The sequence below is a fragment of the Aegilops tauschii genome, chromosome 1 (assembly GCF_002575655.3).
Source record: "Aegilops tauschii subsp. strangulata cultivar AL8/78 chromosome 1, Aet v6.0, whole genome shotgun sequence".
NCBI lineage: Eukaryota > Viridiplantae > Streptophyta > Magnoliopsida > Poales > Poaceae > Aegilops > Aegilops tauschii.
In genome coordinates, this window is record NC_053035.3 from 94,679,722 (window position 1) to 94,751,810 (window position 72,089).

Here is a 72,089-nt window from a genome sequence, read left to right on the forward strand (position 1 = left end):
TCACCCGCATCACTAAGGGCGAAGGGATAGTGCCGCCTCCTCCTCCCGGCCCGCCGCCTCCAGCTCCCCAGCAGCCGGCAGCCCGGCCGGCAGTCGGCGCCATCCAAGACGAGTTCCCCGAAGCGCACGACGCCTACGTCGTCTTCACGAGTCAAGTCGACGACAAGCGCAGCCGACGCCGGCAACACCAAGAAGTAAACGCAGTCACCTCTAGCACCACCGAGTTCATGCATTGGTCTGAAAAGCCCATCAGCTGGAGCCAGGCCGACCACCCAGAGGTGATGCCTTCGCCTGGCTCCTATGCTATGGTCTTGGACGTCACCCTTGCGACGGAGAGGCGAGCTGCCAGATTTTCCCGCGTCCTGATAGACGGCGGAAGCAGTATCAACATACTGTACCGTGACACCATGGACAAGCTGAACATCAAAGCAAAGCAGCTCATGCCGAGCCGCACTGTCTTCCATGGTATCGTACTCGGCCTATCTTGCTCTCCAATCGGCAAGATCAAAATGGATGTTCTCTTCGGAGACAAAGATCATTTTCGCCGGGAAGCAATATGGTTTGAGGTGATGGATTTGGAAAGCCCCTATCATGCACTGCTTGGCCGACCTGCTTTGGCCAAGTTCATGGCTGTGCCCCATTATGCCTATCTGAAGATGAAGATGCCGAGCTCGAAGGGGATCATCACGATAGCCGGTGACTACAAGAAGTCCATCGAGTGTGCCATGGCCAGCAGCCGGCTGGCCGAGTCCCTTGTGGTGGCGGAAGAGAAGAAGATGCTAGAACGGGTTGTGGCCATGGCCGGCAAGCAGCCGACCTTGTCCCCCAACCCCAAGGACTGTGATGCGCAGGGCTCCTTCCAGCCTGCCAAAGAGACGAAGAAGATACCTCTAGACCCGGAGCACCCGGAGAGGTTCGCCGTGATTGGGGCGAACTTGGACAGTAAATAGGAAGGCGAGCTCGCCGACTTCCTCCATGAGAATCGAGACATCTGTGCATGGTCCCCAAGGGACATGCCGGGTGTCCCGAAGGATTTCGCCGAGCACAAATTACATGTCCGAGCTGATGCGAAGCCGGTCAAGCAACCCCTCCGCCGACTATCAGAAGAGAAGCGAAGAATCGTGGGAGAAGAGATAGCCCGGCTCCTTGCAGCCGGCTTCATCATGGAAGTGTTCTTTCCGGAATGGCTTGCCAATCCAGTTCTGGTTTTGAAGAAGAATAACAAGTGGCGCATGTGTATAGACTACACAAGCTTGAACAAGGCCTGCCCAAAGGATCCGTTTGCTTTGCCACGGATTGACCAAGTGATAGACTCTACAGCCGGATGCGAGCTGTTGTGTTTTTTGGATGCATACTCAGGGTATCATCAGATCAAGTTGGACCCAGCTGACCGCCTGAAGACTGCCTTCCTCACACCCTTTGGAGCTTTCTGCTACCTGACAATGACATTCGGCTTGAGAAACGCCGGTGCCACTTTTCAGGGTTGCATGCAGAAATGTTTCTTGAAACAACTCGGCAGAAATGCCCACGTCTACGTAGACGACATTGTGGTTCAGACAGAGAAGCGCGGTACCTTGCTGGAAGACCTGAAGGAAACATTCGCCAACTTGCGTCGATTCCAGATCAAGCTCAACCCCGAGAAGTGCATGTTCGGAGTGCCAGCCGACCAGCTGCTAGGCTTCCTGGTCTCCGAACGCGGCATTGAGTGCAACCCTGTCAAGATCAAGGCCATCAAGAGGATGGAGATTCCCACCAAGCTGCGAGATGTGCAGAAGTTCACTGGCTGCTTAGCCTCCCTGAACCGTTTTATCAGCCGACTAGGAGAGAAGGCCCTCCCCCTGTACCGACTCATGAAGAAGTCCACTCACTTTGAGTGGAATGATCAAGCCGACCAAGCCTTCCATGAGTTGAAGAAAATGTTGACCACTCCGCCCGTCCTGGCCGCGCCGACTGAGAAGGAGCCCATGCTCCTCTACATCGCCGCGACAAGCCGAGTCGTCAGCACTGTTGTTGTGGTCCAGCGCCCGGAGGAAGGCCGAGCCCAGCTGGTCCAGAGGCGGTCTACTATCTCAGCAAGGTACTATCTAGCTCGAAGCAAAACTACCCGCACTACCAGAAGATGTGCTATGGGGTGTACTTCGCTGCCAAGAAATTGAAGCCCTACTTCCAAGAGCACCCCATCACGGTCGTGTGCACTGCCCCGCTCGCCGAGATCATAGGCAGCCGGGATCCATCCGGCCGGGTGGCCAAATGGGCCATTGCCTTGGCGCCTTACACGATTTTCTATCAACCCCGCACCGCCATCAAGTCGCAAGCATTGGCCGACTTCCTCGTCGACTGGGCCGAGACCCAGTACTTACCGCCGGCTCCCGACTCTACCCATTGGCGGATGCACTTTGACGGGTCCACGATGCGCACCGGCTTGGGAGCTGGCATCGTCCTCACCTCTCCCAAAGGCGACAAGCTCAAGTACACGCTGCAGATTCACTTCGTCGCCTCCAACAACGTGGCCGAGTACGAGGCGCTCGTACATGGGCTCCGGCTAGCCAAAGAGCTCGGCATACGCCGGATCCTGTGCTACGGCGACTCCGACTTAGTGGTCCAGCAATCATCTGGCGATTGGGACGCCAAGGACGCGAACATGGCGAGCTACCGCTTCCTCGTCCAGCAGATGAGCGGATACTTCAAAGGGTGCGAGTTCCTTCATGTGCCAAGGGCCGACAACGACCAAGCAGATGCCCTAGCACGGATCGGCTCCACCCGACAAGCCATACCGACCGGCGTCTCCCTCCAACGCCTCCTCAAGCCGTCCATCAAGCCGTCTCCAGAGTCGGATTCCATCTTCGTACCGCCTGCGCCAGAAACAGCCGGATCCGGCTCAAGAAATCCCGCAGGCGGCACGGGGACTTCGACGACTGCCCCGGGAACTGACGTAGTCGCACCCGGCCCAGGGACCTCAGAGCCCGGCCAGGGGACTGCAGCAGTCGGCCCGGGGACTACAACGACGCAAGAAGTGGTGGTCGACCCCAACGCAACACCCAACCCACCCACCCGAGTCATGGTGGCCACGATAACAGCAGAAGAAGTCACAGCTCCCTCATGGGCCCAGCCCATCCTCAAGTTCCTAGTCAGCAGAGAGCTGCCGACTGATGAGATCGCAGCAAGACTAGTGCAACGACGAGCCGCAGCATACACAATAATCAACAGGGAGCTCGTGAAGCGCAGCGTCACTGGAGTCTTCCAGCGTTGCGTCGAGCCAGAAAAAGGAGTGGCAATCCTCAAAGACATCCACCAAGGCGAATGCGGCCACCACGCCGCCTCAAGATCCCTCGTGGCCAAGGCTTTCCGCCATGGGTTCTTCTGGCCGACTGCCTTGGAGGATGCTAAAGAAATAGTCAAGACCTGCAGAGGATGTCAAGTCTTCAGTTCCAAACAACACCTGCCAGCTTCTGCCCTCAAGACCATTCCCCTCACCTGGCCTTTCGCCGTCTGGGGACTGGACATGGTGGGCCCTTTCAAGACGGCCCGCGGTGACTTGACACATATACTCGTTGCTGTGGACAAGTTCACAAAGTGGATCGAAGCAAAGCCGATTAAGAAGCTGAACGGGCCGACTGCCGTGACATTCATCACCGACATCACTACTCGGTACGGCGTGCCGCACAGCATCATCACCGACAACGGCACGAACTTCGCCAAAGGCGCACTGGCACGTTTCCGCGCGGCACGGGGCATCCGACTGGACTTAGCGTCCGTTTCCCACCCGCAGTCAAACGGCCAGGTCGAGAGAGCAAATGGACTTATCCTCTCCGGCATCAAACCCCGACTGGTTGTACCACTGGAGCGATCGGCCGGCTGCTGGCTCGAAGAGCTGCCGGCTGTCCTCTGGAGTCTGCGCACTACACCCAACAAGTCAACCGGCTTCACTCCATTCTTCCTCGTGTACGGTGCCGAGGCTGTCATCCCAACAGACATCGAGTTCGACTCACCTCGGATCACCATGTACACGGAGGAGGAAGCCAAAGAAGCAAGAGAAGACGGCGTCGACCTACTGGAAGAAGGCCGGCTGTTAGCCCTCAGCCAGTCCGCCATCTACCAGCAAGGCCTGCGCCGCTACTACAACCGCAAGGTCAAGCCAAGATCCTTCCAAGAGGGCGACCTTGTGCTCCGGCTGATCCAGCGAACAGCCGGCCAGCACAAGCTCTCGGCCCCTTGGTAAGGCCCCTTCGTCGTCAGCAAGGCACTCGGCAACGACTCCTACTACTTGATCGACGCGCAAAAGCCAAGAGCACGCAAGAGAGACGACTCCGGCAAGGAGTCGGAGCGACCATGGAACGCAAACCTCCTAAGACGATTTTACAGCTGAAAAGCAGTATGTATCACGCTACCCCTTTTGTATTAAGTTACAAACCAACAGGGCCCCCGAACAGCACTCGGGGACTGCCTTTTATTTATCTATGGATGACGAGTGTCATATCCATGAATGTCTTATTACATTTTGAATTCTTGTCCGGCACCGGGTCCGACTAGTCGGCCCGGGGACTGGCCGCCTTAAGCTATATTATAAGTTCTTCCCAAAGTCAGCAAAGTAGTGCGCCGGCTCCCCAGTCCTCTCTTGTTGAAAGTCGCAGCTCAAAGAACTGACTGTCCGACTAGCAAGAGAGAAGACAGAAAGGACGCCCACACGAAAACGGCTAAGGAACAACTAACCTATATAGCAAAAAGACGGCCTCCATATATGCCTGCCGGCTGTCACAGCAGCCGACTGGCCGGCTTCCTAAAAACTTAGCTTAAGTCCGACCGAGCTAAAAGTACTTCCCCCTCCCCAATCGGCCAGGCACTCCCCGGCTACAGATTGCAGAGCAACTGTTTGACTAGGGAGGCGGCAACCAAGGGAGGGTGGCAAAGGAAAAAAGCAGAAGGACAAAAAGCGAAAGTACAAGGAAAGACCGACTGCATAACTTATATACATAAAAGCCCCCGATAGGCGGCAACAGAGTTGAGTTTCAATACACCCAGTGGGTGGAACTGCGCAGACTTAACCAAAAACATTGTTCAAAAGTAACAAGACAGGAAACAAAAGAAAGAAGACAAAGGCGCGAAGGCCGAGTTGGTCGGTGAAGGCAGCTCGCCGGCTGAAGGAGTGGCCGCCTAGCTGGTCCCGGCTTGACCGCCTCCCGCAACAGGAGACGCACTCGCACGCAGCGTAGTGCTGGAGGCGCGGTCAGGCTGGCCGGCTGCTCCACCAGCCGGCTCGACGTCCTCACCCTCCTCCTCCTCCTCTTCGCCCTCGTCGCTGGAGTCGATCTCCTCCGCCGACTCCTCGCCGTACGCCGGGTCTAGCCCGAACCAATCTTCCGGCTGGGCGACTCCATTGTCGTCCACCTCGGGGGCGAAGACGTTGGTGTCGGTGTAGTCGGCGATCGCCGAAGCTCGCCGAATGATGGCCGGCCGCGCAGGCTCCAGCTCCGCGTTGGCTTGCTGCCGCCAGGTGGCCAGCTGGTCCAGATTCAGGCCTGGGTACCAGGTCTTGACGAACTCCAGCGCCCGCCCGGCGCCGGAGCGAGCCGCTGACGCCTTCCAAGCCTCGAAGCGCCCGACGGTCACCTCCAGCCAGCCGGCGGTCCGACTGGGAGTGCGCGGGATCACTTGGCCGGGCCAGAGGGTGGCCAGGACCTGCGACCCGGCACGCTGAAGCCGGCGGAGCAGCCTGTGAGCCGGCTGGATACGAGCCTGGATCGCCAGGAGCTGCTCCGCCAGCGAGCGGCCGGCAGTCGGCGAAATCTCGAAGCCGGCTTGCCTCTTCGCCTGGCGACGAGTTTCGACGGCCTGGTTGGCGGCAGTGGAATAGCCGGGGAAGTACTCTGCGCAGAAAAGAAAAGAAGAACCCCAAGTCAGAAAAACAAGTCAAAATGACAGATGGCAAGAAAGGACGAAGGGGTAGACGACTTACCGTCAACCAGATCCTCAATCTGGCCATAGCCGGAGACCAGAGTCTGCCTGGCTTCGTCCCAGGCGGCCGCCTCCGTCTCGAACTCGGCCTGGAGGGCGGCTTCGCGGTCCTGCGCGGCCTTCAGTGCCGCCTTGTGGCTTTCCTCCTGGTCGTCCAGCTTCTTGACCAGGCGGTTGCGCTCCTGCACCAAGGCGGCGAGCTCCGCGTCCTTGGCACGAAGAGCAGTCTGGGACTCCCCCAGCTGTGCCCTCAGACTGGCGTGGGCCGCTGCAGAGACAGAAGAAGAAGAACAATTAGAAATCATCAAGGAAGATCCGAGCCGACTGCTCAGCAGTCGGCCCGAATCTCGGGGACTACATCGAGTGGGTGCGCTGACGCGCCCCCACATGAGATAGAGATCAAGTGACATACCTCGACTTTCAGTGAGATCGGCGGTCTTCTGCGTCAGCTCCCGAGCCTGGGAGTTGAAGGCGCCCGCTCGGAGGTTGTGGTAGTCCTGCAAGTTGGACAGAAGACCGAAGTAAGAACAAAAATAGCAAAAGCAAACCCACCAAGAAGTTCCAAGCCGCCTGCTCAGCAGCCGACTCGGAACTCGGGGACTACACCCAGTGGGTGCGCTGACGCGCCCCCACGAGAAAAGTCAAGGGCAAAATTGAGAATACTAACCCGGATGGCAGCCCGCGTGGCGAGGAATTCGTCGGTGAACTGCCTCAGCGCCGCGGCTTGGCCCTGGAGCCGGGTCCGGACGTCTTGCGCAACGATGTTCACCACGGCTGTCCCTCCGCCCGGCGTCCACCCTGAGGTAGCGCTGGCCGCCTCCGCGTCTCAGGCCGACGAGCTGGAGCCCACAGCCGGCCGTGGCTCCGACGCCGCTTTCTAAGGCTCCGACGCGGCCTTCCCTGCGCGCCGGCTTGGCGGAACCCGGACCGCCATCGCAGCTCCCGCGGCCGGCTCGCTTTCCGCCGATTGTGCGGGCGCAGGCTCGGTCTGACCGCCTTGGGCTGCCCTGGTCGGAGGAGTCGGCCCCGGCGCCTCCCTCACGAAGATGACGTCGTCGCCGCTCCCGCCCAGACCCGGCTGGGAACCGCTGGCTCCCCCTGGCGAGGGATCCGCGTCCCCGGGAGCCATGGCGCGCAGGGGGGTGACCATCAAGGCCTCCCCTGCCGCCGCTTCGGCCTCGGCCTCTGCCTGGACCTTGGCTGCAGCCTCGGCGAGCGCCTTCGCCGCCTCCTCGTCCCGAGCTGCCTGGGCGGCGGCTGCCTTCCGTGCCTCCGCCTCCCGCGCTTCCTGCTCCTCCCGCACCTCCCGCGCATTCCTTTCCGTCGCTTCCAGGAGGGCGGCGCGGGGATCTACGCGGCGGGTGGTGCTCCCAGAGCCCCCTGGCGACTCGACAACGGAGCCGGCAGCCGCCCGCTCGAGTGACAGTGGAGCTCTGATCAAAGAAAAGAAGACAAAGGTTCAGAAGACCACCCAAGAAAAGAAAGAAGGAGAATACACAGAAAGAGAGAAAGCTTACGCTGACACAGCCTGCGGCTGCTTAACCACTCTGCGGAAGCGAGCCGCCTTCGCGGCCGCTTCTTCCCGCCTGGTGGCTGCCGCCCCACCCCTCGGCTTCTTCGTCCGGCTAACGAACATGCCCTGGGTGGCGCGATGTTTCTGGCCTCTACCTCGAGCAGGCTGCGCGCCGGAGGAGCCCGCGCCGCGTCCGGAGGCTGGCTGGCGGGGCGGGACGACTTCGGCTTCGTCCTCGTCCGGCCAATCGTCGAAGGTCGCGGAGAACCCGGCGCCGCCTGCTTCGCCGCCGGCTTGGCCACCAGCCGGCTCGGCGGCTTCCTCCATATGGACCGTCCCCAGATCGGGGTCCTCCTGGTCGTGCTCGGTCCGGTCGGGGACGAAGCGGCGCTCCACGTCCGCCCCGCTGGCCGGCCGAAGCAGAGGACTCTGTTGAAAGAGCGAGCCGACTGAGTTAGAGTCGGCCCGGAGGAACTCGGCGACAAAGAGAAAAAGAGAAGGGGAGTGTACCGTAGGCGGAGGATTGGCGCGGCTGTATGGCTCCTTGCCGAATTGCCAGTCGTCGGGAAGCTGGCAGTTGGCGAGGTAGTTCACCATATCGGCGGCGTCGGCCTGCGACATCTCCTTGGTACACATCCGGCTCGGATCGAGCTGGCCGCTCATCTGACATATCAGATGAGGCCGGCTCTGGAGCGGGAGGACCCGGCGTGTGACGAACGCGGCCAGGAGGTCGGGCCCCATCAGGCCCTCCGTCTGGACCATCACCCGCAGGCGGGCGATGGCGGCGTTTCCTCCCTGCGACAGCGTCACCGCCCGGAAGGACCACTGGGGCAGCCTCCCCGCCGGCAGGCCGGCTACGTAAGCCGGCAGGTTGACGTAGTCGCCCCGTGGAGCGATGTTCCGCACGTAGAAGTATGATTTCTGCCACTTCTTCACCGATTGGATCAGCATGATGACGGGGAAGGGGTTGTCGGCGCCCGATCTCCGCGACGCGATGAAGGCGCCAGTGTGGGCCGGCACGCCTTGGCTGCGCGTACCCAGCTTTGACTGGAAGAACTCCCCCCAGAGCTCAAGGGTGGGGAGGACGCCGAGATAGCCCTCGCACAGGGTGACGAAGGCCGACAGCAGCACCACCGCGTTGGGGGTGAGGTGGTGCGGCTGGAGCTGATAGAAGTCCAGCCAGGTGCGGAAGAAGGCGCTCACTGGCAAGCCGAAGCCGCGCAGGAAGTGCGAGCGGAAGACCACCCGCTCGCCATCCCGTGGCGCCGGCCTGATTTCTTTCTCCGGCGCGAGGCGGACCTCCACTTTGTCCGCACTGGGCAGACGCCGTGTGTCGCGGAGGAAGTCGATGTGGTCGTTGTGGACGATGGAGCCATCCCAATCCCCGCCACGCTGCTCTACGTGGGGAGGCATGGCGGAAGCTAGCACGGCGGCGGAGGAGCGTGCGGAGGAAGAGCGCGGCGGCGAGGCGCTGTTGCGAGAACGAGCAAGGCAAGAAGACGGCGGAAGTAGGAGGAGCGTGCGAAGGCCTGCCGCCCTCCACCTCCCCCTACTTATAGCCTCACGCGGCCGAAGAGGCCGGACGTGGGGGGAGACGTGGGATTAACTGCGCCCACTCCCCCCACGTCTCGCGTTTATTACGCATAAGTGCGAGCCAAAACTGCCGCACAGAACGTGCGGGCGGTTCCGGATACAAAAGATCCGCGCCTGGGCTTGTGCGCGGACGCGGCGGGCCCCCTCTCTGCGGCAACGTCCCGTCTCGCGCGTGGGCCGGCAGGCTTTCCGGCTACGTGGCGTGCCGTCGGCCCGCGGCCGGCCCGCGGCCTGGCGCGCATGCCAGCGGGTTCCCGCCCTCCGACTCCAGAAGATTTCGGCTCAGGCGACGTGCCTGACCAAGGCCGGCTCCCAGCTGCCGGCTTGTCACGATGGGAAGCTGTTCGAGCTTCTCGAACCCTACTCCACCTCGAAGCCCGATCAGCTTCGGGGACTACTCTCGGAGTAAGTAGCCACGGGTAGCCAAACCAGCTACCCCTGGCTCTTCAGAAAATTTATCAGGCCTTTGGGCCTTCAAGCACTCCAAGCATTTTGGGCCGCCTTCCCGGGCCGGCTACCACTAAAGCCGACTCCCGGAAGGCGACCCAGCCTCACCGACTCCAAGAAGCCGGCCAAGAAGGACGCCGACTCCTAGAAGCCGGCCAAGACCACAACCACTCCTACATAACGACGACCTGACGGGGCATGGCCACAGTGCGGCCCATGACCCCCGAAGCCCGAGGCGGGCATGGCTACAGGAGGCCGTACGGGAGGGATGTCTCCCGTGCGGCCCGGCACTGTAGCCACGCCAGCTACGACGTCATCCACGACCCCCTCCTGTACGGCCCAAGGACTACGGGCCCCTTCAGCCAGAGAGAGGCGTGAAGGTGGCCCGGCTTTCCCTAGTCGGCCGGGAGCATAGCCGGCCTCCGGAAGCCGGCTACTCCCTTCCTCGAAGCAGGAGCCCCATTAAGGAGACAAGACGAGGTGAGGCTACAGTGATAGCCCCCGAAGCGGCCCACTGTAGCCATGCTCACCTCGACAAAGCCCTCATCATCAGAGGCGCGGCTACAGTAAGCAGCCGCCGACAAAGCCCTAGGCGGTGGGGCCGGCCTGTCGACCAAGTAACCGGCAGCCGGCGGGACCCACCAGCCGGCGGGACCCGGCAGCCGGCGGAGAAGCCGGCGAGCATAGACACTGACGGCTGGGACCAGATCCCAGCCAGATTACCATTGTACCCCCGGGGGGTAGGCCTATATAAACCCCCCGGAGCACCCATGCAAAGGGTTGGCCACTGAGCATGGTTCGCACCCAAGCATAGTTGGCACCTCTGCATGTTTGGCTTCCAAGCATAGCACACACACACACACCATAGATAGAGAGAAGCAAGAGCTAGCCTTGTTCTTCTTCTCCCTTGATCCCAACAGCTCTAGGAGCGATTGTAGCTACTCTTTATCGAGCTAGTGATCATGCGGAGACCCCGCAGAGCAGGACTAGGGGTGTTATCTCCTCGGAGAGCCCCGAACCTGGGTAAGATTCGCCGGCGTGCATGTCTTCGCCTCATCCCGTTTCCAGGCACCGGCGACGTTTTATTGGCTCCCACAATGATAAGCCATCCTTTGGCATATGTTGCACCAACCACCCGACAGGGCCAAAAGATGTCATGGGCCATACATGGGCCGGAAGTTAAAACGGGCTGGAATTATATTGGACGGCCCGGATGACGCTATTGGGCCTAATTCAGATAGGCTGTAAACGGGCCAGGGGTTAGCGGGCTGTAAATGGGCTATATGCGAACATGCCGTTAACTGGCTTGCCATGGGCCAGCCCGCCACCTTTTGACCAAGTCAAACAGGCCGGCCTTTTCACAGGAATGGACCTCTGTTGGGCCGTGCCACGTGTCGACGTATCATAGGCGCTTTGGGTCCAATGAGTGGATGACGTCTGTCCCAACGGTGAGCTGACACGTGTTTCCTCCAGCCAATGATGATTTTACATGTGGAAAATCCCCATTGGTCGGGGCTGTTAACGGGTTATCGGATCCAAAACCGGATCCGATAGTTTAATGGCGTTCCGTTATGGTGGAAGCCACGTGTCGGTCACCCTTGACGAAAGCACTTCTATGACCTGCGATTTATTGTCATGGAAGTGGACACTTCCGTGATGATAATTTTGGTAATTTCATGGAACACTTCTACGGCAGCACATGTATGACTATCTTGATTCTGTCATAAATTTGTCATGGATGTACATGCATGACAGAAAACGTGACCTACTGTGACAAACACGTATCATCACAGAAGTGTATTTTTTGTAGTGCAAGCACCTGTGTGGTGGCATGCAGATCTTCATGAAGGCTCCACCACCGCGCCAGCCAACGTGGTGCCATGATGCCTCGTCAGCTCGGACGCGTGTTGAAGCCAGGCGAGGCGGCGACAGCTAGGACATGCTTCCTTGCCGTCCCCGATAAAGAGAGAGGGGCACGTCGGCAGCGCATTAAATGCGTTTGCCCGACGGTGCCAGAGGATAGACTCATCCACTGTACACCTTTCCACCTCTTGTGTGCCACTGTCGCAACCCCTTTTCTCTATAAAAGGAGGCCCGAGGCGACCAGAAGAAGGATTCGGATCTTTTGGGCAAGTTACGCCCCGTAGCTAGCTCAAGAACACAAGAACACTCAAATACATCCACCAACGCAGGACTAGGGTATTACGCATCTCCGCGGCCCGAACCTGGGTAAATGATCCGTGTGCTTCCTGTCAGACCCGCTCTTTGCACAACCCCGCGCCCGCCAACCGTAGAAGGGATCCCAGTGATTCCATAGGTGTCGATTTCCCCCGATATCTTTGGCGCGCCAGGTAGGGGGCGCCGTTGTGAAAATCCGGTCTAGCGGTTAGCCTAGCAGTTGTTCATCGCCATGGCTCCCAAGAAGAAGACGATCACGGTGATCGGTTCATCCGGAGCTGGACGACTCGCACCGGTTCACGCGAGCAGCAGGCCGGTCGCGGACAGAACCCGAGGCGCGGCCCGCGAGCACCAACATCACTCTGGCAGCGAGAGCCTGGCGAGCGGCGTCGTTCGTGCGCGAGACGACGGGCCACACTCTGCCAAGTCCAAAGACGGAGCCAGGCCCCCCGCAGGCGGCGCGGGGCCCTCCAAGGGCGGTGCCGTGCCACCTCCGGGCGGCACGGTGACCTGCAAGTTGCCTACGCCGGCGCCCACGGCGCTCTCTTCCCAGGGTGCGTGCGACGAGCAGCGCCACCATGCGGGGGACCCCGGACGCCGCCGTGGGAAGAGTCCTGTGCATCATTCGCAGGACGAAGAAGGCTAGCGAAAATGGCGCGCAGCCGCCGGGCCGTGGTAGAGTTCCTTCTAACGTGGTTAGAAGTCGAAGCGCGTCACGGTCCACGCAGCTTTCGCCGCCACCCACGCCAGCAGAAGCTTTGGCGCGCGCACAGCTGCTCCTCGACTTACCTCCTGCCGTGGAGAAGCTCAACGAATGGAGAGGCACCATCCGGAGCCTCGTCGGTGTTGCCAACCAAGAGGAACCGCGACCAGTGGGGCCCTCCGGCTGACGCTCTGTCGAGCCACCGCATGCCAGCGGTGGAAGGACCGGAGGTGCTGCGGCCACGGTGCACTCTCCTCCTCCATGCCAGCCACTGCGCGTGTCGATCCGTCGTGACGACGCTTGTGATAACGTTTCCATAGTGTCATCCGACCCACGGAACCACCGCGACCAGCGCCAAGTTCTTCGGGAGCGAGCCCATGAAGACGCTCGAACCTCCATTGAGCACCGGCATGATACACGCCACCAGTTAGATAAGTGAGCGGGGCCCGCTATGGACCCCCCAACACCGGGAGGCTCCGGCGGACTACCGTACGAGGTGGGTTGCCCAGCCTTTACCCGTGAGCTGTGGCAGTTCCAGTGGCCGTCCCACCGCACGTTCAAGCCCGACGTCAGCGAGAAGTACAACGCCAAGACCCATCCGTCAGAGTTCCTCAGCATCTACACCATCACGATGCAAGCCGCTGGAGCTCGTGATGACAAGGTGCTTTCCAATTACTTCCCGTTGGCCTTGAAACCCAATGTCATGTCCTGGTTGATGCACTGGCCGGCAGATTCCATTTCTTCTTGTTCGGATTTGTGTCACGAGTTCGTTGGTGCCTTCACTGGAGGCCACCAAGCTCATGGTCAGGCGAGTGGTTTGCATATCATTCCCCAAAAGGAAGGTGAAAACCTGCACAAATACATACAGAGTTTCAGCCGGGTGCAATACAACATCCCAGATGTTCATCCCGCCGCCGTGATCAGCGCATTCCATCAGAATGTGCGTAACCGCAAGATGCGTGAAGAGCTGGCCATGAACGAGGTCAAGGATGTGGCCGAACTTTACGTTCTGGCCGATAGATGCGCTCGAGCTGAAGAGGGGAGGAAGTACCCCGGCGATGACGTCGGCGCGGAAACCGACTCTACGGACGAAGACACCGCCGCCCCGACAAAGAAGGGCCGGTGCCACAACAGGAAACGCAAGGGCAAGGCCGTGCTTGCCGTCGAGGGAACCGACAACACCGGCGCTGCCAAGAACGCCAAGGCAGATGATCCCGGCAAGGAGATTGCCAGGTGTGCCGCTTGCCGAGCCTTGGTGGTTGCCGACAAGCCAGGAGGCTTCGACAAGCAGTATTGCAAGATCCACCGCACCAAGGGCCACGACCTCCAGAACTGCCGACAAGTCGAGCTGCTTTCTGAAAAGCAAACAACTGAGTATGAGAAGCGGGGCAAGCAGAAGGGCCAGGATGGTGCTGAAGGGTCCGGCAAGAAACTTGGTGGCCAAGGAGGCCGTCGCGGCAAGGATAACCAGCAAGGGAGGCCCGCTCGGGGCCGCAACAAGAAGCAGGAAGACGACGATCATGACGAGGACGATGAGTCCGGCGAGCATGAGTTCCAAAAGGCTACGGAGGCCATGTGCGTCGATGGTGGTGCCTCGCTGCATACTTCTCACCGCCAGCTCAAGCAGTGGGTGCGTGAGATCACAGCAGCGGAGCCGGCGTTCGACGCTCAGAAGCCGCTGAAGTGGTCCAGCACGCCTATCATCGTTGACGCTGAGGACCACCCTGATCGCACAACTGCGGTTGGGTGCTTGCCATTTTTGGTTTCACCAACGATACGCAACCTCAAGGTGAACAAGATGCTGGTTGACAGCGGGCCAGTCTGAACTTGATCTCACCCGTTGTGATCAAAAGGCCGCAAATTCCTGATGGAGACCTCGAAGGGATTGGCACGTTTCAAGGGGTTAACCCGGGAAGGAGCCAACCGAAGGGTAAGGTCATGCTGCTTGTGACGTTTGGAGGCGAGTTGAACTACAGGACGGAGAGGATTGTCTTCCATGTAGCCGAGATCCCCTTGCCCTACAACGGGATCCTCGGCCGCCCGGCACTAGCCAAGTTCATGGCAGCATCACATTATGCCTACAACACGCTGAAGATGCCTGGGCCGATGACTATCATCACCGTTCCCTGCGACAAGAAGGATGCGCTGATCTGCGCCGACCTACTCTACCGGGAAGCAGTTGCACCAACTGCCGCCAAGGCACTTGCTCCTGCCACTGAAGCCCCGGGAGGGAAGAAGAAGACCGGCAAGACCACTCGCACCCACTCCGGCAAGCGCACCTCTTCGGAGTGTCGTGCTACCGTCGAGGACGTGCTAGAGAGCTCTACCGGCAAGAGTAAGAAATCCAGAGCTGCACCGCCAGAGAGTAAGAAGGTGTCCGTCAAGGAGGATGGCACGGGAGGTGCTTTCACCATAAGCTCCACCCTCGACAGCAAACAGGAAAGCACGCTCGTCACTTTCCTACAGGCGAATGTCGACGTGTTTGCATGGAAAGCATCCGACATCCCCGACGTTCCCAGGGAAGTGATTGAGCACCATCTTGCTGTCTGTCCCCATGCGCGACCTGCCAAGTAGAAGGTCAGGAAGCAAGCTTTGGAACGGTAGGAGTTCATCACAGAGGAGATCAGGAAGTTGGAAGCGGCAGGCTTGGTGAGAGGAGTGCTCCATCCAACGTGGTTGGCCAATCCGGTGGTGCTGCGCAAGGCAAATGGGAAGTGGAGGCTGTGTATTGATTACACAGATATCAATAAGGCTTGTCCTAAGGACCCCTTCCCGTTGCTGCGCATCGACCAGATTGTTGACTCCACGGCCGGGTGTGATATGTTGTCATTCCTTGACGCCTACTCAGGCTACCACCAGATCTTCATGACAAGAGAAGACAAAGAGAAGACAACATTCATCACCCCATGTGGTATGTATTGCTTTTTACGGATGCCTTTTGGGTTCAAGAGTGCTGGCTCAACGTTTGCAAGGGTAGTCCAAACTGGTTTTGAGCCCCAGCTACATAGAAATATGGAAGCTTATATGGATGACATAGTGGTCAATACCAAGGACAAGGCAACTTTGGTACAAGACTTAGAAGAGACGTTTGCGAACCTGCGCAAGATCAACCTCAAGTTGAACCCTAAGAAGTGTGTCTTCGGTGTTCCGTCCGGCAAGCTTCTCGGGTTCTTTGTGTCACAGCGTGGTATTGTGGCAAACCCAGACAAGATCAAGGCTATCGAGCAAATTGAGGCGCCCAAGCGGATCAAGGATGTGCGTCGGCTCACTGGCTGCGTTGCCGCCACTAGAAGATTCATCTCCAAGTCTGCCAAGCGCGCCCTTCCCTTTTTCAAAGTCTTGAAAAAGGCGGGACCAATGGAATGGACCCCAGAGGCCGAAGCAGCACTACAGGATTTGAAGAAATACCTCTCCTCTACGCCGATACTAGTTGCGCCTAGACCACAAGAGCCATTGCTGCTGTACCTAGCGGCAACGAATCAAGTGTACAGCGTCGTGCTAGTGGCATAGAGGGAGGTCGACGAAGAGGCAGTGGCAACGACAAGGCCTGGTGCCGGCAAGGTAGGGCCCCTGGCAGAGCCTGACGCTATCGGAACGGGGCCCGCGCAACCAAATGAAGTGGTGCAGAAGAAGAAAATGATGCAGCACCCGGTTTACTTCGTCAGCTCCCTCTTGCAGGGGGCTAGGTCGAGGTATTCCGGTGTGCAGAAATTGCTCTTCGGCCTCCTTATGGCCTCAAGGAAGCTGCGTCATTACTTCCAAGCCCACGAAATCACCGTCGTCACCCGCCTCCCGTTGCAACGGATATTGCATAACCCAGACGCAGCCGGGAGGATCGTGGAGTGGGCCTTGGAGCTGCCGAGCTGTGGTTTGAAATTTGAAAGCACTTCGACAATCTAGAGCAGAGTCTTGGCGGAGTTCATTGCGGAATGGACCTCGACGCCCGACGAAGAGATCCAGGAGACCACTCTCCCCGGCAAGGAAGCGAGTCGCAACTAGATCATGTACTTTGATATTGCTTTCTCGCTGCAAGGCGCCGGTGCTGGTGTGCTGCTTGTCGCACCCACCGGAGAGCACCTCAAGTATGTAATCCAGATGCACTTTCCTAGGGAGATGTCCACACAACACTGCTGAATACGAGGGGTTGCTTGGCGGTCTCAGGACAGGGGCAGACCTCGGGATTAAGAAGCTCATCGTTAGGGGTGATTCACAGCTTGTTGTCAGGCAAGTCAACAAAGATTATCTGAGCCCGTTGATGGAGGCCTACGTAGATGAGGTGAGGAAGCTGGAAGAGTGCTTTGACGGTATACAAGCGGAGCACGTTCCCCGAGTGGAGAACGACATCGCCGATTACCTGTCAAAGCGCCTGCGTTCAAGCTACCTGTGGAACCAGGTACTTTTGTGCTTCGGTTAACTTAGCCATCCGTCGAACCATCAACAGAGCAGAATAAGCGGAGGAAATTAGGCCCCGGCAAGTACTTTCCCGCCGAGGCCCCTATGGCCGCCGGCAAGGATGTTGCCGTGGGTACTGAGCCTGCCGAGGGGCAACTGACTCCGGCAAGGCGTCAGGCCCTGGTCATGGAGACGGCCGCTCCCATGGCAGAAGAAATGCCTTTAGTCCTTGCCGTCGAGCCCCAGGCTCTGGCATGGGCACAACATACCGTCTGATTCCTCCAAGCATGGGAGCTTCTTGAGGAGCAGGAAGAAGCGGAGAAACTAACCCGTCGGTCTGCTATGTATTAGTTCGTCGATGACGTCTTGTATAGGAAAGGACCAAACAGTGTGAAATTGAAGTGCATTCCCCGGGAGGAAGGACTAGAGCTGTTGGCGGAGATACACTGAGGCATATGTGGCTCCCACATAGGGTCGAGGGCCCTTGCCGGCAAGGCGTTCCGGAAAGGTTTCTTCTGGCCCACTGCCCTCCAGGATGCAACGACACTAGTAACCAAGTGTGAAGCGTGTCAGTTCCATTCGAAGAAGCTTCATCAACCAGCCCAAGCCCTTCAGACAATTCCTCTCTCCTGGCCATTTTCGGTCTGGGGGCTCGACATACTGGGCCCTTTCCCCCGTGCTGTCGGGGCTTTGAGTACTTGTACGTTGCAATCGACAAGTTCACAAAGTGGTCGGAGGTGGAAGCAGTGAGGAAGGTGACAACACAGTCAGCCGTCAAGTTCTTCAAGGGGCTAGTCTGCCGTTTTGGTGTGCCAAACAGGGTCATCACCGACAACGGCACGCAGTTCACAAGCCACACCTTCATGCAGTACATCCAGGACCTCGGCAGAAAGGTCTGTTTCGCTTCCGTGGCACACCCACGGAGCAACGGCGAGGCGGAGAGGGCAAATGCTGAAGTACTGGGAGGCCTAAGGACCAAGACTTTTCACAGGCTGCACCAGAGCGGAAGGCGCTGAATGATGAGTTGTCGGCGGTTCTTTGGTCGATCAGAACGACGCCAAATCAAGCCACCGGCCAGACACCCTTTTCCCTGGTATACAGGGCAGAAGCAGTTCTCCCCACGGAACTCACATACGGGTCACCTCGAGGGCTCGCCTATGACGAGTTTGAGCAAGAGAAATTGCGGCAAGATGACGCAACGCTCCTCGAGGAAGACCGTCTTCGGGCGGCTGTGAGAGCAGCGCGCTACCAGCAAGCCTTGCACTGCTACCATAGCCGCAAGGTGCATGCCCGAAGCTTTAAGGAAGGCGACCTTGTTCTTCGGCGCGTTGAATCGGCCAAGAATTCCCACAAGTTGACGCCAAAGTGGGAAGGCCCTTATCGGGTAACACGAGTCACCAGGCCCGGCATAGTCTGCCTGGAGACCGAAGATGCTATTCCAGTGAGCAACTCCTGGAACATTGAAGATCTTCGCAAGTTTTACCCATAAGGCGCGGTTGCCGGGCCCCCCGGCAAACCACCTTTTGTATAAGCCTTGCCGGCAAGGCGTGTAACCCTCTATACAAAGCCAGGCGCAGACCCTGAGCATAAATAAATGAAGCGCTGGTGCCCTAAGTTTTAGCATGCATTCTAGGTTAAGTCTCTCCCTCGGTTAGGGTTGATAGTGCTTAGCGGCGGCTAACCCCTAGCATAGAGGTCGAGTGTGCGTTTCTCTGTTCCTTTCCGTCCTCTTTGGTTCACAGGGTACATGGACGTTTCTGCTGAGCTGTTTGGAAGAAAGAGAACGAGCCGGCGCTCCGGCCCCAGCAAGCCAAGGTTGCCGGGGGCTGCAGATACAAGAATCCAACCACGGCAAGCCAAGGCTGCCGGGGGCTGCAGATTCAGATAAGTCTTTTATCCTCTATTGTGCATTTCCGTATGAAGTTTGGGACATATGAAACCTCGTTTTGCTCCTAGATCACCGTGCTCCCCCTTCTTCCTAGACCCAAGTCCCTCGGTCAGGACCAGGTCGTAGTCGCGGTTGCAAGGAAATAAAAAAGGGGCCTAACTCTACTTCGCCCCTGCCTCCGCCAAGAGCGTGAGAATGGTCGGCTGAAATAAGGGGGCGGCAGGGCCCGTTGCCGGGCGACGATGTTTATCTTAAAAATAACAAGGATTCATTCCTTGGCATGAGCCTCTCTCACACACAAAGAACCCGGCGAGCACCCTTTTTATTAAAAATGTCCCATACAGGTACAGTTCATACAGGATAAAAAACATGAGCAAGGGGATTACAAGTTTTAAATCTAACAAGTGCCCGCTGGCTTAGAAACTAAAAAGAGATAAGGTACCCATAATCCCTTTCTTGACCCTCTCCTCAGAAGGTGGAACAAGATGGCGGGAAGGCAAAAAGAGCGCCCAGGCGAGGTACGAAGAGCAGAAGGCACCAAGAGAACATCCTGGTGCTGGGAGAGGAGCTGGAAGATGAGGCAGCGGGCCGACAATACGCGATGAAGGCGTCGGTGCCCGCGTACTCTGACTTGACGGCCGCCCCCCGCCTTCTTCGGCTTCCTCAACCCTCCTATGCTAGCCGCCCAAGGAGGCGATGGGGAACGCGCCGATGGAGAGCTTGACGAGGAAGGCCCTCGGCAAGGCGCGTGGCCGAGGGAGGGGCGATGCGGTCAGTCGGAGTCGAGGTCAGCATCCCGCCGCTCGACACCCTCGTCGTCGCTGTCGCTGTCCTCCTCGTCACTCTCGCTTGAGGAGGAATCTTCATCGTCGGAGGAGCTCTCCATGCAGCACTTTAGGCGAGTTCCAAGATCTCCAAAGACCTTGACGGAGAGCAAGCCATTCTCAATTAACTTGAAGTAGAGAACGAGCCCCGCCGTCAGGCTGTGGACGCGAGCGAACGTCTTCCATCCGCGATGGAGGTACTTGACGTGAGGAGCGGGGAAGTCGACGTCGACCCACGTGCCGCCGTTCCCGCAGCCCCTCATGTGCAACCTGAGGGTCTGGGGTGGATCGAGCTTCATCTCCCGAGCAAATGGGGTAGGGAGACGGAGACAACGACGCGGTGGCCGGTACAACCTGATGAAGAACTCACAGGGCTGGTCCCCGACGTGGCCCTCCATCGGGGGAGGCATCGCTAGCGGGGGCAGGGCCGGTGCACCCCCCCGTCCCCCTCTCCCCCGAGCACCACGACGACCTCGGCCTCGACCCCTCCCCCTTCCTCTCGTGGCCGGCTCCGCCGCCGCGAGCTCTTGGGAAGGAGGGACGCGCTGTCGAGCAGCGAGCCTCGCCGCATCATTGAAGGGCCGGCACCTCCTCTCGCCGTGGCAGATGGAGGAAAGGAGCCGAAGTGAATGGAGGCGGATGGTGAAAGGATGTGGGATGCCATCCCCCTCCCCTTCTTATAAAGGGGCGGGGTCGGGGCTCGGCGGCCCCACTCGACCAATCCAGCCATCGAGGGCGAAGGGAATCGAGACCGACCCACTATCCCAATCAGCGATGGCCCGGTTTCCTGCCTCCAGCGCCTGCCACCTGCATGGGGGACACATGGCGAGCAAGCAGAATCGAGGGGACGGGTGAGGTGACCGTCCCCCACCCCGTGATCGTGGGGCGTGGACGCCTTGAAGACCGCGACCCGAGTCCACTCAGTAAATGAGCCGCGCCTCTGCGTCTCCCTCTTTTTATGGGGAAGGCGCGAGCCACCTCTTTACCATGATGTGACGCATGCATGCGGGAACCACCCCACGCATGACCCCCACGTCACGCACGACCCTCCACGTCGCGTGTTCAACGCGGGTCGTGGAGAAGCGCAGCGCACGAAAGGTTACTGCGGTAAAATCCGCCCCCTGCCAGCGCACCGTTCTGGGCCTAGCCCAACAACGCGTCGCGCTTATGTGTGGCCCAGGCCCAGGGGCTCCTGTCGGTGTACAAAAGTAGGGGCTCTCCTTTTGACCCCTTTACTTGTGCACGGGCAGTCAGAGCCGCACCCACGGCCACACTTAGTAGGGCAGAGGAGGGAAGCCGGAGCACAAGTCAAACCAAGGCAACGCCAACACCAGAAACACTAAAGAGCAAAGGGGCGAGGTCGACTCCCCCAGCAAGGCCCTTGCCGGGCCAGCCTCCGCGGCCCCTGCAAGAGCCTTGCCGGGGCAGCTTGCCCAGCACCAGCAGAGGGAGCCACACTTGAGCCCAAGAGTTCCAAACGCCGCCAACGACTATGTTGGAACCAAGGCTCGGGAGGCACCTCCGTTGTGGCATGCAGATCTTGTCAAGGTCATAAATACACGAGATCAGAAGAGGACTAGAAGGCAACGACCCTCGGCGAGATCCTAGCCCAGGAAATCCACAAGACCCTCGGCAAGATCCTTGCCGGGGACGACCACGACGCCACGGCAAGACCCTTGCCGGGGCCCCGGCAAGACCCTTGCGGAGGACACCAGCGGGGCCGTAGCCAGGCCCATGTCTACCAAGACGCCACCATCGTCCCCATGCAGCTGCTAGCTCAAACAGCTGAGCAGGCACCTGTGTGGCGACGAGCGGCCTCTACACTGACCCAGCAAGCACCTGCGTGGTGGCATGCAGATCTTCATGAAGGTTCCACCACCGCGCCAGCACAGCAGCCAGCCAACGTGGCGCCACGATGCCTCGTCAGCTCGGACGTGTGTCGAAGCCAGGCGAGGCGGCGACAGCTCGGACGTGCTTCCTTGTCGTCCCCGATAAAGTGAGAGGGGCACGTCGGCAGTGCATTAAATGCGTTTGTCCAACGGTGCCAGAGGATAGACTCATCCACTGTACACGTTTCCACCTCCTGTGTGCCACTGTGGCAACCCCTTTTCCCTATAAAAGGAGGCCCGAGGCGACCAGAAGAAGGATTCGGATCTTTTGGGCAAGTTATGCCCCGTAGCTAGCTCAAGAACACAAGAACACTCAAATACATCCACCAAAGCAGGACTAGGGTATTACGCATCTCCGCGGCCCGAACCTGGGTAAACGATCCGTGTGCTTCCTGTTAGACCCGCTCTTTGCACAACCCCGCGCCCGCCAACCGTAGAAGGGATCCCAGTGATTCCATAGGTGTCGATTTCCCCCGACACATACCTACCTATTATGGCATTTTCATAGCCATTCCGAGATATATTGCCATGCAACTTTCCACCGTTTCGTTTATTATGACACGCTCCAACATTGTCATATTGCTTTGCATGATCATGTAGTTGACATCGTATTTGTGGCAAAGCCACCATTCATAATTCTTTCATACATGTCACTCTTGATTCATTGCATACCCCGGTACACCACCGGAGGCATTCACATAGAGTTATATTTTGTTCTAAGTATCGAGTTGTAATTCTTGAGTTGTAAGTAAATAGTAGTGTGATGATCATCATTATTAGAGCATTGTCCCATGTGAGGAAAGGATGATGGAGACTATGATTCCCCCACAAATCGGAATGAGACTCCGGACTAAAGAAAAAAAAGGAGAAAGAAAAGAGGCCATAAAAAGAAAGAAAGGCCCAAAAAATGAGAGAAAAAGAGAGAAGGAACAATGTTACTATCCTTTTACCACACTTGTGCTTCAAAGTAGCACCATGATCTCCATGATAGAGAGTCTCTTATTTTGTCACTTTCATATACTAGTGGGAATTTTACATTATAGAACTTGGCTTGTATATCCAATGATGGGCTTCCTCAAATTGCCCTAGGTCTTCGTGAGCAAGCAAGTTGGATGCACACCCACTTAGTTTCTTTTTGAGCTTTCATACACTTATAGCTCTAGTGCATCCGTTGCATGGCAATCCCTACTCACTCACATTGATATCTATTGATGGGCATCTCCATAGCCCATTGATACGCCTAGTTGATGTGAGACTATCTTCCTCCTTTTTGTCTTCTCACGCTCATGTATTGCGTGAAAGTTGAAAAAGTTTGAGAATACTAAAGTACGAAACAATTGCTTGGCTGAAACCGGGGTTGTGCATGATTTAAATATTTTGTGTGATGAAGATAGATCATAGCCAGACTATATGATTTTGTAGGGATAGCTTTCTTTATCCATGTTATTTTGAGAAGACAGGATTGCTTTATTAGTATGCTTGAAGTATTATTATCTTTATGTCAATATTAAACTTTTGTCTTGAATCTTTCGGATCTGAATATTGATGCCACAATAAAGAAAATTACATTGAGAATTATGCTAGGTAGCATTCCACATCAAAAATTCTGTTTTTATCATTTACCTACTCGAGGACGAGCAGGAATTAAGCGTGGGGATGCTTGATACGTCTCCAATGTATCTATAATTTTTTATTGTTCCATGCTATTATATTATCTGTTTTGGATGTTTAATGGGCTTTATTATGCACTTTTATATTATTTTTGGGACTAACCTACTAACCGGAGGCCCAGTGCAAATTGCTGTTTTTTTGCCTATTTCAGTGTTTTGCAGAAAAGGAATATCAAACGGAATCCAAACGGAATGAAACCTTCGGGAGAGTCGTTTTTGGAACAAACACGATCCAGGAGACTTGGAGTGGACGTCAAGGAAGCAACGAGGCGGCCACGAGGTAGGAGGGCGTGCCCCCACCCTCATGGGCCCCTCGTGACTCGACCGACCTACTTCCTTCGCCTATATATACTCTTATAGCCCAAAAACATCCAGGAGCACCACGAAATCCTATTTCCACCGCTGTAACCTTCTGTACCCGTGAGATCCCATCTTGGGGCCTTTTCTAGCGCTCCGTCAGAGGGGGAATCGATCACGGAGGGCTTCTACATCAACACCATAGCCTCTCCGATGATGTGTGAGTAGTTTACCACAGACCTTCGGGTCCATAGTTATTAGCTTGATGGCTTCTTCTCTCTCTTTGGATCTCAATACAAAGTTCTCCTCGATCTTCTTGGAGATCTATTCGATGTAATTCTTTTTGCGGTGTGTTTGTCGAGACCCGATGAACTGTGGGTTTATGATCAAGATTATCTATGAACAATATTTGATTCTTCTCTGAATTCTTATATGTATGATTTGATATCTTTGCAAGTCTCTTCGAATTATCAGTTTGGTTTGGACTACTAGATTGATCTTTCTTGCAATGGGAGAAGTGCTTAGCTTTGGGTTCAATCTTGCGGTGTCCTTTCCCAGTGACAGTAGGGGCAGCAAGGCACGTATTGTATTGTTGCCATCAAGGATAAAAAGATGGGTTTTATATCATATTGCTTGAGTTTATCCCTCTACATCATGTCATCTTGCTTAATGTGTTACTCTGTTCTTATGAACTTAATACTCTAGATGCATGCTGGATAGCGGTCGATGTGTGGAGTAATAGTAGTAGATGCAGAATCGTTTCGGTCTACTTGTTGCGGACGTGATGCCTATATACATGATCATGCCTAGACATTCTCATAACTATGTGCTTTTCTATCAATTCCTCGATAGTAATTTGTTCACCCACTGTAGGATTTGCTATCTTGAGAGAAGCCACTAGTCAAACCTATGGCCCCCGGGTCTATCTTACATCATATTAATCCCCCGTCAACAAGCGATTCCTAGCGCCGTTTATTTTTTGATTTTTTACTTTCCAATCTATACCATAAAAAATACTAAAAATAGTTATCTTATTATCTCTATCAGATCTCACTTTTGCAAGTGGCCGTTAAGGGATTGACAACCCCTTTATTGCGTTGGTTGCAAGGTTTTTATTTGTTTGTGCAGGTACGAGGGATTTGTGTGTAGTCTCCTACTGGATTGATTTCTCAAAAACTGAGGGAAATACTTACGCTACTTTGCTGCATCACCCTTTCCTTTTCAAGGGAAAACCAACGCATGCTCAAGAGGTAGCACCTGGTTATAACATATCTCCTTTTTGCCTGAAAGTCAAAGAAAGTAGGAGCAGGGAGGGCAACATGGAAAGTGCGTCGTCTGTCAAAGATTAGTCGGTACTGGAGGAACTGTTCATTCCTCTCAACAAACTGATGGCGAACCATGGCACTATATTCTAGATAACCTGGAGGCAATTCCACATCATTTTCATGTATGGGTACATCAAGATAATTAGCTACACGAGTTGCATAAATTCCACCAAACAAATCTCCACTTGTACCGTTAAGAAGCAACCTTCGTGCAACAATAGCCCCCAAGTTATATTGTTTATCACCTAATACCGCACTCTTGAGGACACAAAGATCTGGAACGCACATGTGACAAGCCTCATCTTTACCGTTAATGCATCTACCTATAAAGAGAGCAAAATATTGGATGGAAGGGAAATGAATGCTCCCTATGGTAGCTTGTGTGATTTCTCTAGATTCCCCCACAGTGATACTAGCAAGAAAGTCTTTATATTCAGATTTGCGAGGTTCGCTAACATTGCCACACTGCGGGAGTTTACAAGCAGTATTAAAATCTTCTAAATCCATGGTATATGATTTATCATAAAGATCAAATAAAACAGTGTGAGAACTGCGCGAGGATGTAAATTTAAACCTTCTCACAAAGGAATCAGTTACGTAGCGGTATTGCGGGCACTTATCTCACACGAAGTCCTCAAGATCAGCATTACGCATACACGTCAAATTCATTATTGATGTCTGCCCTGACCATAAACTCTTCTGACGGCCATTCACAAGGCCGCACTTGAGCTTCCCTCGGGGTTTCATCGTCTGGCTCACGTATCGCGAGCCTTGGTCCTTGCTTCCTTGAGGAACCATCTTGGTACATTTTCCTAAACATTTTTCTTTCTCTGAAAAATTTCTGAAATTTTTAGTGACTCAAAATAAAAGTGAACCAAACTCAACAAGATTGATAGCAACTACTCCCACAAGTGCCTATAGGCTTGTCGGCATCCTGGAACGGGGGTCCCCAGGCTTGCCTTCCTGCGGCCCACGATGTGGCTCCACCAGCAGCCCTGTACGGCCTATCTTCACCAGCAAACACTCAAGACCCTCGTGAGGGGCCAAGCCTCGCGACGCGGACGACACAAGACCTCCTCGGGACGGCCTCACTAGGCTGGCTCGCGAGGGGCGGAGAGATCAAGGCAAGGGATACCTCGCGAGGTTCCTATGACACAAGCCATGACGACTGGAGCCAGGCGGGCGCCAGCGTGCACAGTGTCCTCGTTTCCTCTTTGGTGCTAAAGAGTAAAGCGCAGGCGAGGAGTCCCGAGGCATCAGGCAAAGGTTTCCATATCAGTGTAATGAGACCAAGACCAGCAGGACGGCAAGACGGAGGTCACCGTGGAGCCCAAGACGGCGTCACACCAGAGCCTTTGGCAGGCGAAGACCACCTTTAGTCAGGATAACTTGTACTAGTTGTCTCCCTTCGAATTTGGCCGTTGTTGGATCCCTTCCCGCTCAATATTTGGGTAGAGGACCAAGGCCTCTATAAATAGGACTAGCCACCACCATAGATGGGGACGGATCATTCAGATCATCGTCATCCACACAAGTTCACCAAGCACAAGAGCACCTTTCCTCAGGAGGTTGTTCTTCCCTTGTAACTGTTCATCCGCAGCCCAAGAGGCAATCCACCACACCACACTGGAGTAGGGTATTACACCACATCGGTGGCCCGAACCAGTATAAACTCTTATCTCTCTCGTTCTTCGGGTTCGTCGAGCTAGGCGTTGCGATTTGGCAAGAGCGATCTAGGGAGAGAGAGATCTTCGTGCGCACCCCAGTGTTCGAACCTCAAGGGTTTTGCCGGAACCCAGAATCCGACATATGGCGCGCCAGGTAGGGGTGCGCGAAGCCTTCCTCCCACCGATCCACGTCCCATCGCTTCGCCGCATCCATGGCGGGCTCTCACCGCGCCCACGCCGAGCGTCGGGCCGCCCTCGCCGCCTGTGTCGCTCAGACAGCTCCTGTCGGCGGGCCTCCCCGTCGTTCCCCTTCACCCGCTGCCAATGTCGTCACCGGCCCGGCGGGAAATGAGCAGCAAGCATCCTCGCTGCACCCCTCGGTGCGGTGGGACAGCCGCACCGCCAGTCCGTCGCTAATCCCGGCCGGCTCGTCGTCTCACGCTCGTTGCACTCCCACAGACGAGCAGGCCGCGCTGCTCATGGCACGCGAGCTCCTGCGCTACCGCCCAATCGACGACCTCTACGAGGAATGGCTGGACTGCATCACCGAGCTCGTCAGCGCTGCAGGGGGCTCCCCCGTGCCGTCCCTCTCCCTTCCTCGCCCCCCGCCAGCTGCGGGCGACGTGGCTCACGGAGCGCCTCCACCACCTCTGCACCAAGATGGCTGTGACGCCCGGATAATTAAGCTACCGTGAAACTCTGCTAATGATACCACGTCACCTCCGTTACTGTTGCTAATCTCTCGTTAGTTCGAAAACCGGTTCAAAATTCAAATTAAAAATCAAGCAAACAATAAAAGTTTTCAAATATTAAAACTAAAATGTTCGGAGAGAGCCAAATAATGCATAGGTAATTATGGAGGAGAAACCACACTTTTATAAAATGTTTAAATACTCTAAAAGGAATAAAACAGTAGCAAAAACTGTTATTTAAATACTTTTAAAATAATAAATAATTATGAAACTATCTTAATTAGGTGCGAAAGTTATTGTGGCAGAGGTGTATTTGGTAATGCAAAATTGGGTGTTAATTATATATTTTAGAAACAAAAATAAGTTGGGAAATAAAATAAAAACCGTAAAAGAAAAATAAAAACAGAAAACAAAACAAAATACAAGAGGGGGGGAAAGGAGAACCCCCCACTAGATTTCGGCCCACCGGGCCGCCTTGCCGGCCCAACCGGCCATGTCCCCCACTCCCTTATCCTTCCCCCACTCCCGCAAACCCTAGGCCTCATCCACTCTCTCCCGCACGATCCCCCACTCACCCCCGTTCCCTGTCTGCGCCGCCACCCACGACGCACCCACACACCCACACATACGCCGACGCACGGAGGAGGGGCCCTCCCCTTCGATCCCCTCCTCCCGCACACCCGTCCCCCGCGACTTGACGCCGTCGCCCATCGCCCCTGACGCCGCCTGGAGGACCACATCGCCGGAGCCCCGCGCCGCCACGACTCCGTCGTCGCCGGTCGTCACCGCCACCTCATCGCGCATTCCCGTCCTCCTCCTCGACATCCGCTGCCATAGTCCCTACATCCACGCGATGAGGGCCACACCCTCCCCTCTCTCCCTGTCCCCGCTCTCCCATCGACCGCGTCGTCCGCGCCCCGCTGTGGCCTCGCCTCCAGACCGTGCTCACCCTACCCTCGCGCGCTCGTCAGCTCGCACCGCCCGCACCTTGCCCCGTCTCGCTGTGCTGCCGCTCGCGGCCGTGCTCGCCGCGCGACCTGCCTATTCGCGCCCGTGCACCACCCCGCACCCCACGACTCCGCTCGCCGGATTACCGCTGCTGGCCCCTCCGTGCGCGCTCACGTACGCCCGCGTGCCTCCACTCGCCCACCGCGCTGTTTCCCTCGCTGCACGCCTCTGGCCACCACCTCGCCGTGCACAGCACCACGCCCCGCCTCTGCTCTACATGCCGCTGCGGCCTCACCTCGCCGCCCGCAGGCCTCCGCCGCCTCCCCTGGCCGGCGTCATGGGCGCCGGCGGCCGCGCCGAGCTAGCGCCCAGGTTCCCCCAATCGGGCGCCTAGCGCTCGCGCTTGGCTCCGCCCTGAAACCATCGCCCGCACCCGTTAGGCCTCTGGGCCACTGCCAAACGGACCCCACCCTAGAACGTAAAAAAAGGATAAAAAAGAATAAAAAATAAATAAATAAATAAAAATATGAATTAATTAATTAATTAAATTAATTAATTAGGTTTAATTAAACTAAGTAAAATCTATTAGCCTAATAACCTAGTCAGACTAAATTAATTAGTTAGTTGGTGTAATAGTCAATGACAGGGGGCCCCACCCCTGTTGACCAGTCAAACGTTGACTGGTCAACAGGGACCCCCTGGCCCACCTGTCAGCCTCTGGTACACTTCTCTGTACGCAGAGCTGGGTGCACCTAGCATTTAGCTATTTAATTTTGAATAAATAATAATTCCAGAATACTTATTAAAACTTTGGAAAATAATATAAAATAAACCGTAGCTCGGATGGAAAAACTTTGTACATGAAAGTTGCTCAGAACGACGAGATGAATCCGGATACGCAGCCCGTTCATCCGCCACACATCCCTAGCATAGCAAACACGCAACGTTTCCCCTCCGGTTCATCTGTCTGAAAACGCGAAACTTCGGGGATACTTTCCCGGATGTTCCCCCCCTTCGCCGGCATCACCTAGTACCGCGTTAGGGCATACCTAGCACCGCGTATTGCCTCGTTATGTTTTGTGATGCTTTGTTTGCTCCGTATTTACTGTTTCTTCCCGCCCCCCTCTTCTTCTCCGGTAGACCCCGAGACCGGTGCTGATGCCACTTAGTACGACTACGGTGTTGACGACCCCTCCTTCTTGCCAGAGCAACCAGGCAAGCCCCCCCTTGATCACCAGATATCGCCTATTCCTTCTCTATAATGCTTTCATTAGAGTAGTGTAGCATGTTACTACTTTCGGTTAATCCTATTCTGCTGCATAACCTGTCCTTGCTACTACTGTTGTTACCTTTACCTGCAATCCAAAATACTTAGTATAGGATGCTAGTTTTCCATCAGTGGCCCTACATTCTTGTCCGTCTGCCATGCTATACTATCGGGCCGTGATCACTAGGGAGGTGATCACGGGTATATACTATATACTTTATATACATGACACATGTGGTGACTAAAGTCGGGTCAGCTCGTTGAGTACCCGCAAGTGATTCTGATGAGGGGGCTGAAAGGACAGGTGGCTCCATCCCGGTAGAGGTGGGCCTGGGTTCCTGACGGCCCCCGACTGTTACTTTGTGGCGGAGCGACAGGGCAGGTTGAGACCACCTAGGAGAGAGGTGGGCCTGGCCCTGGTCGGCGTTCGCGGTTACTTTAAAATAACATGCTTAACGAGTTCTTGGTATTTGATTTGAGTCTGGCCATTTGGTCTATACGCACTAACCAACTACGTGGGAAAGTTATGGGCACTCGACGGCGTGGTATCAGTCGAAGCCTTCGTGACGTCAGCCACTGAGCGGCGCGCGCCGCATTGGACCGTAAGCTCGCGCTTGTATTAAGGGGGCTAGGTCTGCTTCCGGCCGTGTACGCAACGTGCATGTGTGCAATGGGCGATGGGCCCAGACCCCTGCGCGCATAGGATTTAGACCGGCGTGCTGACCTCTCTGTTGTGCCTAGGTAGGGCTGCGACGTGTTGATCCTCCGAGGCCGGGCATGACCCAGGAAAGTGTGTCCGGCCAAAGGGGATCGAGCGTGTTGGGTTATGTGGTGCACCCTTGCAGGGAAGTTTATCTATTCGAATAGCCGTGTCCCTCGGTAAAAGGATGACCCGGAGTTGTACCTTGACCTTATGACAACTAGAACCGGATACTTAATAAAACACACCCTTCCAAGTGCCAGATACAACGCGGTGATCGCTCTCTAACAGGGTGACGAGGAGGGGATCGCCGGGTAGGATTATGCTATGCGATGCTACTTGGTGAACTTACCATCTACTCTCTTCTACATGTTGAAAGATGGAGGTGGCCTAAAGCGTAGTCTTCGACAAGATTAGCTATCCCCCTCTTATTCTGGCATTCTGCAGTTCAGTCCACCGATATGGCCCTTTACACATATACCCATGCATAAGTCGTGTAGCTCCTTGCTTGCGAGTACTTTGGATGAGTACTCACGGTTGCTTTTCTCCATCTTTTCCCCCTTTTTCCCTTCTACCTAGTTGTCGCAACCAGATGCTGGAGCCCAGGAGCCAGACGCCACCGACGACGACGACTCTTACTACACTGGAGGTGCCTACTACTACGTGCAGGCCGCTGACGACGACAAGGAGTAGTTAGGAGGATCCCAGGCAGGAGGCCTGCGCCTCTTTCGATCTGTATCCCAGTTTGTGCTAGCCTTCTTAAGGCAAACTTGTTTAACTTGTGTCTGTACTCAGATATTGTTACTTCCGCTGACTCGTCTATGATCGAGCACTTGTATTCGAGCCCTCGAGGCCCCTGGCTTGTATTATGATGCTTGTATGACTTATTTATGTTTTAGAGTTGTGTTGTGATATCTTCCCGTGAGTCCCTGATCTTGATCGTACACGTTTGCGTGCATGATTAGTGCATGATTGAATCGGGGGCGTCACAAGTTGGTATCAGAGCCGACTGCCTGTAGGAATCCCCCTTCCACACTCCTTGGCCGAAGTTGGGTCTAGTCAATTAAAACTGTTTTACTAACATGGCTGTGCGGCCCATGGGCCCACGTTGCCATTGGGTGGTATTAGGATCTTTTATTCCTCGTCTATACTCTGGGACTCTGATCTCTTTTCTATTCGGGTTAAATGAATTTTACTAAAATCTAACTTTAGGTTCTCGAAAACACTTTCTCCCGGAGAGCCCCTTCAATCAAGATGATCGCCGAATGCACCGGAAGATTTTGAAGATTCTCTCTAAAGTTCTCCCAAGACATTGTACCGTCATTTTGCAATTACCTTCCACCAATATATCCTTATGGATAACTTCTTATACTGCCATTCATACATTGGTTCCCAGTAGCTCTTGTTAGTACAAGATGCCCCGTAATACTCTCCGTTGTCTCAAGAATCCTTGTGCCTACTGCCTTGGAGCTCTTTTCCGCATTAATACCCCCACGAACAATTCCTCGCACTTACCGAGTATCCGCTCATCCCCCGTTGTTCAGGTGTTTCACAAAAGTCTTCAAAATACTATTCGATCCTCCAAAAATCCTCCACAACCTATTGCTCTTGAAATTCTTGCTTCCTTGCATTATGGTTAATCCCATAAGTCTCGTAATCTGATTGGCATCCCTTGTCATTATCATTTGGGTTCGTTGATTCTATATGTTGTGAATGCTTGCAATCCTCAATCAGGTCCTAGAATTCATCCTTCCGGCTCAGACGTCATTTTCAATAGGAGCCGGTTCTCGACCAATCAAATTGCCATGGATTGTACCCCTAAGCCTATTCAACTTATCCAGCCTTGATCAAAGCGTTTGTTTCTGGTCTCTTGATTTGGAAATCATAATTGCTTTACATGTGAGCTTTGAATTAGTCAGTTGCTTCTATAATCCAATGCCTTCGTATTGTTTCTTCCTCTAGTTGTGTGCCGATACTCACATCAGTTTCACTATGGACCGTCGAATCCTTTGTTGAAATATCATCCGACAGTGTCCTTCGTATACAAAAACCTCGAGAAGTTCTTTCCCTAATACATAATGCCATTGGTAAATCCTATTCTCTGATTTGGCCAACCATGCTCTGCTTTCGAGCTGGTGATATTTACTATTGAAGCTTGTGGTATATATTTCCATGATACCCTGATGGGTTGAACCTATGCCTTCCTTAATATGTGTGAACTCGAAAGTTTTCACGAGTCATACTCTTCTAGTATTTTGCCAGATAAGATTTCAACACTACAACTTCTTCGAAAGTGAGAAGTGAATGAAAAGGTTATGCATTCGACAAGTGGGAGTCGACCTTGAACTTTGTGTTCATGCCCATGGACACGATGTAGACCTTATCATTAAATCTTCTCTTAAATTAATTATTCATTTGGTATAAGTTCATCTTATACCTGGGATCTGGCCTTTTGCAATCGTGATTCCGACCATGTTCTCCTTTAAATACCATTTCTCGTGCAAGTTTAAGCACTTGTCTTTTGCAAAGCAATACCCCAGTCCAACCTCTACTTTGATTCGTTGTCGAGTATTACCCCCCTGGTATCTCGAGGATATCAACCCATTACACTACATCTTATGAATTTCTCATGAAGTAGTACCTTTCCCCGTCATAGTGACTCCACGGGTTCTGGGTTGTCTTCAACCGAGAACATCCATAAGTGAATCGATTCCGCGCTCCGATACGATAACTCTAAGTAATTTTCGTTGCTTATGAGTTTAATAATCCTTGAAGTCATTCCTAGCCTAATCGGCTATATCCTTATCGTGCTAAATTTTAACTGTGCTACCTGGTTCTTTTTCCCGGAGCACAATTTTCGATGATGAGCAAATCATGCGTCGATATTCCTCGTAATATCAATTCTCCTCGAACGACAAACTTGATTTCAAGTTTGTGTCGTACCCATGGTTCCAATAACCTTTCGCTTCATCATTCCTTTGACTTGATGTCATCGCTGACCGATTACATCTTCATGAAACCTCTCGACAAAATTTGTCATGATCATCATCAACATTCTAAGTTCTTCCAGGATATCAATTGAATTCATGATGAGAAATACCATCCTTGACCTCGATGAATTGTGTTATCATCGACCATTTTATTGCCTTCCGCTCAACACAAACTTGTTCGTGTTTTGTGCTATACCTTGAGTTCCTTGCTATCCAGCATTTGTTCTTCTTTACCTTTGAGTATTGCCATCGTTTATGTCAAGAATGTAGCGAGAATGTCACCACCTCTTAAGAATTCTTGGTATAGTGATACTTCTCACCCTCACAATTCTTTCTCGGTACCCATGTTGTTTCTAAGCGGAATACCGACAATTGAACTATGATGTGTGAATTCAAAACTTCTAGCAACCCTATTGCTTTGAAGTGAATGGTCGAGTTTCATTCTAATTCTTTTGTTTATCAAGTCACCATTCTAACATTGATCGTGCAACCTAGCCCATATTTCGGGTGCACCTTTCAACCAATGTTTAATTGTGTATTTTTTCTTCGAGCATACATCATTATATTATTTGATATAACAAATGTTATCTCCTTGTTCACATAATTGTGGAAATCCATCTTTTGGGAAATCTCGACGAAATGATGCTGAATCCATCAGCCACCTCCTCATCCTCTCCTTGGGTTAATGATGAACTCTTGTTTCGGAACTCGCTTCCGTAGTTCATTTCATGAAAATTTTACAATGTCATCTCGTCAATTGTGATGCACCTTTTATTCTCAAGCATCCCGAGTTTGAGGTATCCTGACACCAATCAGATTTGAAGCTCGGTCAGATATGATGGTTGGAACATATTTCCAGGAGTTATAACATCTTTACATGACCTGGTAAGGTGATGTCATACCTAGCACACCTTGCCGGAGGCCCTATTGTTATAGTTTTCCTTTTTAGCAAGGTTATCCATTCTTCCATGAGGAAAATGTAAGCAGTAATATTTCCCTGCTTATGTAAACACCTCGTTGTACCACTCTGTCAGTAAGACCCTGTTACTATTGTTGATGACATCCCGGTAGCCACCGATGGACGAGAACTTTGCCTATTGGTCCGCCCCGTTTCAACGAGCAGGAAAATGGTTCTCTTCGTCCCTCGCCCTTTGTACCGACGTTGTTGCCGACATAAATGACATGCTACTCTCTGACATGCCTTGCTATCATGACCGTGCAAGATGTCACCGCTCCTATTTTTAAGCCACATGGTGGGCCCATAACCCACAGTTCCACATGATCAAAACCTAACTCTCCTATACAACCCCTGTTTCCAAAGATATTCCTCATGCTTGGCTTCGTATGTAATTCACGAGCCACCTTCCCTATGATCATCAATTCTGGTATTAGAAACAATACTTATGCACATTGATCCGAACCCCTTTCACACTCTGTTTCAGGCAACAAATGATTGCCTATCCGCTTGAAACTTCTTATTGCACCTTCTTACCTTGCTCTTGATATTTTCTTAAGTTTCAATTCGAGAGTTACTTTCGGCCACCTTCCCCGATGTTATCGACCAGATAGTCAACCTTGCAGAGGTAGGTTCTTCCGGAATGCCCACACGTTATTCTTTCGTAAGTACGATGGAGTTCCTGAAGAAAGGATGCCGGCTTCATCATGATGAACTGAAGTAGAGAAATGAATACATCAATGTAATGGGTCGACCTCTCCGAGATGAGCAACAAGAACTAGAAGATCCGTTAGAATTTCGTAACCAAATCTTTCCCCCTTACCCCATCTCTTAAATCTCGGGACGAGATTTCTTGTAGTGGAGGAGAATTGTGACGCCCGGATAATTATGCTACAGTGAAACTCTGCTAATGATGCCACGTCACCTCCGTTACTGTTGCTAATCTCTCATTAGTTCAAAAACCGGTTCAAAATTCAAATTAAAAATCAAGCAAACAATAAAAGTTTTCAAATATTAAAACTAAAATGTTCGGAGAGAGCCAAATAATGCATAGGTAATTATGGATGAGAAACCACACTTTTATAAAATGTTTAAATACTCTAAAAGGAATAAAACAGTAGCAACAACTGTTATTTAAATACTTTTAAAATGATAAATAATTATGAAACTATCTTAATTAGGTGCCAAAGTTATTGTGGCAGAGGTGTATTTGGTAATGCAAAATTGGGTGTTAATTATATATTTTACAGACAAAAATAAGTTGGGAAATAAAATAAAAACCGTAAAAGAAAAATAAAAACAGAAAACAAAACAAAATACAAGGGGGGATAGGAGAACCCCCCCACTGGATTTCGGCCCACCAGGCCGCCTAGCCAGCCCAACCGGCCGCGTCCCCCACTCCCTTATCCTTCCCCCACTCCCGCAAACCCTAGTCCTCATCCACTCTCTCCCGCACGATCCCCCACTCTCCCCCGTTCCCTGCCTGCGCCGCCACCCACGACACACACACACACCCACACACACGCCGACGCACGGAGGAGGGGCGCTCCTGTTCGATCCCCTCCTCCCGCACGCCCGCCCCCCGCGACTTGACGCCGTCGCCCATCGCCCCTGATGCCGCCTGGAGGACCACATCGCCGGAGCCCCGCGCCGCCAGGACTCCGTCGTCGCCCGTCGTCACCGCCACCTCGTCGCGCGTCCCCATACTCCTCCTCCACATCCGCTGCCATAGTACCTACGTCCGTGCGGTGAGGGCCACGCCCTCCCCTCTCTCCCTGTCCCCGCTCTCCCGTCGACCGCGTCGTCCGCGCCCAGCTGTGGCCTCGCCTCCGGCCCGTGCTCACCCTATCCTCGCGCGCTCGTCAGCTCGCACCGCCCGCACCTCGCCCCGTCTCGCTGTGCTGCCGCTCGCAGCCGTGCTCGCCGCGCGATTTGCATATTCGCGCACATGGACCACCCCGCACCCCACGGCTCCGCTCGCAGGATTATCGCTGCTGGCCGCTCCGGCGCGCTCGCGTAGGCCCGCGGGCCTTTGCTCGCCGACCACGCCACCGCCCCGTTTCCCTCGCTGCACGCCTCTGGCCACCACCTCGCCGTGCACAGCGCCGCGCCCCGCCTTTGCTCTACATGCCGTTGCGGCCTCACCTCGCCGCCCGCAGGCCTCCGCCGCCTCCCCTGGGCGGCGTCGTGGGCGTCGGCGGCCACGCCGATGGGCTCGCTTAGCTAGCGCCCAGGTTCCCCCAATCGGGCGCCTAGCGCTCACGCTTGGCTCCGCCCTGAAACCGTCACCCGCACCCGTTAGGCCTCCGGGCCACTGCCAAACGGACCCCACCCCAGAACGTAAAAAAAGGATAAAAAAGAACTAAAATAAATAAATAAATAAATAAAAATATGAATGAATTAATTAGGTTTAATTAAACTAATTAAAATCTATTAGCCTAATAACCTAGTTAGACTAAATTAATTAATTAGTTGCTGTAACAGTCAATGACAGGGGGGCCCACCCCCTGTTGACCAGTCAAACGTTGACTGGTCAACAGGGACCCCCTGGCCCACCTGTCAGCCTCTGGTACACTTCTCTGTACGCAGAGCTGGGTGCACCTAGCATTTAGCTATTTAATTTTGAATAAATAATAATTCCAGAATATTATTAAAACTTTGGAAAATAATATAAAATAAACCGTAGCTCGGATGGAAAAACTTTGTACATGAAAGTTGCTCAGAACGACGAGATGAATCCGGATACGCAGCCCGTTCATCCGCCACACATCCCTAGCATAGCAAACACGCAACGTTTCCCCTCCGGTTCATCTGTCTGAAAACGCGAAACTTCGGGGATACTTTCCCGGATGTTCCCCCCCTTCGCCGGCATCACCTAGTACCGCGTTAGGGCATACCTAGCACCGCGTATTGCCTCGTTATGTTTTGTGATGCTTTGTTTGCTCCGTATTTACTGTTTCTTCCCGCCCCCCTCTTCTTCTCCGGTAGACCCCGAGACCGGTGCTGATGCCACTTAGTACGACTACGGTGTTGACGACCCCTCCTTCTTGCCAGAGCAACCAGGCAAGCCCCCCCTTGATCACCAGATATCGCCTATTCCTTCTCTATAATGCTTTCATTAGAGTAGTGTAGCATGTTACTACTTTCGGTTAATCCTATTCTGCTGCATAACCTGTCCTTGCTACTACTGTTGTTACCTTTACCTGCAATCCAAAATACTTAGTATAGGATGCTAGTTTTCCATCAGTGGCCCTACATTCTTGTCCGTCTGCCATGCTATACTATCGGGCCGTGATCACTAGGGAGGTGATCACGGGTATATACTATATACTTTATATACATGACACATGTGGTGACTAAAGTTGGGTCAGCTCGTTGAGTACCCGCAAGTGATTCTGATGAGGGGGCTGAAAGGACAGGTGGCTCCATCCCGGTAGAGGTGGGCCTGGGTTCCTGACGGCCCCCGACTATTACTTTGTGGCGGAGCGACAGGGCAGGTTGAGACCACCTAGAAGAGAGGTGGGCCTGGCCTTGGTCGGCGTTCGCGGTTACTTTAAAATAACGCGCTTAACGAGTTCTTGGTATTTGATCTGAGTCTGGCCATTTGGTCTATACGCACTAACCAACTACGTGGGAAAGTTATGGGCACTCGACATCGATGTATTAGCCGAAGCCTTCGTGACGTCAGCGACTGAGCGGCACGCGCCGCATTGGACCGTAAGCTCGCGCTTGTATTAAGCGGGCTAGGTCTGCTTCCGGCCGCGTACGCAACGTGCAGGTGTGCAATGGGCGATGGGCCCAGACCCCTGCGCGCATAGGATTTAGACCGGCGTGCTGACCTCTCTGTTGTGCCTAGGTAGGCTGCGACGTGTTGATGTTTCGAGGCCGGGCATGTGTTGGGTAACGTAGTAATTTCAAAAAATTTCCTACGCACACGCAAGATCATGGTGATGCATAGCAACGAGAGGGGAGAATGTTGTCCACGTACCCTCGTAGACCGATAGCGGAAGCGTTAACACAACGCGGTTGATGTAGTCGTATGTCTTCACGATCCGACCGATCAAGTACCGAACGCACGGCACCTCCGAGTTCAGCACACGTTCAACTCGATGACGTCCCTCAAACTCCGATCCAGCCGAGTGTTGAGGGAGAGTTTCGTCAGCACGACGGCGTGGTGACGATGATGATGTTCTACCGACGCAGGGCTTCGCCTAAGCACCGCTACGATATTATCGAGGTGTAATATGGTGGCGGGGGGCACCGCACACGGCTAAGAGATGTACAATCAATTGTTGTGTCCATGGGGTCCCCCCTGCCCCCGTATATAAAGGAGCAAGGGGGAGGCCGCCGGCCAAGGAGGAGGGCGCGCCAAGGGGGTAGTCCTACTCCCACCGGGAGTAGGTCTCCTCCTCTCCTTGTTGGAATAGGAGAAGGGAAGGGAGAAGGAGAAAGAAGGAAGGGGGCGCCCCCCCCTCCCTAGTCCAATTCGGACTAGTCCATGGGGAGGGGTGCGGCCACCCTATGGGGCCTTTCTCTCCTTTCTCGTATGGCCCATTAAGGCTCAATACGAATTCCCGTAACTCTCCGGTACTCCGAAAAATACCCGAATCACTCGGAACCTTTCCGAAGTCCGAATATAGTCGTCCAATATATCGATCTTTACGTCTCGGCCATTTCGAGACTCCTCGTCATGTCCCCGATCTCATCCGGGACTCTGAACTCCTTCGGTACATCAAAACACATAAACTCATAATATAACCGTCATCGTAACGTTAAGCGTGCGGACCCTACGGGTTCGAGAACTATGTAGACATGACCGAGACACCTCTCCGGTTAATAACCAATAGCGGAACCTGGATGCTCATATTGGCTCCCACATATTCTATGAAGATCTTTATCGGTCAGACCGCATAACAACATACGTTGCTCCCTTTGTCATCGGTATGTTACCTGCCCGAGATTCGATCGTCGGTATCTCGATACCTAGTTCAATCTCGTTACCGGCAAGTCCTAATCTCGAAATACGCCAACCCAACAAGTACCTTCGGAGACACCTGTAGAGCACCTTTATAATCACCCGGAGTTGCATAATCTCATAGTCATAGGAACATGTATAAGTCATGAAGAAAGCAATAGCAACATACTAAACGATCGAGTGCTAAGCTAACGGAATGGGTCAAGTCAATCACATCATTCTCCTAATGATGTGATCCCATTAATCAAATGACAACTCATGTCTATGGCTAGGAAACATAACCATCTTTGATCAACGAGCTAGTCAAGTAGAGGCATACTAGTGACACTCTGTTTGTCTATGTATTCACACATGTATCAAGTTTCCGGTTAATACAATTCTAGCATGGATAATAAACATTTATCATGATATAAGGAAATAAATAATAACTTTATTATTGCCTCCAGGGCATATTTCCTTCAGCATGACCCAGGAAAGTGTGTCCGGCCAAAGGGGATCGAGTGTGTTGGGTTATGTGGTGCACCCCTGCAGGGAAGTTTATCTATTCGAATAGCCGTGTCCCTCGGTAAAAGGATGACCCGGAGTTGTACCTTGACCTTATGACAACTAGAACCGGATACTTAATAAAACACACCCTTCCAAGTGCCAGATACAACCCGGTGATCGCTCTCTAACAGGGTGACGTGGAGGGGATCGCGCGGGTAGTATTATGCTATGCGATGCTACTTGGTGAACTTACCATCTACTCTCTTCTACATGTTGAAAGATGGAGGTGGCCTGAAGCGTAGTCTTCGACAGGATTAGCTATCCCACTCTTATTCTGGCATTCTGCAGTTCAGTCCACCGATATGGCCCTTTACACATATACCCATGCATATGTAGTGTAGCTCCTTGCTTGCGTGTACTTTGGATGAGTACTCACGGTTGCTTTTCTCCCTCTTTTCCCTCTTTCCCTTCTACCTGCTTGTCGCAACCAGATTCTGGAGCCCAAGAGCCAGACGCCACCGTCAACGACGACTCTTACTACACTGGAGGTGCCTACTACTACGTGCAGGCCGCTGACGACGACAAGGAGTAGTTAGGAGGATCCCAGGCAGGAGGCATGCGCCTTTTTCGATCTGTATCCCAGTTTGTGCTAGCCTTCTTAAGGCAAACTTGTTTAACTTATGTCTGTACTCAGATATTGTTGCTTCCGCTGACTCGTCTATGATCGAGCACTTGTATTCGAGCCCTCGAGGCCCCTGGCTTGTATTATGATGCTTGTATGACTTATTTATGTTTTAGAGTTGTGTTGTGATATCTTCCCGTGAGTCCCTGATCTTGATCGTACACGTTTGCGTGCATGATTAGTGCACGATTGAATCGGGGGCGTCACAATGGCGCTCTGGCGCCAAGGCGCGCGGCTCCCCGGCGCGACCTTTCTCGTCGAGCGCCCACGCGAGAAGAAGGAAGCTGCCAAGAAGTTCCCCGGCCGCAAGAAAACGCTCCACCGCTCCCAGCACCGCCACGTCAGGATCACTTGATGTGGCAGGGCCACGCGCCATTTGTCGTGGCGGCGCGGGGACACCAAGATCAAGCTCCGCCTCTACGACGGGCCCCGGTGGCCACATCAGGCTGCCGCGCCTTCACTCCTGAGCTGCGTAGCGTCGCCTGGCTGGGCAAGTTCAAGCCAGACTTGCCTCCTCGGTACGACGGCACCCCCGACCCCACGGAGTTCTTGTAGCTCTACGAGCTGAGCATCGAGGCGGCCAATGGCGACGAGAAAGTCATGGTGAACTGGTTCCCCATGGCTCTCAAGGATGGCGCTCGCTCGTAGCTCCTGAACCTGCCCCCGGGCTCAATCTCCTCCTGGGATGAGATGCGTGACCGCTTCGTCGCCAACTTCCTGGGCACTCACGACCGCCCTCCGGCCGTGGGTGACCTACGCCGCCTCAGGCAGCAGCCAGGGGAGACCCTGCAGAAGTACATCCAGCGCTTCAACAACGTTCGCCTCAAATCCCCAAGGTCACAGACGAGGCCATCATTTCTGCGTTTTCCGATGCCATCCGCGACGTCAAGATGAAGGAGGAGCTCGCCATCCACGAGGAGCTATGCACGACTTTGGAGCTGTTCAACCTGGCAACCAAGTGTGCAAGAGCTGAGGAGGGGCGCCTCTCCCTCCTCGAGCTCCCGGCTATCGACCCGGAGGAGAAGAAAGCCAAGGCCAAGGACGTGAAGTGCAAGGGAGTAGCCGTGCTCGCGGCGGGAGACGGAGACGAAGCGCCGCCGGGATCACCCCAAGTTGTCCAAGAGCAGCCGACCGTTCTGCGCCTTCCACAAAGTACACAGCCACAACACCAATGACTGACAGGAGCTTAGGGCCATTCGAGATGGGCGCTTCGGTCGACGCCCCGAGCGCAACGACCGGGGCTACGGGCGAGGAGGAGGACGAGGCGGAGGACGCTGGGACGACCGCGGCCCTCGTCACGAGTGGCACGACCGTCCTCGCGAGGACCGCTAGCAAGATCAGCCTCGTGAGGGCGCATGGAGGGATCAGCCTCGCGAGGATCGCCCTAAGGGCAATGCTGGTCTTCCTCCGCTGCCGCCACCGCCAAGAAGGAACGATGACCACCATCAGGACGAGGGGGTTGGGGGCTTCCAGGAACCGCGTGCTATCGCTTGCATCTTGAGCGAAGCTCAGGCCCCTGCTTCTCAGCGCATCTTCAAGCAGTTTTCTCGCGAGGTGAACGCAGCCCTTCCCAGGCTCGAGGCCACGCGCCCGCTCAGGTGGTCCAAGTGTGCCATCACTTTTAGCTCAGTGGACCAGATCAAGTGCGCGGCCACCGCTGGCGCCCTCCCGACGCTCTAGTCACCCGTCATCAGCAACGTTCAAGTCACCAAGACCCTCATCGACGGTGGTGCAGGGTTTAACGTCCTGTCCGTCGAGACGTTCAAGTGCCGTACGACCAGCTTCAGCCTACAAGTGCCGTACGACCAGCTTCAGCCTACCAAGCCCTTCTCAGGAGTGACCGACGGCTCCACCACCCCGATAGGGCAGGTCCGCCTCCCTGTCACCTTCAGACAACGCGACAACTATCGCACCGAGCTCATCGACTTCGACGTTGCTCACATCCGCCTGCCGTACAATGCCATCCTCGGGTATCCGGCCCTGGCCAAGTTCATGGCGGTGACCCACCACGGCTACAACGTCCTCAAGATGCCAGGAAGTGGCGGGATTATCACCGTCCCCTGCGAAGAAAGAGATGCGGTGTGCTCCCTCGAGCGCGCCTTCCAAGCCGCAGCGATCGAAGACTCCGACAACGACGTAGGACGGTACCCTCCTGAGGCCGTCCCCAAGAAGAAGAAGCAGCTACTCCGCACAGGGCCTCAGGGGAGCGGCGCCTCTGGTGGTGCAACATCAGGATCGGTGCCCGCGCCTGGGGCGCCTCCCTCCCTCGCATAGGAAGGCGTGCCCGGCGCCCTCCTCGGGCAGGGCTCGGGGGCTCTCTTCTGGAGGGCCTCGGACCTAGCCAACATCACGAGGGAGGTGCTCGGGCACCACATGGAGGCGTGCTTTGCAGCATGTTTCCCTTAAGAGGACACCGGGCGAGGAGCGCCCGGCGCTCAGGAGTTCATTACCAAGATTACTCAGGAGCTGCAGGATGCAAGAGCCATGTGCGGCGACCACCGCCAACCTGGCGCGGCTCCCCGTCCTGGCGAGGATGGTGGGTTGCACGTCTGCGTCGACATCCCAGGGCTCAACAGGGCCGCATCTCAGGAGCTCTTCTGGCCTTTGCGCGTAGGACGTTGCGAGGGCCCACCTCACAGCTATGTTCGCATGCCGTTCTGCCTGCCGAGCGTGGCATCCGCCTTCCAGCGCAACCTGCGGAGCATCCTGGAGGCTCAGGAGGCCATGCATCATGCAGTCCTGACGGAGATGGAGACGGTCCTCGAGGAGTCGCCCTAGCCCCCAGAGCCTCCCGAGGCTCAGGGCCCCGGTGGCTCGTGAGGAGCAACCCCTTCGCCATGCATCTTCAGCTGCCCCAACGTCCCTTCGACAACTGAACCAGGTGACATTTTCCAAGTTTATTTAGCTGGGAGCGCCCCCGGGCTGCATCATCCCCTGGCCGCATGGGTCCATCCCTGCGGCATGTATCCTTTTACATCTTTAGCATTACTTTGCTGGGGGCACCCCTCGGGCTGCATCATCCCCAAGCCACTCGGGTCCAACCCAGTGACGTGTATCGTTCTTGCATTTACCTAAGCTGGTTCGCCTTCCATGCTTGATCTATTCATGGTTATCACCCGCTTGATTGTCACCCACCATGGGAGCCGCGCGTCGATCGTCTTTCTTCAGGATCCTTCGCATAAGAAGGCTAGGCACGGCGTTTGTGCTCGGGCCCGTCCCTGCAGCATCGATAAATCCAACGGCTGAGCTCTGTCTGGCGGGCCGGCCCCGTTCACGTCACCTCTTGGGGTCGTTGGTGCTTGGCCTTCTCGTGCGATAACCTCAGGAAATTCATTCCGCGCAGGTTGCCTAACCATCTCGTAGGAACACCACAGCCATCAAGAACCAAGACCAGGCGCAACCCACCTTGAGGTAGGGCCTTGTGAGTCCCGTGCTGGCTCACGAGTGCCCATACACACCTCATCTAGCCCTGCCGTGCAAGCCACGTGTCAGGGCGGGGCTGTACATGCCCCGGGGGCTCTCCGCAGTAGGGAGTCCCCTCCCACATACCAATGGAAGCACCATGCTCTGTGCAGGCACTCGACACTACCGAGGAGTGGTTATGCCCGTGCAAGTGCGGAAGCGCTATGCTCCGCGCTGGTGATAAACAACTGAGGGCGGCTCCATGGTCGTATGAACCTCAGGGAGCCCTTGAGCTCAGTGTCTGTCCCCATCGCAACACCTTCCCTCGGGAGATCGCGCGAGGGGGCTGGGCACGGGGGCTGCGGTCGGGTCACGCCCAAGCATACGCCACCCTGCCAGGTCCCCGGGACCTGGTCGTCGCACGCCCCTCCCGAGCCGAGCCTCGGCGAGGGCAAAGGTATGAAGGTCGTTTGAGCGTCAAGCGGGACTCCAGAGCATCGCGACTCAGGAGCCTAACTGGCCACGTAGCCCCTCACTCCTTGGTCTCGTCCTGGTGATCCGAACGACCCAACGGCGGCTGAGGTATGCGCGAGGCCGGGCCCTGCCGACGTAGAACACTAGACCTATTCCTGCATTTCCTTTCTGTAAGCTGTTTGCGCGTCAAGGGGGACTACTGAGCATCGCGAATCAGGAGCCTAACTGGCCACGTAGCCCCTCACTCCTTGGTCTTGTCCTGGTGATCCGGAGGACCCGACGGTGGCTGAGGTATGCGCGGGGTCGGGCCCTGCTGACGTAGAACGTAAAGCAAATGGGAAGGAAATCACAAAATCTCCAAGCAAATATTACAAGACATATTGTCCTCCCAATACCAAATGCAAGTTTAAACGCCTCCACGAGGCATGGTCCATTTTGCGGAAACTAAACAGGAAAGGAGCCGCCACCAAGCCATCTCGTCACCCCTGGACGTCGCCGTCGTCGCCGGCAAGGGACGCTTCTTCTTCAACGGCGTCGCATTCACCTGTACCACCAGCCGGAGTTGCAGGATCGGTAGCACCGCCGGTCGAGGGCGCGGGAGCGAAGGCGTGGAACTTCTTCAGCAGGGCCTCCACCTGACCCTTCACGACTGCGGCAGCTGCCGCGCAATGCTCGTCATCCACAGGCTCCGGAATGCCAAGATAAGTCTCGCGCCTGGATCGACCCAGCGCTACAGCACAGGATCCCCACCTGAGGCAGCCTTGTTACGGGAACGTCGCCACCCTTTCCTGCCTCTCCGTAGCTGCTTGAGCGCTAAAGGGGACCTCTTGAGCATCGCGCCTCAGGAGCTCTTACTGGACCTCGGGCCGTGATACGTCTCCAGCGTATCTATAATTTATGAAGTATTCATGCTATGATCTTATCTGTTTTGGATGTTTATGGGCTTTATTAAACACTTTTATATTATTTTTGGGACTAACCTATTAACCGGAGGCCCAACCCAAATTGTTGTTTTCTTGCCTATTTCAGTGTTTCGAAGAAAAGGAATATCAAACGGAGTCCAAATGGAATGAAACCTTCGGGAGAGTTATTTTTGGAACGGAAGCAATCCAGGAGACTTGGAGTAGACATCAGGGAAGCTTCAAGGTGGCCACGAGCTAGGGAGGCGCGCCTGCCCCCCTGGGCGCGCCCCCACCCTCATGGGCCCCTCATGGCTCCCCTGACCGACTTCTTTCGCCTATATATGTCCATATACCCTAAAAACATCAGAGAACAGAATAGATCGGGAGTTCCGCCACCGCAAGCCTCTGTAGCCACCAAAAACCAATCGGGACCCTGTTCCGGCACCCTGAGGAGGGGGATCCCTCACCGGTGGGCATCTTCATCATCCCGGCGCTCTCCATGACGAGGAGGGAGTAGTTCACCCTCGGGGCTGAGGGTATGTAGCAGTGACTATGTGTTTGATCTCTCTCTCTCTCTCTCGTGTTCTTGATTTGGCATGATCTTGATGTATCGCGAGCTTTGCTATTATAGATGGATCTTATGGTGTTTCTCCCCCTCTACTCTCTTGTAACGGATAGAGTTTTCCCTTTGAAGTTATCTTATCGGATTGAGTCTTTAAGGATTTGAGAACACTTGATGTATGTCTTGCGTGGGATACCCGTGGTGACAATGGGGTATTCTATTGATTCACTTGATGTATGTTTTGGTGATCAACTTGCGGGTTCCGTGACCTTGTGAACTTATGCATAGGGGTTGGCACATGTTTTCGTCTTGACTCTCCGGTAGAAACTTTGGGGCACTCTTTGAAGTACTTTGTGTTGGTTTGAATAGATGAATCTGAGATTGTGTGATGCATATCGTATAATCATACCCACGGATACTTGAGGTGACATTAGAGTATCTAGGTGACATTAGGGTTTTGGTTGATTTGTATCTTAAGGTGTTATTCTAGTACGAACTCTATGATAGATCGAACGGAAAGAATAGCTTCGTGTTATTTTACTACGGACTCTTGAATAGATCGATCAGAAAGAATAACTTTGAGGTGGTTTCGTACCCTACAATAATCTCTTCGTTTGTTCTCCGCTATTAGTCACTTTGGAGTGATCTTTGTTGCATGTTGAGGGATAGTTATATGATCCAATTGTGTTATTATTGTTGAGAGAACTTGCACTAGTGAAAGTATGAACCCTAGGCCTTGTTTCAACGCATTGCAATACCGTTTATGCTCACTTTTATCATTAGTTACCTTGCTGTTTTTATATTTTCAGATTACAAAAACCTATATCTACCATCCATATTGCACTTGTATCACCATCTCTTCACTAAACTAGTGCACCTATACAATTTACCATTGTATTGGGTGTGTTGGGGACACAAGAGACTCTTTGTTATTTGGTTGCAGGGTTGTTTGAGAGAGACCATCTCCATCCTACACCTCCCACGGATTGATAAACCTTAGGTCATCCACTTGAGGGAAATTTGCTACTGTCCTACAAACCTCTGCACTTGGAGGCCCAACAACGTCTACAAGAAGAAGGTTGTGTAGTAGACATCAGGCCGCTCACCTCCTGGCCTCGACCACGGCATCGCGACTTGGCATACTAGCGACGGTTGCAGCCTGCCTGGGGACCGGGGCCTGTCGGCGTAGAGCACCAAGCTACCGTGGGGATGGAAAGGGGAGACCGAGCTGAAACGAGACATGCATTCGCAAATTTTCATAATAAGGATAATATGAATAGAGGACATTACAGACCCTTTACACGCCCCCTCGTGGTCCATCTCGATTCCTCGCAGGGAACAAAAGGAGGGAGTTCATAGGAGCTCTATCTACACGCGCCAGCGCAGCTGACATCATCGTCAACAGTGGGCCACGGGAGATCGGCGCCAAACCCATCCAGATCAGCGACGGCGGCGGCCGGGCGCTGCGGCCTTGCTCCAGGCCCGGCGAGAGCTTGGAGGCACGTAGCTGTCGTCGCTCGTCTCCAGGGTCTCGTAGGCCTCGGGAGAGTTGCTGGACTCCCAAGCGCCGTCGCCGCTGCTGGAAGAGCCGCTGGCGAGGCCAGCCGCGAGCTCGGCGCTGGCCGCTGTGCCCCCACGGCGACCCTCCCCGGGGCAGCACTCCAACCGGCGACCTTCTGCGTCGAAAACCTTGAAGAACATCATGGAGGCTTCGTCGTACTCAAAGTGGATGGAGAGGGCGCCTTCCGCGTGGCAAACCCGGGCGACCTCGCCCCAGCCCCGAGTCATGAAGATCTTGCCCGGGGAAACGGTTTCCACCTCTGCTCCAGTCGTCGGGGCATCGCAGTCGGCGTGCTGCGGCCAAAGCTCAAGGGCCCCCCTCGGCGGCATCTCGGTGGAGAAGAACTGAGGAAAGCGGATCCAAGTGCGCGGAGGCATCGCCGCCCACAACACGAGTTCGCGCGAGGAGTCCGTGGCGTGGACTCCTGGGGCGACGGCGTGCGTTACCGCGGCGCGGCGACAACGGCCGCGGCGTGGGCGGCGGTGCTCGTTGTCCCTTCCTCCGGAGCCCTCAGCTTGGTCGTACAAAGGCAGCGGGTATCCGGGAGGAGGCCGCTCGCACCAAGGCCTCGAGACCTCCGGCCTCACGACCATGTCGCGGCAGTGGCTCGGCCTCTTCTTCGGCGGAAGTGGCCCGGGCTCGTCGCGGGGGGATTTCCCTTCTCTACGGCCGAGAACCTCCGAATCGGCGCCATGGGAAGTTGCTACTAGCAATCAAGCGAGGAAGGAGAAGCGAGCGGAGGAGGAAGGGATGAGCGATGGGGGCTCTGCCCCCTCCTCATTTGTAGGGGGAGAAGGCCAACCGGCGATCCCCACGATCACAGGTAATGATGATTTTTTTTGCATGCAACAGGGACTCCTCAAGTCGGGCAGTTGCCGAGGCTACGTGGGGAAGTGGAGACACCCACGTCCAATCAACCGCCACGCGTCAAGCGGGGCCACAGGCTGTTGGGACCCACGGCGGTCTGCACTTGCCCTTTGGCTTCGCCTCGAAGCCAAGTCCGAGCACTCCTTGGGCCCGGGGGCTACCGTCGGTGTCCTGGGAACGGGGGTCCCCAGACTTGCCTGCCTGCGGCCCACGGCGTGGCTCCACCAGCGGCCCAGTACGGCCTATCTTCACCAGCAAACACTCAAGACCCTCGCGAGGGGCCAAGCCTCGCGAGGCGGACAACACAAGACCTCCTCGGGATGGCCTCACTAGGCTGGCTCGTGAGGGGCGGAGAGATCAAGGCAAGGGATATCTCACCAGGTTCCTATGATGCAAGCCATGAAGACTGGAGCCAATCGGGCGCCAGCGCGCACAGTGTCCTCGTTTCCTCTTTGGTGCTAAAGAGGCAAGTGCAGGCGAGGAGTCACGAGGCATCAGGCAAAGGTTTCCATATCGGTGCAACGAGACGAAGACCAGCAGGACGGCAAGACGGAGGTCACCATGGAGCCCAAGACGGCGTCACCACCAGAGCCTTTGGCAGTCCAAGACCACCTTTAGTCAGGATAACTTGTACTAGTTGTCTCCCTTTGAATTTGGCCGTTGTTGGATCCCTTCCCGCTCAATACTTGGGGAGAGGACCAGGGCCTCTATAAATAGGACTAGCCACCACCATAGAGGGGGACGGATCATTCAGATCATCCTCATCCACACAAGCTGACCTAGCACAAGAGCACCTCTCCTTAGGAGGCTGTTCTTCCCTTGTAACTGTTCATCCTCAGCCCAAGAGGCAATCCACCACACCACACAGGAGTAGGGTATTACACCACATCGGTGGCCCGAACCAGTATAAACTCTTGTGTCTCTCGTTCTTTGGGTTCGTCAAGCGAGGCCTTGCGATTTGGCGAGAGCGATCTAGGGAGAGAGAGAGATCTTCGTGCGCACCCCAGTGTTTGAACCTCAAGGGTTTTGCCGGAACCCGAAATCCGACAAGGCTATATCATGCGTTAAAACTACTTTGGATCATATAATTTTGACATGCAAGCTCAAGAACAGGGTCACCTTAGCAGCAAAAAATTGCAATAAATAAAGCACTGGAACAAAAACTAATTGGACCATTGGAGGAGTCACATACCGAACAACAATCCCCCAAAACAGTTTTGTGAATGGAGCTTTGAGCAAGGAGATCGAAAATGGCAGCAAGATGAGCTAGAACACGGGTTTGAGCTATGTGAGGATTTTTTCTAGAGGAAGACGAAGTGAGTGGGTGCTGCAATAAGTGGAGGGGGTCCACGCGGGGCCCACGAGGCAGGGGGCGCGCCCAAGGGGGGTGGGCGTGCCCTGGACCCTCGTGGCTAGATGGTTGGTCCCCCTGGTGTGTTCTCAGTGCCAGATATTCTTAAATATTCTACAAAAAATCATATTTCATTTTCAGGACGTTTGAAGAACTTCTATTTTCGGGGTATTTTTTTATTGCAAGGATAATTCAGAAAACAGACAGAAAATACTATTTTTGCTTTATTTAATCTAACTAACAGAAAGTATAAGGAGGGTACAGAGAGTTGTGCTTTCTAACTTCATCCATCTCATGCTCATCAAAAGGAATCCACTAACAAGGTTGATCAAGTCTTGTTAACAAACTCTTTCCGAATAACATGAAACCGGAGAATTTTCGAATAACACTAGGTTACCTCAACGGGGATATGCATGTCCCCAACAATAAGAATATCATATTTCTTCTTGACAGTAGGAAGAGGAAATTCAAAACCTCCAATAGTAATCGTTGAAAATTTTCCAATAGAATTGATACTGTGGACTTGAGGTTGTTTCCTCGGAAAGTGTACCGTATGTTCATTACCATTAACATGAAAAGAGACATTTCCTTTGTTGCAATCAATAACAGCCCCTGCAGTATTCAAGAAGGGTCTACCAAGGATAATCGACATACTATCGTCCTCGGGAATATCAAGAATAACAAAGTCCGTTAAAATAGTAACGTTCGCAAACCACAACAGGCACATCCTCACAAATACCGACAGGTATAGTAGTTGATTTATCGGCCATTTGCAAATATATTTCAGTAGGTGTCAACTTATTCAAAGCAAGTCTACGATATAAAGAGAGGCATAACACTAACACCGGCTCTAAGATCACATAAAGCAGTTTTAACATAGTTTCTTTTAATGGAGCATGGTATAGTTGGTACTCCTGGATCTCCAAGTTTCTTTGGTATTCCACCTTTAAATGTATAATTAGCAAGCATGGTGAAAATTTCAGCTTACGGTATCTTTCTTTTATTTGTAACAATATCTTTCATGTACTTAGCATAAGGATTCATTTTAAGCATATCAGTCAAACACATACGCAAAAAGATAGGTCTAATCATTTCAGCAAAGCGCTCAAAATCCTCATCATCCTTTTTCTTGGATGGTTTAGGAGGGATAGGCATGGGTTTCTGAACCCATGGTTCTCTTTCTTTACCGTGCTTCCTAGCAACGAAGTCTCTCTTATCATAACGTTGATTCTTTGGTTGTGGGTTATCAAGATCAACAGCAGGTTCAGTCTCTACATCATTGTTATTGCTAGGTTGAGGATCAACATGAACATCATCATTAACATTATCACTAGGTTCATGTTCATTACTAGATTGTGTTTCAGCATCAGAAATAGAAATATCATTGGGATTCTCAGGTGTGTCAACAACAGGTTCACTAGAAGCATGCAAAGTCCTATAGTTTTTCTTTTTCTTTCTCTTAGAAGGACTAGGTGCATCAACATTAGTTCTCTGAGAATCTTGCTCAACTATCTTAGTGTGGCCCTCGGGATACAAAGGTTCCTGAGTCATTTTACCCCCCTGGTCATAACTCTAACAACATTATCATTTTTCTTATTATTTAATTCATTGAGCAAATCATTTTGAGCTTTAAGCACTTGTTCTACTTGAGTGGTAACCATAGAGGCATGTTTACTAATAAGTTTAAGTTCACCTTTAACTCTAGACATATAATCACTGAAGTGTTCAATCATATAAGCATTTCGTTTCAATTGTCTACCAACATAAGCATTGAAGTTTTCTTGCTTAACAATAAAATTATCAAACTCATCCAAGCATTGGCTAGCAAACTTATTACGAGGAATATCACCTTCATCAAATCTATAGAGAGAATTTACCTTTACTACCTGTGTCGGCTTATTAAGACCATGTATTTCTTCAATAGGTTGTAAATTCTTAACATCTTCAGCTTTAATACCCTTTTCTTGCATAGATTTCTTTGCCTCTTGCATATCTTCAGGATTGAGAAATAAAATACCCGTTTTCTTCAGAGTTGGCTTAGGAGTTGGTTCAGGAAGTGTGCAATCATTATCATTAATCAGTATATTTTTCAATAGCAATTCAGCTTGTTCAGCAGTTCTTTCCCTAAAAACACAACCAGCACAACTATCCAGGTGGTCTCTGGAAGCATCGGTTAGCCATTATAAAAGATATCAAGTATTTCATTTTTCTTGAGAGGATGATCACGCAAAGCATTAAGTAATTGGACAATCCTCCCCCAAGCTTGTGGGAGACTCTCTTCTTTGATTTGCACAAAATGATATATTTCCCTTAAGGCAGCTTGTTTCTTATGAGCGGAGAAATATTTAGCAGAGAAGTAATAAATCATATCCTGGGGACTCCGCACACAACCAGGAGTAAGAGAATTAAACCATGTGTTTAGCATCACCCTTTAACGAGAACGGAAATAGCTTAAGGATATAGTAGTAACGAATTTTTTCCTCATGAGTAAATAGGGTGGCTATATCATTTAATTTAGTAAGATGTGTCACAACAGTTTCAGATTCATAGCCATAAAAAGGATCAGATTCAACCAAAGTAATTAACTCAGGATCGACAGAGAAATCATAATCCTTATCAGAAATACAGATAGGTGAAGTAGCAAAAGCAGGGTCATATTTCATTCTAGCATTCAAAGATTTTTCTTTCAGCTTAGATAATAGTTTCTTAAGATCATATCTATCTTTGCAAGCAAAATAGTCTCTAGCAGTTTCTTCATCCATAACATAACCCTCAGGCACATCAGGTAATTCATATCTAGGGGGAGAATCTTCATCATCACTTTCATCAATATTATCAGTTTCTATAATTTCATTCTCTCTAACCCTAGCAAGTTGTTCATCAAGAAATTCACCTAATGGCATAGTATTATCAAGCATAGAAGTAGTTTCATCATAAGTATCATGCAAAGCAGAAGTGGCATCATCAATAACATGCGACATATCAAAATCAATAGCAGGAGTAGGTGTCGCAAGTTTACTCATAACAGAAGGTGAATCAAGTGCGGAGCTAGATGGCAGATTTTTACCTCCCCTCGTAGTTGAGGAATAAATCTTGGTTTTTTCGTCTTTCAAGTTCCTCATAGTGATCAATAGATATAAATCCCAAGTGACTCAAAGAATAGAGGTATGCTCCCGGCAGTGGTACCAGAAAATAGTCTTGATAACCCACAAGTATAGGGGATCGCAATAGTTTTCGAGGGTAGAGTATTCAACCCAAATTTATTGATTCAACACAAGGGGAGCCAAAGAATATTCTCAAGTATTAGCGGTTGAGTTGTCAATTCAACCACACCTGAAAGACTTAGTATCCGCAGCAAAGTATTTAGTAGCAAAGTAATATGGAAGTAACGGTAACGGTGGCAAAAGTAACAGTGATAGTTTTGTAGCAATTGTAACAGTAGCAACGGAAAAGTAAATAAGCGAAGAACAATATGTGAAAAGCTCGTAGGCATTGGATCGGTGATGGAGAATTATGTCGGATGCAATTATTCATGCAATAGTTATAACATAGGGTGACACAGAACTAGCTCCAATTAATCAATGTAATGTAGGCATGTATTCCGAATATAGTCATACGTGCTTGTGGAAAAGAACTTGCATGACATCTTTTGTCCTACCCTCCCGTGGCAGCGGGGTCCTATTCGAAACTAAGGGATATTAAGGCCTCCTTTTAATAGAGTACCGGACCAAAGCATTAACACATAGTGAATACATGAACTTCTCAAACTACGGTCATCACCGGGAGTGGTCCCGATTATTGTCACTTCGGGGTTGCCGGATCATAACACATAGTAGGTGACTATAGACTTGCAAGATAGGATCAAGAACTCACATATATTCATGAAAACATAATAGGTTCAGATCTGAAATCATGGCACTCGGGCCCTAGTGACAAGCATTAACAATAGCAAAGTCGTAGCAACATCAATCTCAGAACATAGTGGATACTAGGGATCAAACCCTAACAAAACTAACTCGATTACATGATAAATGTCATCCAACCCATCACCGTCCAGCAAGCCTATGATGGAATTACTCACGCACGGCGGTGAGCATCATGAAATTGGTGATGGAGGATGGTTGATGATAACGATGGCGACGGATTCCCCTCTCCGGAGCCCGGAACGGACTCCAGATCAGCCCTCCCGGGAGAGATTAGGGCTTGGCGGCGGCTCCGTATCATAAAACTCGATGAATCCTTCTCTCTGGTTTTTTCTCCCCGAACGTGAATGTATGGAGTTGGATTTGAGGTCGGTGGAGTCTCAGGGGGCCCACGAGGTAGGGGCGCGCCCTCCACCCTCGTGGACTGGGTGTGGGCCCCCTGGTGCTGATTCTTTCGCCGGTATTTTTATTTATTCCAAAAATATTCTCCGTGAAGTTTCAGGTCATTCAGAGAACTTTTATTTCTGCACAAAAATAACACCATAGCAATTTTGCTGAAAACAGCGTCAGTCAGGGTTAGTTCCATTCAAATCATGCAAGTTAGAGTCCAAAATAAGGGCAAAAGTGTTTGGAAAAGTAGATACGTTGAAGGCCTATCACAACGCTTCGTGCAATGTGCGTGGGTGGCTCGCGAGGTCAGGCGCCAGGTGGTCTTGACGAAGGAGGTGCCAGACCCTCGCGAGCCCTCCGGACCTCCAGAGCCTCCCGGGCCTTAGGAGCCGGTTGGCCCGTGAGGAACGATCTCTGCATCACGCGTCTTCAGCTACTCCAACGCTTCTACAATCATGGTGCCAGGTGACTTTTTGGTTTGTTCAACTGAGGGCGCCCCTCGAGCTGCATCATCCTCAGGCTGCTAGGGCCTTCCCTTGCAACTGGATCATTTTGATTCATGTACTCCGGACTAGTTGTGCATGCTCGAGATATTATGGTTGTTAACATTACGCCTGTCGACCCGTCATCTATGGAGTTGCCTTTTGCGATTCCCGAGCGTTGCTCACCCGCCTCTTGCTCGTCCCGTGATCGGGGCTGCTGGCACGGCGTCTATGCTCGGGTCCATCCCTGCAGCACTGACAAACCTAAGAGACCGAGCTCTGGCTCACGGCCGGCCCTACGCACGTCATCTTAGCAGGTCTTAGTGCCTTCGTCTTCTCGCAGAAGGATCACGGGCGGGATAGCAAGTGTGGCTGCCCTTTGTGTTTCATTACTAACTCGCAGGAACCTCCGAAGGCAGGACCTTGAGCGGCTTCGCCAACACCCCGTCGCCTCATAAGGACGCCACACCGTGTGTCGAGGTGCTCAACCCCTCTCAGGCACCCTCGCGGGGCACACTTCTCCTTTCTCGCGCAAATCGCTTGCACATTAAAGGGGGGCCCATGAGCACCACACCTCAGGGGCTCTTACCGGTCCTTGAGCACTCACCCCCTGGCCTTGACCATGGCATCGCAACCTGGCATACCAGCGGCGGCCGAGCCTCGCTCAAGAGCCGGGTCCCGAGGACGTAGAGCACCACGATGAGTGGCAGAAATGGGTTCGCAGAGCCCCACGGAAGGGTAGCGCCAAGGGAAGGGTGCGGCGCAACACGGGCAGCGCTCTCCTTTCGAAATATAATGGACATCAGCGTTCTCACACGCCCCTAGCAGGGTTAGTTTTGGTTTATTTCAGGACAGGAAGCCCGCCCTCGCAGTGAGAAGATCACCGCAGCCTGCAAGCTCGCTAAGATAAGTCGCCTTGCACGCTCAGGCGTGAATCCCATAATTGGCATTTTGTCTATTGCGATTTCGCTCGAGCAAGGAAACTTCCTTTTCAGTCCTTCGGGAGCCGCTTGCGCGCCAAAGGAGACCTCCTGAGAATCGCGCCTTGGGGCCTCTTACCGGACCTCGGGCATCTCACCTCCTGGCCTTTACCACGGCATCGCGACCTGGCATACCAGTGACGGTCGAAGTTTGCCTGGGGACTGGGTCCTGTCGGCGTAGAGCACTAGGCTATCGTGAGAATAAAATCGGGGAACCATACCCAAGCGAGAGACGCAAACACAACATAAGTTGGGGATGCTAACATTAAGGCAAAAGTGTCATGGTCTTTACACACCCCGACGGGGCCCTTCATGATTTTTGCGCAGGAATGAAACAAAAGGAAAGGACTTCCCGAGGATCGCGGCCCTGGCAGCGTCGCCCACGACGCCGAGCTGGCACCACTCTTCCCCTAAGACCGGGGGCAGTGGCGCGGCGGCTCATAGTCACTCGAGTTTGGTTTGGAGGAAGCGCCGCTACTGCTAGAGGAATCGCGGACAAAGCCAAGGGCAAGTTCACTGCCAGAAGCTTTGCCGCCTCGCTGTCCTGAAGGGGGGCCGCCGTCTCAGTTGCCTCCTCTGGGGCAGCACTCCAGACGCCGGCTGTCCTCTTCGAAGACCTTGAAGAAGTGCGTCGACACCCCAATGTACTCGAAGTGGATGGCGTGCCTCCCCTCCGAGTTGCAGGCGCGGCGATCCCTCCCCATCCCTGAGTCATGAAGACGTCGCCGGAGTTGACGTCCTCAACCTTCTTCTCTAAAGCCAGGCCGCAGCAGCGGTCGTGCTGCAGCCACAACTTGACGGGCCCCTCCGGCGATATTTCTCCCGCCAGGGACCGTGGGAGCCAGATCAACGTGCGCGGCAGCATCGCCGCACCACGAACTCGTGGGCCGTGCCGCACGCATGGGCTTTGCGGGCAAGGTGGTCGCGCGGCCATCGCTTATCCTACCCCATGACTCTGTCACACCCTGATTTTCATGCCACAACACTTCAGCTAATAAATCATGATAAAGTGTGGTTTGACAATTTTTTTGCATTATTTGGCTTTTATTTGGAGTTAGTTTTCTCTCTGTGTTTTTCAAGTGCTCTTTAAAGTCAACACAACTCCACCTTATATACGTCATCCCTTTGCTCCAAACTTCTGCCCAATGATCATGCCATGTATATAGTGCAACATAGTATTTTCTTAGAAAAATAATTTGGCCAGAAGTATTTTCTAAAATTAGTTTTCCAAAAACCCCTGAATTGAGGTTTGCACTACAAGTACTTGATTTCGGGTATGGAAAATATTTAAAAGACTATATTTGACTCCCAATAGGCATAGGACTCCCATAAACCACAAAAATATAATTTTAAAAGTTATTTTCCTATTTTATTTAAAGGCTTTTTCTTTAGGCCAGAAATGGTCCTTAACAGGTTAAAATTATTTAACTGTTACAAAAATATTTGAGAAAATTTAGGGAGACTCAAAGGACATATATGGTCCATATATAAGAGTTTCAACACATGGTCATGTTCAAAATACTGGACAAATCCCTCAAAAACCCTTTCTGGATATTTCAAGCTTTTGAAATATTTACAAAAGAAATATGCTCTAAAACTTCCAAGAAAATTCTAGCAAGTCACATATACACAATGTGATGATCTTGCAAAGTCTCACCTCAATCAAAATATTTTTGGTTCACAAAATTTCCCCAAAACCATCTCTGTCCAGATCCAAGTTTGAACAACTCTACATTGCCAACTTTCTCCTTTTTACCTAAATTGTTGTGGACATGCTTACATCTCAACATTATGACACTACACCAAGTGGTGCATCAAGGAGAATAGTTTTGCATGACTAGATCTTGAAAAACCCATTTCTGTTGATTTCTAGGGTTTACAAGAATTGCATTGTCAACTTTCCTCAAATGAGCTCAAACTTGGTGATTAGGCTCATTTTCTTATGCCATTTCATCCTGTTAAGTCTCATGCCAAATAGAATCCATTTGATAGCCCAAACCAACATCAAACACCTTCTGCAAATTTTCCAAAAACATTACTTTGACCTCTTCCAGTAATCTCCATGGGCTCAACTTTTTACCACAGTCCCTCCTAGTCCCCTCCTACCTCCAGTAACTTTCCCATGGCCATGGCTCAATGATTGAGGGGTAAATTACAGCAATTTACCTCCCTGGGCAGCCCCTCTCTCCCTCTTCTTATACCTCTCTCTTCTCCTACTGGCCACCCAGCGCATCCAAGGCCATAGCCCACTTCTTTACTTCCCCCTAGAGCTACCAGACACTTTTGGCCGCGCCCACATTTCGTAGAAAATGGCCATGCCAGCCATTGAGGCGCTCTAGAGCACGCTACAGTGCGCTCCCACACTGTAGCCGTCCTCTGCTCGACGACCCTGGCCACCTCGGGGCTTCCCAGCACGCAAGATGTTCCACCTTGATGTCCGCAGCATGCTACATTGTTGGCCCCCTCCTCTCTCTCCCTCTCCGGCTCTCCTCGTGCGGACAGAGCGCCGCCCGAGCGCGCCAGTCGCTGGCCGTGACAGGGACCCGCTCGGCCGCGTTCCCCACTCCCTCTATTCACCCCCTGGGCGTAGTCCACCCCCACGAACGCCCTAGACTCGGCGCAGCACCCTCCCGAGGCCCGTAGCAACGAGCACAAGCTCGCCGGCGCACTAGCCCACGGTGGACCGCCGCTCGCCTATATAAGGCATCCCCGAGCCATCTCACGACCACTCGTCCTCTCCCACTCCAAATAGGCCCCCTGCACCCCCAATTCATCTCCAGAAGCGCCCGAGCTCGAGATCGAGCTCGAGCTCCGCAGCCTCGGGTCACCGTCGATCTCGGGGTATAGGCTCTCTCCGCCTCTTCTATCTCTTGATCTGGAACCGCCACACCTCCCTGACCATTTCCCCTCTGTTTCCCCTCTCTATTGCAGCCAGAATCGACCGGGGCAAGCACCTCCCGAAGCTCTACCGCCGGCTTCCTCGTCGCCGGCGAACCCCTGCACCCCGGCGACCAACTCCACCTCCACCCGAACGGTGACTCCGCCCTGAGCACGTCGGTTCCCTCAGATCGCCTCGCCGTCGACCACAGCGGCGCCGGTGAGCTCCCTGCCCTCTCTGGCCTGAGGTTGACGACGATAGCCGTGGGGCCCGTCCGTCAGCCTCACGTCCTGACGTGTGGGTCCCACACGTTAGGTTTCAAACACACATGCGCGCGCACCGGTTCGCTGCGTCGGCTGGAGGCGTATTTCCCAAATATGCCTTCGATGTGGCAGCCTCGCGCGGGCTGGATTCCCCCTGGGCCTGCTGCACTACGGCCGAATAGGCCCAGTTGCACAATGCTACTTCTTCTTTTCTTTTTCTCAGAAACTTGCAAAAATTCCACGGGATTAAATAATAACCAAATGCAATAATTCCAACTCCTATATTCTTCTAAAAATCCCACCTATTTAATGGTGTAACTTTCATAAATATCCATCAAACTTTTCTGTACTGTTCAAATTTAAATTCAAATTTGAACAATAAAATCTCAGTTTAAAAATCCACTACTCCGTCCCTCTAACTCCAAATCCAAAACTAAGAATTTTACCCTTCTTAGTTTTCCTCCTAGTATTTTACAAAATAAGATGACATTTTTCTGAGCACTTTGGGTTTTTGTTTTACTATTGCCTTATTTTTCTCGTTATTATTTTGTGACGATAAATTGCGTTGCTGACGAAGGAATTGGACCAGAAGACTTTGAAGACCCAGAAGACTTTGCTGACCAGGCAAGCAGCCCTTTCACCATGTCTAAGAAACCTTTTTTGTGCATGTCATATGGCACTTTTATTGCTTGCATCGAAGTCATGATAATGTGGTGACCACTTGAGGTAGTTTGCCTCCGTTGCTTTTCTCGTTCACACTTGCATGATGCATGACCCTACCTTTCTATGAGGGTTATGCGAGTGGGTGTAGTTAGGATGCTAAGTAGCTGCTACACAAATGGGATGGGTATAGGCATGGTGAAGGAAACCAAGTTGTTTTCAAAGACTTTTCAAAAACCCGTCGGGTGCCACTAATGCCCGAAGGAGATGGTGAGCTAGGTTACCACTTGATAAAGAAGTGGTGTACCGGAGCAAGTTGTGTGGGAGTGTTTTCCAAAACGGATTAGATTTAAGATTTGTCGACTGTCCCAACCTTACATGCGCAACCACTCTACCCTTATATGGGAAAGGGCATTATTGATTACCTAGGTCGATACTAGCATGGTGCCCAAATTACTAGTGACGGGGGTGACATGAGGTCACTCTCGGGACGGGGTCGTGCCTTGTAGGGCAGCCATGACTGTTTTTATAGGGCACCGGACACACCGTTGGTACCCCGTGTTTGTAGTATGTGATGAATATGGGAGCGAGACTCCACAATTTTAAGATGTGAAATGTTGGGCAAGGGGGTTACTACCAATTGAGTGGACTCTATGTTAGTGTCGTCTAGGGAAAGATAGTGATCGGGTGCTTACCCCGAGTACTTGAGATATCGCGGGTCGTGGATGACACGGAAGTTCCCCGGATCTTGTGGGTAAGGTGTGCAACCTCTGCAAAGTGTAAAACTATTCGAATAGCCGTGTCTACGGTCAAGGACAGTTGGGCGGTGTTGCTTAAACTATGTACAGAGTTTTTTACAAACCGCACGTGTGTGTGTTGATGGAATTATTTGGGTTAAGTCAGATTACTTGACACGATGATCAAGTTGGATTGGTGTCCAACTCTGCTTATGTTGATATCTGTAACTTGTTCATACGGATATATGTACTCTCATGATGCATACTTTACAGATCATGTCATTGCAATCAAAACTAGCTTTCTGCAAACTACCTACTTAGTGCTATATCATTGCATTATTGTGCCTTGTTCCAATCATGGGTTGCTTGCGAGTACATTCAAAGTACTCATTGGCTTGCCACTGGTTATTTAATTGGCCAGGCATGGAAGAGCAGGAGTTCGAGGAAGAGTTCCTTGGTGACGAACATGCGAACTAGGACGATTCCCAGTCAGAATGCGTGTAGGGTTAAGGCAGATGGCATGGGTTCTACTTATCGATGAAGATTTCTGCTGCTTAAGTTTATTTGGTATTCAGCCCTTGTGGCTTTATCTATGTAAGACTTGACCATAATGGTCATAATTTGTGTAAGACGGTATGTATGGATGTAAGACTCTTGTTATTCAGCTTCCGTGTGTTCAGTGAGCATTGATCTCTGGGATCACTGTACACGTGCATTTGGTGATCACGACTTATGAGTCGGGGTCCCATAAACCACAAAATTATAATTTTAAAAGTTATTTTCCTATTTTATTTAAAGGCTTTTCTTTAGGCCAGAAATGGTCTTTAATAGGTTAAAATTATTTAACTATTTCAAAAATATTTGAGAAAAATTAGTGAGACTCAAAGGACAAATATTGTCCATATATAAGACTTTCAACACATGGTCATGTTCAAAATATTGGATAAATCCCTCAAAAACCCTTTCTGGATATTTCAATCGTTTGAAATATTTACAAAGGAAATATTCTCTAAAAATTCCAAGAAAATTCTAGCAAGTCACATATGCATAATGTGATGATCTTGCAAAGTGTCACCTCAATCAAAATAGTTTTGGTTCACGAAAGTGCCCAAAACCATCTCTGTCCCGATCCAAGTTTGAGCAACTCTACATTGCCAACTTTCTCCTTTTTACCTAAATTTTTGTGGACATGCTTACATCTCAAAATTATGACACTACACCAAGTGGTGCATCAAGGAGAATAGTTTTGCATGACTAGATCTTGAAAAAACCCATTTCTGTTGATTTATAGGGTTTACAAGAATTGCATTGTCAACTTTCCTCAAATGAGCTCAAACTTGGTGATCAGGCTCATTTTCTTATGCCATTTGATCCTGTTAAGTCTCATGCCAAATAGAATCCATTTGATAATCCAAACCAACGTCAAACACCTTATGCAAATTTTCCAAAAACATTACTTTGACCTCTTCCACTAATCTCCATGGGCTCAAATTTTTACCACAGTCCCTCCTAGTCCCCTCCTACCTCCAGTAACTCTACCCTGGCCATTGTTCAATAATTGAGGGGTAATATACCCCCATTTACCTCCCTTGACAGACCCTCTCTCCCTCTTCTTCTACCTCTCTCTTCTCCTACTGGCCACCCAGGGCATCTAAGGCCATAGCCCACTTCTTTACTTCCCCCCTAGAGCTACCAGACACTTTTGGCCGTGCCCACATTGCATAGAAAATGGCCATGCCGGCCATTGGGGCACTCTGGAGCACGCTACAGTGCGCTCCTGCACTGTAGCCGCCCTCTGCCCGACGACCCCGGCCACCTCGGGCCTTCCCAGCGCGCTAGACGATGCACCTCGACGTCCGCAGCAAGCTACACTGTCGGCCCCCTCCTCTCTCTCCCTCTCCGGCTCTCCTTGCATGCGGACGGAGCGCCGCCCGAGCGCGCCAGTCGCTGGCTGCGACGGGGACCCGCTCTGCCGCATTCCCCGATCCCTCTCTTCTCCCCCTGGGCGTAGTCCACCCCCACGAACACCCTAGACTCAGCGCAGCACCCTCCCGAGGCCCCTAGCGACGACCACGAGCTTGCCGGCGCACGAGCCCATGGTGGACCGCTGCTCGCCTATATAAGGCATCCCCGAGCCCTCTTCTCACCACCACTCGTCCTCTCGCACTCCAAATAGGCCGTCTGCACTCCTAGTTCATCTCCAGAAGCGCCAGAGATCGAGATCGAGCTCGAGCTCCGCCGCCTCGGGTCGCCGTCGATCTCGGGGTACAGGCTCTCTCCGCCTCTTCTATCTCTCGATCTGGAACTGACACACCTCCTTGACCATTTCCCCTCTGTTTCCCCTCTCTATTGCAGCCAGAATCGACTAGGGCAAGCACCTCCCGAAGCTCTGCCGCCGGCTTCCTCGTCGTCGGTGAACCCCTGCATCCCGGCGACCAACTCCACCTCCACCCAAACGGTGACTCCATCCTGAGCACGTCGGTGCCTTCAGATCGCCTCGCCGTTGACCACAGCGGCGCATGTGAGCTCACTGCCCTCTCTGGCCCGACGTTGACGAGGACGGCCGTGGGGCCTGTCCGTCAGCCTCACGTCCTGACATGTGGGTCCCACACGTCAGGTTTAAAACACATGCGTGTGCGCACCGGTTCGTTGCGTCGGCTGGAGGCATATTTCCCAAATATGCCTTCGACGTGGCAGCCTCGCACGGGCTGGATTCCCCGTGGGCCTGCTGCACTCTGGCCGAATAGGCCCAGTTGCACAGTGCTACTTCTTCTTTTCTTTTTCTCAGAAACTTGCAAAAATTCCGCAGGATTAAATAATAATCCAAATGCAATAATTCCAACTCCTCTATTCTTCTAAAAATCCACCTATTTAATGGTGAAACTTTCAGAAATATCCATCAAACTTTTCTGTACTATTCAAATTTAAATTCAAATTTGAACAATAAAATCTCTGTTTGAAAATCCACTACTCTGTCCCACTAACTCCAAATCCAAAACTAGGAATCTTACCCTTCTTAGTATTCCTCCTAGTATTTTACAAAAATAAGATGACATTTTTTTGAGCACTTTGGTTTTTATGTTTTACTATTGCCTTATTTTTCTCGTTATTATTTTGCGACGATAGATTGCATTGCTGACAAACGAATTGGACCAGAAGAGTTTGAAGACCCAGAAGACTTTGCTGAGCCAGGCAAGCAGCCCTTTGACCATGTCTAAGAAACCTTTGTTGTGCATGTCATATGGCACTTTTATTGCTTGCATCGAAGTCATGATAATGTGGTGACCACTTGACGTGGTATGCCTCCGTTGCTTTTCTCGTTGCCATTTGCATGATGCATGACCTTACCTTTCTATGAGGGTTATGCGAGTGGGTGTAGTTAGGATGCTAAGTAGCTGCTACGCAAATGGGATGGGTATATGCATGGTGAAGGAAACCAAGTTGTTTTCAAAGACTTTTCAAAAACCCTGTCGGGTGACACTAATGCCCGAGGGAGATGGTGAGCTAGGTTACCACTTTATAAAGAAGTGGTGTACCGGAGCAAGTTGTGTGGGATTGTTTTCGAAAACGGATTAGATTTAAGATTTGTCGACTGTCCCAACCTTACATGCGCAACCACTCTACCCTTATATGGGAAAGGGCATTATTGATTACCTAGGTCGATACTAGCATGGTGCCCACATACCTAGTGACGGGGGTGACATGAGGTCACTCTCGGGATGGGGTCGTGCCAGGTAGGGCGGCCATGATTGTTTTTACAGGGCACCGGACACTCCGTTGGTACCCCGTGCTTGTGGCATGTGATGAATATGGGAGCGAGGCTCCACAATTTTAAGATGTGAAATGTTGGGCAAGGGGGTTACTACCAATCGAGTGGACTCTATGTTAGTGTCGTCTAGGGAAAGATAGTGATCGGGTGCTTACCCCTGGTACTTGAGGTACCACGGGTCGTGGATGACACGGAAGTTCCCCGGATCTTGTGGGTGAAGTGTGCAACCTCTGCAGAGTGTAAAACTATTCGAATAGCTGTGTCCACGGTCAAGGACAGTTGGGCAATGCTGCTTAAACTATGTCCAGAATTTTTACACACCGCGTGTGTGTGTTGATGGAGCTATTTGGGTTAAGTCAGATGACTTGACACGATGATCAAGTTGGATTGGTGTCCAACTCTGCTTATGTTGATATCTGTAACTTGTTCATACGGATATCTGTACTCTCATGATGCATACTTTACAGGTTGATAGATCATGTCATTGCACTCAAAACTAGCTTTCTACAAACTACCTACTTAGTGCTATATCATTGCATTATTGTGCCTTGTTCCAATCATGGGTTGCTTGTGAGTACATTCAAAGTACTCATTGGCTTGCCACTGGTTATTTAATTGGCCAGGCATGGAAGAGCAGGAGTTCAAGGAAGAGTTCCTTGGTGACGAAGGTGCGAACTAGGAAATTTCCCAGTCGGAATGCCTGTAGGGTTAAGGCAGATGGCATGGGTTCTACTTATCGACGAAGATTTCCGCTGCTTAAGTTTATTTGGTATACAGCCCTTGTGGCTTTATCTATGTAAGACTTGACCATAATGGTCATAATTTGTGTAAGACAGTATGTATGGATATACGACTCTTGTTATTCAGCTTCCGTGTGTTCAGTGAGCATTGATCTCTGGGGTCACTGTACACGTTCATTCGCTGATCACGACTTATGTGTGGGGGTCCCCACAGACTCTATCCCCACGACATCCATGGCTGCTCCCTCAGGGGGGCTCTGCGCACGAACATCTGTGCAGATGGGGAAACCCGGCGGGGCGCGTTCGTGCCAGGGTCGCGTCGTCGTGGTTGCTACGGTGGCCTCTCCAGGGCAACCGCGTCTTTTCTTCGGCGGGAGCAACTCCGGTTCCACCTGAGGGGCCTTTCCCTTCTCGGTGGCCGAGAACCTCCTCACTGGCGCCATGGATGCCCTGGCGAGCTGGCAGCATTGCGAAGAAGAAGAAGGGTGAGAAGCGATAAGATGAAGAAGGGCTGGGGGCTCTGCCCCCCCCATTTATAGGTGAAGGAAGGCTAACCGGCGGCCTCCCATGCTCCAAGTAACGATGGCTCGGCCGCGTGCACTAGGCAGTTGCCACGGCGGCATGGATAAGCTGACGCCCACGTCCCGTCAAGCGCCATGCGTTGGCTTGGTCTGCAGGCTATTGGGGCCCGCGACACTTCGCCCTTACCCCTTGGCTTCGCCTCGAAGCCAAGTCCGAGCGCGCCCCGGGCCCGGGGGCTACTGTCGGTGTTTTGGGAACCAGGGTACCCAGACTTGCCTGCCTGCGGCCCATGTCGTGGCTCCATCGACGGCCTGGTATCGTCCATCTACAAGACCGCAAAGACAAGACCCTCGCGAGGGGCCAAGCCTCGCGAGGCAGACGACACCAAGACCTCCCGAGGGAGTGGCCTCCCCTGGCGGCCTCCCGAGGAGCAAAGATTTCTATTCAGGTACCTAGCCTCAGGAGGCTACCATGACGCAAGCCATGATGACCACGGCAGGAGGGCGCCAGCGGGCGCAGAGACGGTAGTTTCCTCTTTGGTGCTAAGGAGGCAAGGCCAGGCGTAGGTTCCTGAGGAATCTGGCAAAGGTTTCCATTCCGGTGCAATGAGACCAAGACCGCCAGCACGGCAGGATGGATGTCATCGTCGTGCCCACCGCTGTGTCACGACCAAAAGTTTTGCAGGCGAAGACCACCTTTCGTCAGGACAAGATGTACTACTTGTCCCCTTTCAAATTGGCTACTGTGGGATCCCTTACCGCCTACGTTTTGGGGGAGAGGACCGAGGTCACTATAAGTATAGGTTAGACACCACCGTAGAAGGGGTCGACTCATTCCCTTGCTCGTAGACCTCACGAGGTTGTTCATCCCTTGTACTAGTTCACCCTCAGCCCCTCGTGAGGCCAATCCACCACAAAGCAGGAGTAGGGTCTTAAACCGCAAGGTGTCCCGAACCTGGGTAAACTGCCGTGTTCATCTTCTTCCTTGTTCGTGTGAATCGAGCTAGGCCATGGGGCGACGAGCTGGTAGGCTGGATAGGTTGAGTTCTTTGCACACGCCCCAGAGTTTGAACCTTTCTTGGGTCTGCGGAGCCCTGAATCTGACATAATGTTCTGTACCCGTGAGATCCCATCTTGGGGCCTTTTCCGGCGATCTGTCAGAGGGGGATTCGATCACGGAGGGCATCTACATCAACTCTATTGCCCTTCCGATGAAGCGTGAGTAGTTTACCACAGACCTACGGGTCCATAGCTAGCAGCTAGATGGCTTCTTCTCTCTATGATCTTCAATACCATTTTTTCCTCGATGTTCTTGGAGTTCTATCCGATGTAGTTTTCTTTTGCAGTGTGTTTGTCGAGATCCGATGAATTCTGGATTTATGATCAGATTATCTATGAATATTATTTGAATCTTCTCTGAATTCTTATATGCATGATTTGAAATCTTTGTATTTCTCTTCGAATTATCGGTTTGTTTGGCCAACTAGATTGGTATTTCTTACAATGGGAGAGGTGCTTAGTTTTGGGTTCAATCTTGCGGTGTCCTCACCCAGTGACATAGTAGGGGTAGCGAGGCACGTATTGTATTATTGCCATCAAGGATAAAAAGATGGGGTTTTCATCATATTGCTTGAGTTTATCCCTCTACATCATCTCATCTTACTTAAGGCGTTACTCCGTTCTTTATGAACTTAATACTCTGGATGCATGCTGGATAGCGGTCGATGTGTGGAGTAATAGTAGTAGATGCAGAATCATTTTGGTCTACTTGACACGGACGTGATGCCTATATGCAAAATCATTGCCTTGGATATCGTCATAACTTTTTGCTTTTCTATCAATTGCTCTACAGTAATTTGTTCACCCGCCGTATTATTTGCCTTCAAGAGAGAAGCCTCTAGTGAAACCTATGGCCCCCGGGTCTATTTTCCATCATATATTTTCAGATCTATAAACCAAAAAAGCCAAAAATACCTTGCCGCAATTTATGTGTTTTTATTTTGTTTTACGTTTTAGTAATGTTTTATATCTATCTCTATCAGATCTCACCATTGCAATTGACCGTGAAGGGATTGAAACCCCCTTTATCACGTTGGGTGCAAGTGTTTGATTGTTTGTGCAGGTGCATAGATTGGAGACTTGCTTGTATCTCCTACTGGATTGATACCTTGGTTCTCTAACTGAGGGAAATACTTATCTCTACTTTGTTGTATCACACTTTCCTCTTCAAGGGAAAAACCAACGCAAGCTCAAGAAGTAGCAAATTACCGTGAGTCGTGCGGTCGTGGTTTTGCTGCGGTTACTGGCGGAGCGTGCCTCGAGAAGGTGGTTTTGCAGGGGAAATAGTGTTGAGCTTGCTCCTTCGTGTGGTCCCAATAAGACAGAGAAGACACGAAGGAGCGTGGTTCATTCACATCTTTCACGCCTTTCGCTTCATCTTCTTCCTCAAGTCAAGAAAGAAACTGCCTCCGCCGCCACCACTTCCTTCCTCCACCACACCAGATCTCTCCCTCTTCCTGGCCCGAAGAGACCTTGGCTCAAAGGGCCAAGCAGGCCAAAACGATGAAGGAACTTGGATCGGTGTCAGGCACCGAACCGACAAAGGATGTTGGTGGCGACTCCGTTCCTAGCCCCCGGGCCAGCCCCTGCGCGAAGGCATGGGTCAGACCGTGCCTGCCAGTGGCCATGTTGAAGCTCTTCGGTCGTCCGCCAAGGATACTGTCGGGAGCTCCTAGAGGGAAGCCCGACAGCCAATAGTAAGGGGATCCCTAGCAAGAGCTCCTTCTATCGGGTATGCCCGCGTCGAAGTCACCCCCATGGAAGAAGGAGCCACTAGCCGCCCGCCGGCAACGAATACTGCCGGGGAAGGAGAAATTTCTTCCCTCCAGCTGCCGACAGGTAATCTAGCTCCCTTCAAATCCACGTTGGAAACTTTCTGTTTTCTCAATCTTTTTGTTCTAGTTTCTGATCTTCATTTCCTCCCTGCCTCCATCTCTTCGCAGCCCTCGTGCTTGAAGAAAAGGAGCTTTTAGAAGAGGTGGCTGACATAGGGAAGGATTTTGCCGTGGAGGCCCTCAAGGTTGACACGGAAGAAGTTCATGCTGAGGCTTCCAAGGACGCCCACGAAACCTCAATGGCGGAAGGGGGAATCACCGGTCACACGGCCATCCCAACAATGGAAGTCCAGGAGAAGGCGCCTCTTCACAGCGATGCCTCCCACTTGAAGGTAACTGTCCCGGCAAGCAGCTTGGCGATGGTTGTAGCTCATTCGACCCCAACAGCCCCAGCTCGTCAGCCCTTGCTAGAGTGAATTTTGATGAAGAGATCTGCCGCATAATGGCTCTGCTGACCCAGAAGACCAATGAAGTGAATGAACCCGGTGACAGCTCCAAAGACTTGGCCTTCCTAGAGACTGTGGCTGCCGGGATCAAGGAAGTACAAGAGAGGTACGGCTGGAGGTGGCAGGTGGTCCAAGAAGAGCGCAGGGCCCAGGATGTGGTGTAACACCCTAGTTTTTGGCCCTTTCTTTCTCTTTTTATTTTATTTGGTTTTTGCTCTGATTTTTATTTTTGGAGTGGTTCTGTGGACTTGAAACCTGGGAGCCCATCATTTCTTCTCCTCTCAAGTGGCTCATCATTCACAAATCTTTCCCAAGATCATGTCATCTCCATTTTAGCTCAACTCCAAAATTATTTTTCTTGGAATATTCCTTTTTCTATTAAAGGAATAGCCCTGTTTGGCCTAGGTTGTGAAGCAACCTATATCTCTGTCATCCACAAAATTCCCAAATAATTCTCATAATTTGTTTGGATCATATATACCCCAAATATGCCAAAAATTTCCTTTCCTAGCTCAAAAATAATTCCCCAATATTCATTCTTCCTTTTTGTACAGAGTGGTCTTCTGTGAAGGAAGTGCCACCTATCTTTTCTTGCTTGCTCCAAAACTTTTCGGGCATGCTCTTACATACAAATCATTGCCTCATGCCAAAATTCAGCTCCATTTGCCTAGTGAATCTTCCTCAGCAAATTTTCGAAGTTTCTGTCAGACAGAAGCCATTGTGAAGGAAGTACTAGCTAGGGCTATAAAATTGAGTTGAAATTTTGCACACTCCTAGATGTGTTCATATCATTACACTAATCCAATTTTTAGCCCCATCCAATCATCCATGTGAGCACAACATCAAATCTTTGATTCTGTTAATATTTTCAAGTTGTGAAGCAAGTGTAATTTATATTGCTTCACTAATTCTGAAAAATTACCAGATCATGCTCCTATGCAAATAACTTCTCTTCACAAAATTTGGGATCATTTCAGCAAGCCATTTTCTCACGAAAATTATTTCAAGTTTCTGGACAGAGAGGATGTCTGTGAAGGATGTACCCTTTTGGCATGTCCATTTGGTATGAAATTTTTACAGAATCTATATATGTCCAAATCATCATCCCATACCAAATTTTAGCTCAATTGGCAACTCTATGTGAGTGCATCATCCACATCTTGATTCTGGACCATATATGCAGTTGTAAAGCAACCATGATTTATATTGGTCCATTTCTCCTCAAACTTAACAAGATCATAGTCCTTACTAACCTAAGCACCCCAAACATCATTTTTGGCCCTTAGCATGTCTCGGTGGATCACAGTGACCTGATCAAGTTTGCTACAGCAAACTTGCATCGAAGCCTAACTTCCCACCTTGGTTTCTTTTGATGATCCATCAACTCCCACAGCCTCTCTGATGCAGAGACAAGACCCCAGACATGAACTGGCAGCCCCTCTAGTCCTATCTTTGCCATGCTAGGCGATGACCGCGTGTAGTTTTGCATGTGCACGCATTCTGGCTGCAGAGAGCGCGCTCCGCGCGTCGGGTCACGCCGTGCTGCCTCGCCCCGGCGGTGTTCACGCGTCTGGAGGTGCCGACCTGACTCCCCTTTCCTCTCTCGTCGCTCTCTGACCCTTGCCCACTCCTGTAGCACCTCGCCAGCGCTAGCGGCCACGCGCCCACGGGCACAGTGTGCCCGACCGGCTCTGTGCCCGCGCTCAGCTTCTTCCCCCTCGTGCCCTTGGCACCTTGCACCGCCCCATGACACCCTCTGCCCTCTCCCATCTCTTCCAGTGTCCCGTGATGCATCCATCCATCGCCGAAGCCGCCCATGCGTCCATGGAGGCATTCGAGCTCGGCCTCTTCCCCCCTCGCCTATATTATCAGCCCCGAGGCCTCCCGACCGCCCCAGGCTCTTCGCCTCACTCTACTAGCCCTCCCTGGCTACCTGACCGAGCCCCGGAGCTCCTCCTCTCCATGGTTGGCCTCCATGGCTGCCGCCTCTGTCCACCCCAATTCCAGCGAGCCGAGCTCCATTTCCACCACCAAAGCACTCTCCTAGACACGGCGAGCCCCCCATATCCTCGCCTCTTCTCTGGAGAGCCCATGGGCGCAGCTTCCCCATCGGCCGACGACCTCCGCCGCGGGCGTCCGTGTCGTCGTCATCTCGGTCCACCCTGGAGCCTGTGGGCTACACCGTCGGGTGCTGCTCCTTCTGCTGACCTCGTCCATAGGTCGAGCGAGGCGGGGGATGGCCGGGGCCGGCCGGACGAGCACCGGCGCCGGTGACCTTCTTCTGCTCTGCGGGCGAGCAATAGGGAGAAGAAGGAGGAGGAGGGAGGAGAGAGAAGCAAGCGATGGGACGTGCTCGTCAGCGACTCAGTAGCCAGCCCCGCTCTTTCCACGCTGGATAAGTGCAGCGTATTCCTTGAGAATACGTCTTTCCCTTCTGAAGGCGTACTCTGCTTCTTCTTCGGGCCAGAAGGAATTTTCCTTTCGGGAAAGCGTATTTTCATTTAATGTGTTTTCAGTTTAATCACTCACGGGCCTGTTTGTGGATGTATTTTTACAGATTGGTCCCTGGCACTTCTCTGATCATATCTTTTTGGTCACAACTCCGATTCAGGTGATTCCAAAGCCCACTTCTTTGTCTCGTGCCCGTTCCGATGGGATCATTTTCACCATGTGGTAACATTATGAAAATTCCCATTATGCCCTTGCCCTTATTCATCCCTCTCCAGGAGAGAAAGATATCCGACGATTCTTTCCGCGAGTTTCTCAGACTTTTCTCGGTGAGCCCATCCACCCCAGGCAAGCCACACCCTCCATTTGCATGATTGCAATGCAATGCCATGTTTTTTTATTTGAAATTGCTTAAAACTTTGCTTTAGCTATATATGATTTGTTCATGGCATTTCTTGGGGGAAATACTTGATCTTGATATAGCCATGATGATGCTTGGATTTCTAGGACTAATATTTTGCAGATTATGAGGATGACATGTTACCATTGGATTAGTAGTGGCTTATATTATTTTCATCATACTGGTATCTGATATTATGCTTTCGAGTATTATTTTGGTATTGATGCTATCATGTGGATCTTAGGTTAATATCTTGATATTGTCCTTGGATTAGTAGCATCATAGTCTTTGGATTCAGCATGATCTTAGTTGTTATGCTACCCTCGGAGTATTAGCTTATGAGAATATCTGGATTATTTGTTGGATATTGCTATGACTTGGATTACAGGTTAATAGATGATATCGGAGTATCACTTATCCCAGATCTATCTTCGGGGACAAATTCCATCATTTCGTTGGTCAGGTGCCACTGAACTGGGCTTTCCTGTGCAACCACATTTGCCTTTTATGGGGAGGCCCTAATGCAGTCTATTGTTATTCGCCGGTGCCTCCAACTAGGGAAGGTTATGTCCGTGCGCTACCCAGATTAGGTAGGCGGCCATAAGCCCTGTGTGCCCGTAGTTGTTTTGGTACCATGTCCTCGTTTGGGACCATTTGTTTTGCCACAACGTGGCCGTTGGATGTCTAGAGTGGCATCGGGGTCACCCATGACTTAGCCCAAAGGGGAGTTGGTCAGAGTGGCCAGGAGAGTGTCATCGCAGTATATTGATTTTGTCGAAACACCATTGGCCCACCCGAATGGGAGCACGAGGCCATGGGTTCTGTGATGTGGGTACAGTGTGCTAACCTCTGCAGAGTGTGTTTAATCTATCGATAGCCGCATCCTCGGTCATGGGCACAGTTCATAGTAGGTCACACTGTTCGATCAACACTCACATGACAGAATGACATATAGACGATTTATATGTTGATATTGAGCAGTAACAGTTTGGCAGGATGTTAATGAAGATGTTGGGATGATATTGAGGATGATCATTCAGTTTGTGGTGTGGTCACACGGTGATCACGTGGAGGTATTGATCATGAGGTGATCGAGGTGATTTATTGCTTGACCAGATAGCCAAGAGCGAGATGGTTCTCGAGATGGTGGTTCAGCAGTAATTCCACTGGTATCATATCATGCTTAGTTATTGCTTCCACATCATAGTAGTTTTTAATAACTTAACCTCTTAATGCTATGTTGTTGTTTTGCCTTGATGCATTTGGTTGTTGTGAGCTTGCAAGTACATTCAATGTACTGACCTGGCATCTGATGCCAGATTGCAGGTGATGCCGTGATTGATTGATTGCTTGTCAAGGTTACTGTTCGTGCGAGCTAGATCGTGTCCCAGCCAGAGTCCTTGCGG